Source organism: Enhydra lutris, unplaced genomic scaffold, assembly GCF_002288905.1.
Source record: "Enhydra lutris kenyoni isolate GAN:26980312 unplaced genomic scaffold, ASM228890v2 scaffoldscaffold55, whole genome shotgun sequence".
In the NCBI taxonomy this organism is placed as follows: domain Eukaryota; kingdom Metazoa; phylum Chordata; class Mammalia; order Carnivora; family Mustelidae; genus Enhydra; species Enhydra lutris.
The window spans coordinates 9,107,603-9,172,858 of NW_019154139.1; the positions used below are offsets into that span (position 1 = coordinate 9,107,603).

The window sequence follows — 65,256 nt, forward strand, 5'->3', positions numbered from 1 at the left end:
TGACAGGTGACATTGCGTGTCCAGCATGTGTCTGGCACGTAGTGAGAACTCATTAAACGGTAGTCGTCGTGGTTTTGTTTTTACAAAAAACTGAGCTGTTTTTGGGGAAGAGCCTAGGATAGGAAAGTTTCTGGTCCTCATCCAAGGTCACCCGGCATACAGAGGCCGGACTTCCAGAAGCACCGGATCACGAAAGGCCACAGGGAGGGGCAGGATGGCAGAAGGCGGCCAGCCCTGCCTCTGGGGAAGAGCCTGCACTCCTGTCAGAGTCCAGACTCCTGGGCTTCCCTCCGGATTTGGAAGGCGAGGATGGAGCTGAAGAATCTGTCCTTGTATTAGCTCTGGTCTTCATCGCCCCCTGGCCCTAATGGGCAGCCAGGTGGGGGCCTGCGGCTCTGTCCTCCCCCAGACCCTCTGGTGCCAGGCGGGGACAGCCTCTCCTCACACACCCGTCCTGATGGGCAGCTCCTCACCTCTCACAGGCAGCCGGCGAGACGACGTCCACACCGGACACTGTTGGAAAGTTCTTTCTGAGCCTGAGCCGACATCTGTCTCCCCAGAACTCTGCCCAAACTTTCTGCCTGTATTTTATTTCCACATGTGTCCGGCGGGGAGGGGGGGCTCATGACAGGACCCAGTAGACCTGCAGACAAATTCTGACCAGAGGCTCTGGGTGTGGGGAGCAGCCCAGGAGGGGCCCCCTGTGGAACAAAGGTCTGGAAAGTTCCCAACCTGGCCCTCGGCAATTGGCTCTAGGGAGCCATGGGGCCGACGTGGTTCACTTCTTAAAGTATCAAATGACTCGATAATGTAATTTTAAATGTTATATCTGAAAAAAGAAAAAAAAGTTGCTTTTGTACTAAAAAAAAACCCATTTGATATTATGAATTTGACTACAGAATTCACCTCGAAATTCAAAATAAATGGAGACATCTAATTTCTTAGAACTCCTAAAACTCTGGGGGTGCTGGGGTAGGAGTAGTTTTCTCTGAGGTAATGGTATCTCCTGTAGAAAGTTCCAGAAGCTCTTCTTTAGACAATTCGTCTATCCATCCGTGTTCCTCTGACACTCCTTAGATGCTGCCCAGATGGCTACCGAGATGCCTAGAGGAGAGTCTAGGATGGAGGGGGTTCGGGGCGGGGGGGTCTCAGGGCGGGGGGAGAGGAAGGAGCAAGCACGCGAGTGACTCCAACACAGTAGGGGCCAGGAAGCAGGAGGCTGGAGCTGTGGAAGGTTCAAGCTCAGTCCCGTCTGGCCCATGGGATGGCTTTGCTGAGGTTACAAGCATAGGAACTTGATTATGGAAGGTGTGGAGACCGTCCGCGGCTCTGGCCTTGAGAAAGAGGTGGAGGTCCAGGCCTCACCGCGTCCCTGCCCCAGCCCACTGCATGACCTGGGAGAGCAAAAGCAAGTGCTGGACCAAACAACCGATCCGCACAGCGTGGGGTCCTCTGACCTCTCTGGGGGTCTCGAAGGCAGGGCCGGCATCTGCAAACTGGTGTCCATAATTCCTCAAAGCCGGCTGCCAGACACTGTTTCTGTCCTGGGGGAGGCTGCCCAGGCTCGTGGAAATGTCAAGTGCCTGTCTTTGCTCGGGGCTGACATCACCTCTGCGTGGGAACAAAGCGCGTGCTCATGCCGAGCCTGTCTGGATTGGCAGTGATCTGCGTCCTTGTTTGGTTTCAAAATAGGGGGCCCAGAAGGAAAAATCATGAAAGATGCCCTTGTTGGAAGAAACATCGAGGAGCCCAGCAGATCGCCTCCCTCCGGGCTTTGGCTGAGACAAGGCAAGCGGCATACACCCACTTGCCAATGTCTGGGTTCCTAGGGGAAGCTGCCAGTACACCTGTTCCATGGGAGGTCCCGGGGGGAGCCTTCATTATACGGGACTTTTGAGTGTGTATGGGGTGTTCGGGGAGAGCGGCGGAAATCTGTGCGCATGCTCTTGTCCATTTCCACATCTGTGGGGCAGTGCAGTCCTTACCGTCTCCTAGCTATGGCGACTCAGGCCTGCGGGGAATCTTATTAGGAAGTTGGTCGTTAACGATGAATTTTGGAACACTGAAAAAATAAAATAAAAAAAAATTTTTTTTTTTAAAGCTGGTTTCCTCATTTTATAGATGAAGGAACAGAGGCTCAGCATGGTCAAGTAACTTGTCCAAGGTCACACAGCTTGTCATTTTCATTTAACACGGATGTGAGAGCTACTGTGTGACTGGCAGACCTTGGGGCCGGGACCCAGTGGAATAAAGTAGACAGAGTCCCCCTCTCACAGAGGGGACATCTTAGTGAGACAACACAGATAAACAAGCAAGAAATGTCAGGCCGTTTCTAGAAGCAGATTCCACAGAGAGATGGGGTTGGGATGGGGCTGGGGTGGGACCAGGGCAGGCCTCCCTTGGGATGTAGCATTTGCACAGAGGCCTGAAGCACAATAAAGAGCCGACCGTTCCGCTGCGGCGCGGAACGACGTTCCGGCGGCCTGAGTTGCCCCTGACAGGTCTCACTGCCAAGGCCACCAGTGGTGGGGACACCCTGCCAGGTGCCTCCTGCAGCTCAGCAGCAGGGTCAGTTTGTGAGAATGAGAGGACCCGACAAAGGCTGGAGACTCCAGAGAACAAACCCCCGTGGGGAGTGTCCATGGGGCTCCTGGTGCTGCCTCAGGCCCCGGGATGACGGCAGCTCACGAACTCCCGCCTCATCCGGTCTGACCCAGGCCAGGTCCTCAGTCAAGGCGGGGACTGCATCCCATCCCGTGAGATGACCGATGTCTTCAAGGGACAAGTGGACACAGGGCTTCTCTGGTCCTCTGTGATCCAGCCCCGGGGAGACTGCTCTCCCCAGTGAGGCGGTGGGAGGCGGCCAGAGGCTGGCTCAGCCCAGCGTGTGCGTGAGCTCGGGCCTGTGGTTCCTAGCTTGGCCCCCGCTGCCCTGTTCCCTTCTGGGCCCGACTCCTGCCATTTCTGAGATCCTAAGACAGACCCCCCAACTAGCCCTCTCTGCCTCACAGCTTAATCCACCAGAGGGAACCAGGAAGCTACACCAGTGCCCCTCTCGGCCCCCAGAGGCCGGCCCAGGCGGAGCTGCAGGACACCGAGGACGGGGCACGGGGACACAAAGCCAGCTGGGCCAAAGCAGGTGCTAGGGCAGGCCTGGGGAGCCTAGAGGTTGGACAGGGCCACTTGTGACAGGGAGCAGGCCCACCTGTCTGCGCCTCAGTCACTCGAGAGACGGGCGACCCACCGCCTCCCTCTCAGGGTGCCGGGCTGACACCAGGACTCTGGGTCTCAGGCCAGCAGCGCTCCTGAGCACTTCACAGGGTCAGCTGGGGAAGCCAGAGTGGGGACGGACCCTGAAAGGCCCATCCTGCCAGTGGAGCCCTTCCCAAGAGAGGGGCAGGGGAACCCAGGAGCCTCAGATGCCGGCACTGGAACACTGAGCTTTGCTTTTGCCTCTAAGCAGTCGCGCCCTTGTCACACGGGCGAGTCAAGTTCCACAGAGCAGGGAGAGGCTGGTACTTGTAGATCAGGATTTATGGAAAGCCCTCCACCCAAACAAAACCAAAATAAAGCAAAGGCACTCCCTGAATGTCCACTATCTGGTGACAGGGGGAGGGGGCCGTCCTGGTGACCCAGAACTCTGTCCGCCACACTGGTCCTCACGCACCAAGAACTGGCCTGGAGCCTGGAGCACCTGGCCTGTAGCAAGAGAAAACTGTCCCCCTCTCCAGATGTGTGGGGACAGGGAGGGACGCCGGATACCCAGTGCTGTCCCGCCTGGGCTGGGAAGCCGGTGGCGCAGGTCCTATTAGAAGGCTAGGGTTTGCGTCCCTGCAATGCCGCTGAGCAGAACGACAGGAGGAGGCCCCCAGCCCCCCAGGCTGCGGCGAGGTACACGAGACCTGAACAGCAGCACTCCACACCTGGCATGTAAGACCACCTCTTACTCTTTCTTTATTGCCGTAAAAAAGGGATTCTATTTCTAGACACCAAATAGCATCACAGAGACATTCTTGGAAAAGAATTCTCTTTGTTTGCAAGCCCTCGAGACAGACTTTAAATCTGCTCACCTGCGGAACAGAGATGGCCTCGTAGTGGCGGGCCGTGGTGGCCCTCTGGCGAGAGGCTCTTGCTCTCCCCGAAGACTGCCCCCCGCCCGTCCCGCCCCGCACCTGCCCACTCAGCCGCAGGGAGACGGGGTCCTGCACCGCCCAGCGAGCGGCGCCTTGGAGCCTGCCTATGACTGTCCCAAGTCCAGGCACCCTGGAGGTGGTACACAGCTACCAGTCCCTCGTAAAAGTTGTGTCTGGGGTGTTGCGGGGCAGGAGCTGGGGAGCTGGAGAGGGGCGGAGGGATCCAGGGCCGCCTCCGAGACTGATGAAGAGGTCTGACTTCTGCTCCACTGCTGACTGTGGGAGCCAGCAAGCCGGGAGTCTCCTGGGCCTGCCTCCTCTTCCGCCACTGGGGACAGCCCTGCCAGCCTATGCCCACTGAAGGCAGAGAATGTGTGCTCTCGGGGCCTGGGCTGCCCTGATCCCGTCCCTAAGTGTCTGCGAAAGTGGGGCGTGCCTCTGAGATTCCCGGTCACCCAGGCAGGCCACCTGGTATCCGAGAACCTCTTTCCCACGGGTCTTTGCAACGCGCCCCCACCAGCCTGACTCCTGACCTGTTTTTCCCTTAAAGCCAGTAAAGACTGTCAGTGAGCGGCCACTATCCCCACTCAGTCCCAGCACGTCCTCACCTTTCCTGTACCCCCAGGTCTGTGGAGGCCCAGCCATGCCCAGCCCATCCCCTTCGGTGGGCTCTAGGACCAGGGCTCCTCTTGGACCTCCCGCTCCTTTCCACTTCATCTGCTCAGAAGTGTAGCCGGCCCAGGCTCCCGAAGCTTCCCTTGGCCTTCATGAACACTGACCACTGGAAACAACCTGGGGAGGCCGAGGGATAGGTGCAGGCTTTGAAGGCGCAGATGCCACCCAGGGCTCGAGTCTGGAGGTTGAAGAAGGGAGGGAGGAACCCCGCCCAGGGCTGCGAGGGCAGAGAAAGTGGCGGCTGCCAGACCCCCGGCATGCTGGGCCGCGGAACTCCTCGCGGTCTGCCCCACGCATCAGGCTCGCAGCCCGTGTGGCTTCTGCCCTGAGCCCCACTGGAGAAACAGCAGTGGTCCTAGGTGAGTCTGCTCGAGGGCGGGGCCTCCAGCCAAGGTCTGGTGCGCAGGGCTGCTCTCGGAGAACGTTCTCTGCTGCACCCAGTATGGCTGGGTGCGGGTGGGGTGCGAGTGTGGTGCAGGCTGAGGATTGGGTGCTCCCCAGCGCCCTGCCCCACCTCGGAACAGGCAGATGCCAGGAAAAGGCCCATCCGGCCCCAAAGCTGGGCCCCCTCGTCCCCGGGCAAGGTCCTGCTCAGGCCATGTCCCCTAGCTGGGGCTACGGAGCTGTCATCACGCTGTGCTCGCCATGGTCCACGCTCCAGAGGCGGTAAAACTCAGCAAAGTCCACATAAGGCTCGACGCGGCCGTCCTCGCCAGGCGGGAGAGAGTGAACGGGCCGGGAGCGGAAGAGGCCCCCGTCGGAGCTGGAGCTGCTGCTCTGCGTGTGCGTGGTGGTGGACTGCAGCGTCAGGGTTGGGCTCTGGCTGTGGGGACGCAGGGGACAATCGGTCAGCGACAGAGAGGCCCTCCTGCCTCAGGCCAGAGCCAGCCCGGGCAATGTTCTTAATGGCAGGTGAAAAATCAAGTGTATTTCCCAAGCTCGAGCTCTATGTGGATAGTCAAGAGAACTAGAATTTAACAGAATGGATCACGCAGTTCCAGGGCTCGATCGCCATGCATCCCAATGGCGACAGAATGGGACAGACCATCTCCCTCAGGGCAGTGGCAAGCCAGAGGCGGTCCACTCCAGCTGCTCCCCAAAAGCCTTCCTCATTCCCCCCTTCTCATTCTCCTCACTGGCTTGGTGGGGACAGGCCCCCTGTCGCCAGAGCTCCCTGGGTACCTGCTCTGTCATGAAACACCTCACAGCTGGGCACTACCTGCCAGCCCGCCCAGCCCCCAGGCCTGGCCCACCCACAGCAGAGCCCACCTCCCACTCAGAGACAGGCCAAAGGAAAGGGGCTGTTCAGCAGCCCCAGAAGCAGAGGTGCGGCAGGACGGCCAGTTGTCCTGCCTGGTCGGGTACCCCTGCTGTCCTGCTCTGCCTCTGAGGCCCCAGCTGGGGTTTCTTTCCTCCAGGCAGCCCTGCGTACTTGGGATGCCCCCTGCTCGGCAGCCCGGCAGCCCGGCAGCCCGGCAGGTCCCTCTGGCCCACAGCAGCAGCAGCAGCAACAGCAGCAGCAGTGGCGGCAGTGGGGGCAGGGAGAGGGGAAGGCCCCTGGGGGGCAAAGGCCCACAGCACCACTCCCTCCTGGGTGGCCCTTCCAATTGGCCACATCCTCTGCGTGGGCTGGGTGTGGCATCCCTATTGTTCTGTGCAGGGCTGGAATGTGGAAACCAGATCCCGGTCCCCTGGTGTGGTGGGGCTGGGGGGAGGTGGACATTCCACAGAAGTGAAGGGGCTGGAGAGACATGGACCTGTGAGGCAGGTCTGCAGCGATGAGGGGGGCCAGCCTGCTCACCCCTAAGTTCTGGGCCTCCTGCTGCCTCCACGTACCCCCCCCACCTTAAACTAGACGACTCACTTTAAAGCCAAAATGGGACACTCTAGTCAGAGCCCGGGCTCTGACAAGCCAGCACAGGCCAAACAATGTCCCCCAAGCATGGATGCCATTGCGGAGGCTCAGAGATGGGGAGAAGATGGGGAAAAGAGAAAAGAACACGAGAACCTTCCCATTAAAGGAAAATGAGTCTGTGGGACCCACGGGAAAGCACAAACAGTAGGCCAATGGCGGCCTGTCTCCTCCTGGCCCACCTTGCCCACTTGGCCCCTGAACCCCCACCCCGCCCAGGTCTGGGTTCAGTGAGCTGCTGGAACCTGCAGGGCGGCCTCCTCCTGCCTCCGGGTCTGGGAAGGACACCCAGGGATGGAGTGGGGAACATGAGAGGTACAAGACCCCAGTGTACCTCACCCCACATCACCCGAGCCCAGGACTGGGCCCCGTGGCCACTCCCATCCAGGCACCGAGGGGCTGTGCCCAGAGGCAGGGCTGGGGATGGCTGGGGGCGGCGGAGGGCTTACTTGGTGAGGGTAGGCGTGGCTTCGTCCAGCGTGGAAGCGCTGTGGGCCCCGTTGACCAGCTGGCCCTGGGAGGGCATGACAAGGGAGAGGGTCACGCTGGTCTTGCTGGTGCTCTGGGCGCTGGAGTAAGGCACGGAGACGGGGTACACGCGTCCTCCTGCAGCTTGTGGGGGGAGAGAGCGGTGGGCTGCGGGGAGTGGCTGAGGGGGGATCGCTGGGGCGGTGGGAACACTGCCGCCGCGGGGCGTCATGGGGGCAGCGTCTGAGGGGCCGGGAAGGTGGGCAGCGGCCAGGCCTGGCTCCAGAGGCTGCCCCTTGGGACAGTGAAGGGGCGTCTGTTTAATGGCAGACTCTTCCGGGCAGGCGGGGGCCCCTCTCGACAGCAGGCACCGGTGCTTAAAGCAGGAGGAGAACATGCGCTGAGCTGCCTCGAGGACAGGGTGACTGCCGGGCTCCCCACAGCGCTCTCGGCCCAGGGTGAAGTGGAGGTTGGCCCAAAAAAATACGGTTGCAATTAACAGCAAGTTACAGAAACTCCAGTAACCCCGGTGTCCGCGGGGGAACAAGTCCATCTGTGCTGCTCGCGTGCTAAGCCCTGCTTGTCTGAGAAATGACAAAGAAAGGCAGCCCCTAGGAATGGGTAGTTTCGACACTGAGCAGCCCGGGGAGAGAAAAAGAAAAAGACTGGCGCCTCTCTTCCCCAGCAACCTGATCACGGAATTCCAAAGGGAGAAAATAAAGCATCTCAGCCTCACCCCCAACAGAGCCCAGGGACAGAGCGAGGTTTCGGGGGCCCCTCTGTCCTCGCTTCCCTCTCTTCCTTCCAGAGCCTCAGCTCCCCGGTAAAAGGGGGTGCCCCCTGCGCCTAGAGTTTTGTTTATTTATTTGACAGACAGAGATCACACGTAGGCCGAGAGAGGCAGGCAGAGAGAGAGAGAGAGGGGGAAGCAGGCTCTCCGCTGAGCAGAGAGCCTGATGTGGGGCTCGATCCTAGGAACCTGAGATCATGACCTGAGCCGAAGGCAGAGGCTTAACCCACTGAGCCACCCAGGCGCCCCTGCACCTAGAGTTTTAAGGAGGCCTGAAAGAACTCTGTGCATAAAGGGCCAGGCACCCAGTAGGCACCCAAGCAGTGGCAGCCACATCCCTATTATGTGGCCTTGGGGGTTGGCAAAGTGCCTGTCACGTACTCAGACGTTCAGGAGGTCGGCCGCACGTGCTAGGATTCTCATTTCACAGGCAACAGGGAAAAACAACAACAACTCAGCTCGGAGAGCTTTACGGTCAGACACCAGATCAGAACGGTTCCAAGCCAGGCCTCTGGATCCACGTCCACCCCAGGCAGCAAGGCCCACCCCTCCAACGTCACCCCGAGCCCTGACCGACCTCCTCAGGAGGCCCCCCGGTCACACTGCGTGCATACCTGGGGCCGGGGATGGCGTGGGCTGGCTCATCTCACCCAGAGGGTAGCCAAAATTCCTCACCAGCAGGGTCATGTCCTCGTGCCTCGGGCAGAACTTGGCCCGCTCACCGCCACTGGCAAAGGTGTCCCCGTGGATGCGCTTCACCCGGTCTACCACAGCCTGGGCCACGGCATCCAGGGAAGTCTGCTTGGCGAACTCCGTGTCGATCATGGCGGCGATCTCCTAGGGGGAGAGGGAGCAAAAGCTGATGAGGAGAAGGGAGGGGGCGCCCAGGACTGCCGCCCACAACTCCGGAGTCTAATCAGGACATTTAGGGGGTATCAGCCGAGTAGGTGAAGGAAGCCTCCAGCAGTCCAGCCTGTAATCTGAGCTTTTCAAGGTATTCTGGCTAATTCCTCTGGAACTTTCTCATTAGAAAAGGTGTGACCTTGTGATCTCTCCAACTGTTGGCTTCCACACCAATAAAATGGGGGATAATATCCACCTCGCTGGGTTATTAAGAGGATTAAATTGCACAATGGATAGGAGGGCACTCAAGACCACGAAAAAGCCTGGTACGAATTGCTGTTAATTACTAAGTTTCCTTTCCTGGAAACTTAAACTTACTGTAGGCTACGTCACGCCATTTTTGTTATAAACAGGGAATACGGAATGAAGACATGCCTCAGAGAAGTCCACTATCCAGTTTATTCTAGAACCCAGCAAAAGCCACTGGATAATTCTTTGACAAAGACCAAAAAAAAAAAAAAAAAAAAAAAAAAACATACTGACAACTAACACAAACACAAACTCCTCTACATGATGGCTGGCCAGAGTCTCTTGGAGGTAGGAGGGCTGAGACAGGTCACAGGAGATGACCTGAGCCCTGTCTGGGGTGGGCTCAGCTCTGTCAGTGACCAGCTGTCACCTCAGGACCTCAGGTGAGCCCCTGAACTCCATCAGCTCCAAGCTGCCTAACTCGACGTGGCCACGAGCCCATCCTCTGGGTTATAAGGCTACTGGCAGGAATGATAAAATAAAGTAAATGAAAAACTTTGAACATGGGTTATCAGGAGATAGGCACATGAGAAATTCTTCTCCTAACATTTAATTAAAAGGAGGACAAAGCAGAAAATGTTACTTGCCTACAGGAAGCACAAATGGAAGGAGAGATACAACCTGAATTCACTAGCCAAGGTCAGGGAAAGGCAGCCTCCCTTCAAAATCATCCTTGAGGTTGACTGTCTCGAAGCCACGCATTAGGGACAACTGCCTGACACGTGTGCTCCCAGCACAGGAAAAATAAGTGGCTCCCACTGACTGGGGACCTAAGCTTATCACACCTCGCCCTCACCACAATCCCAAAAAGGTGGATGTTATCACCCCGTCAGAGACGAGGAGCAAGGGGTAAGCAAGTGCGGCTGGGAGGGGAGAGGGGGGAGGGGAGAGAAGGGGAGAGGAGAGGAGAGGCAGGGAAGGAGGAGGCGCAGGGAGGCTGAGGCTCAAGTCATACCCTCTGGGCTCTCCTCCCTGGACCAGGGCCCTTCTCAGGCACACTCAGAGCAATGTGCCTGGGGAAATTCACTTCCTGGGGCCCTGGGGACTGACCCAGCTTCAAGCCCAGAACAAGCAGGCTTCTGGGTGGGATGTGTGTTCTTGGAGCGCCGGGCATTTCTTCCCGGGAGCTTTGAAGGCGCAGAAGCTGCCTGGTAAGGGCATTTGCGAACTGGAGCTCCAGGTCCCTGAGCACCGTGGAGCGGGCCGGAGGGCTGGCTGGGTCCCCAGGGGAGTATACCGCGCTGCGGGTGGGCTGGCGGTGCTCTGCCGGGGCCCGGCTCACCTGGTTGGCCTGCCCGGGCCCGTGGGCAGCCTCCAGAGCCTTGTAGAGCCCCTCCGACATCAGCACCAGGAAGCCAGTCACCCCGTCCAGGGGCTGCGCACCGTGGATTTCAGGCTCCGCGATAATCGGCTTGGACTTGGCGGCGCTATGGGAAGAGAGTGTGGGGAGAGCTGTGCTTGGAAGGGCCCAAGGGGACAACATTTGTTCTGCTAAGGGCAAGAATCCACCCAGGATGTAAAGTCAAATGCCCATCTAACAAGAGGAAAGAGAAAAACCAGAAAAACGGACCTATCTTCTGAGCATGGCTCCTAATGTAAAGCTCTGAGAGCCTGGAGAGCCAGCGGGGCGGCTGCGGGCACCTGATCCTGGCCCCAGTCCCCACCTCCTGGCCACAGAGCCTGTGCGGTGGCAGTAGGGACGGCAAGAGGGTGGGGATCACTTGTAAAAGGCCACTTCGCCTAGGCTCCTCCAGAACAAGTACCACGCCTGCTCAGACCCCAAGTCCACTCCCCAGGTGCACAGGGACCCAGGAGGGCCAGCGAATGTCACAAAGCTCCAGGACGTGTGTGCGCATGCGGAGGCAAGTCTGAGATGTTCCTGGGAACGGCACGTGGAAGAGCAGAGTCTGGACACATCCTGGGAGCCTACGAGCAGGGCCGGTGAGTGCCGCTGCAGCCTCGCTACGGGTCCCTGGCCGCGGTTATGGGGGTGCTGCCCGCCCCCCTGCACTGCGCAGTGGGGAGCACAGCACCCATTGGGAAACGAGGAGGGTGCAGGGCACAGGAAAGGGTATGCTAGCACCTGCGGGTGTTTTAGGAAGGGGGCTGCCCCCCCAACACATCCCTACACACACGTGCACGGGAGCCCCGGGGCAGGATACGGGGGAGACCAGCAGCTTCTGGGGAAGGAGTCCAGGCTCGGGGTGGGGAAAACTCTCACTGTGGATCCTCGGCACTAGCTGACCTGTTTTGAATCTGTACTTTCCAATTAAGCCAACAGAACCCCCCCCCCAGGTAGAGACAAAAGTTTCCAAACTCAACTGCCTAAATCCTCCCCGCACCCCCAACTCCCTGTACACCCACACCACACACCCCCATATGCCACCCCCACATACATACACACCACATCACTCACACACTGCAGCCCCCACACCCCTCCGCACCCACATACACACCCCCAACTCCCCCACACCCCCCCACACACTGTGCACACAATAACCCCCCCACACCCCCAACACATACATACACACTGCATACACATACCCCACACTACCCCACACCCCCTACACACACACACACACACACACACACACACACACACCCCACCCCCCGCCCCCCGCAGGTCTGTTTTCCCAGTCACCGTTAAGGACACTGCTTCGGATTCAGAATGCCTGGGTTCCTGCCTCAGCCCCTGCCAGCCCTGTGAGCAGGCGGCCCCCTGCGGTCTCCACATGGGTTGCCTCCGATGAACACACCTCTGGGCCAACAGCCGTACCTACCTCACAGGGCCTGAGTGAGGAGCGAGCGAGACAGTGTGTAAAGAGCTGGGCACAGGCTTGGGACAACGACGGCCCACAGTCACCACCGCGGCCCATCTGCGGCAGCTCATGACAACGCTGGTCACTCCTGTCAGGCCCTGTAGCCCTGGGTGCTGCCCTTGGCTTTCACTCATGTCCCCAACCTGACCCCTTGCCAGCCCAGCTCTACAGAACCTCCCAGCCTGTTGGGTCTAAGGCCACACACCAGCCTCTCTGGGAGGAGCACCGCCCTCCTTGGGCTCTCAGCTACCTCAGCCACATCTTTTTGACCATCTTTCTGCCCAGACCCTCCGGCCTCACAAACAGGGGGCAGCTGGGCCGGCCCCCTACCTGAGTAGGTCGATGTCAGTGTAGCCGTATTTGACCTTGTAATCCCCGATGCGTCTGGTGCTCTCCTGCCCACAGATGATGCCCACTTGCTTGATCTTTCCTGCATCCAAACCTGCCAGCGGGAGAGCAAGAGCACAATCCCAGGTCCTGCTCACCATGAAGGAGGAAAAGAACGGCATACACACATAGCCCCCCAACAAGACAACAAGGACCCACTGGGTGGAAAATGAAGTCACACCAGGGCGCCCCAGGGAGTGGCTCACCCGAAGGGCCCCAGTGTCCACAGTGCCCAGCCCCATCAGAACGCCCCCTTCCTCAGAGGCCCCGGGCAGGGAGTGAGCGGCTGTGCCGTGCGAGCTGCAGCCTCGAGCCTTCTCTGGCCTTAGTCTCTAGAGGTCATAGTACCTGCGTACACTCAGTACTCCTGGAACACTTCACACATAAGGAGTCTTAATCCTCACAAGGCCCTGAGGCGGGTGTGACTACGATCCTCATTACACAAATGGGGAAACCGAGGCACAAACTTCCAAAATTCGGGACATCACCAGCTAGTAAGGGGCAGAGCTGGGATCCAACCCCAGGCAGGCTGGTCCCAAGCCCAAGGTTGCAGCCCGAGCACTTCCTGCCTCTCCCTACTCGGCCCCCCAGAAGAGGACTGAGGGTGAGCCATGGGGGTCGGTCCCGCCCCGACTCACCGAGCTGAGAGAGGCGGAAGAGCTCGTCTTCGTTCTCCGTGGTGTGGTCCACGTTCAGCTGGGTCACCTGGAGCCCGTCCACCGTGGATTTGCATAAAAGGGCACGATTTGTACCTGCAGGAGAATTTGAGCAGCTGAGCCAAGACTGCGCACAGGAGGAACAGGACGGGTGGAGCAGAGAGAGAGACAGAGAGAGAGAGAGAGAGGGGAGGCAGCATCTCACACAGGGAAATCCTTGAACCGAGCAAAGAAAATAGGCTTAGACCACTGGGGTGAGTCACCAGTCTAGGCGTGCTGATGGTATTAAAGAATTAGGTTGAACTTTTCCAGTGTCATCCTAGGAGAAGTATGATTTTACTAGGAGACCTTTTCTCTAGGGAGATGTACTGAACTATTTACAAAGAGATAACGTGACACGATGTCTGGGGTTCGCAGGGCCAAAGGACTGGAGAGGAAATGAGATTGGCCTTGAGGCTCTGACTGCTGGGGTTGGGGGCTGGGCACACGGGTGTCTGCTCTATGCTTTTCACCCTGTCTTTTTGTATTTTTGACTTCTGGCCATGAGATCCCAAGGAAAAGATAGACATGATCAGTGGGGTTTCTGCACTGCTCCCACAGTAATCTGTGAGTGTGGCCTTCGGGTTTCCAGATGGCCTCCTTTCCCACAAATCCAAATATCCCCGGGGCCCCTCACCTAGCCCATCCCACAGCCCTTTGTGGGATGCTGAGTGGGTCTTCCATAGCCAGGCCATCTCCTCCAGAAGAGGAAGCCGCTGAGGCAACCCAGAGAGGGGACGCAACTTGCCCGCAGCCAGCTGAGGCAGAGTGGGGGACTAAAGCTGGGGCGCCTGCCTCCCAGCCGGGACCTCTCACTCTCCGTGCTGGGGCTGGGGCGTTCCTGGGCAGAAATGGGGAAATGGACCTTAGGGTCTCAGGAGACACGGGCTGGAGGGCCTGTGTATCTGGGAAGCAGGCTGCCCCAAGAACACCTGGAGCTCGAGGCTGGCCTTCTCTCGGCCAGTGCTCCTGCCCTGCGACAGGCAGGTGGCTCACCGACATTGGCGACATAGAGCTTGCTGTTGAGCAGGACAGCCACGACGGCCATGGCTCCTCCGGAGATCTCTCTCTCCAGAGCCTTGAGTCTTTCGAGGATCTTCTGGTACTGCGGGGGCAGCTGGTGCTGCGGGACACCCTAGAGGCCACACCAGGGGGTCAGAGCAGGTGGGGTGCTCAGGACCATCCCCCCAGCAGGCCCTCCCTTCAAAGGCAAGGCTCCGAGGGCCTGGCCGGGATGAAGCCGCACCGCAGCTCCGGGGAAGCCTTCTCCCAGGAAGGCCAGACAAGACTGTACTCGCCCTGTCGGTTCTGGAAGGGCCAGTGGCTGATGTGGGCGGGTGGGTGATGAGGCGATGCACAGACTCAGGCCGAGCACTGATCTGGAAGGGCCTTTTCTCACATCCTTCACCGCCCACCCCCGTGCCAAGCCCAACTAAAGCTGCCCACAGTGGGCCCGGGAGACCCCTCGGAGGGGCCTCTGCAAACGCACTACGGCCCAGTCCCTCGGTCAGGAACTGTCCCCCTAACACCCACCGCTCTGGCCCAGTCCTGTCAATGGCTGGGGGGGTAACACGACAGGTAAGTCCCTGCTCCTCGCGAAGCTGGGCCTTGGGGTGCTTCCCCCGGGGAGCAGGCTGGGGACATTACCTCTGGCAGCTGGGACTGGAGGCTTGCCTTCTCAGCCAACGCGTCATCGATGGACTCCAGGAAGCTTCTTTCCACCACATCGAAGGCCTGGATGCACAGAGGACAGGGAGAGGTGTCAGGGGAAAGGCCAGTTCAAAATACCACAGTCACCAGATACTGAAATGCCTATTAATAGTGACAGATTCTGGGGGCGCATGGGTGGCTTAGTCAGTTGAGCATCTGCCTTCAGCTCAGGTCACGATCGTGGGGTCCCGGGATCGAGTCCCACATCAGGTTCCCTACTCAGCGGGGAGCCTGCTTCTCTCTGTGCCCCTCTCTCCTACTCTGCTTTCTCAAATAAATAAATAAAATCTTATAAAAAAGTGACAAATTCTGCATGAAATGCAGGCCATCACGTGACAGGGGCTTCCCACAGGGCACTGCAAGGCCTGTGGCTCCGATAGAGCCTTCAGCCCCAGGGGCCTGGAGCCTTCCAGAGAGCACTGCAGACACTAGAGGGGTAGGAGCTGGCACAGAGGTTCCAAGCAAGGCTTGGAATCAGGCCACCCGGGGTGAATTCCGGCTCTGCCGCTTGCCTGCCAGGCAGTCTCCATCCTACCCACGAAGGAGACAAGCACTGCTCTGGGGAGCGGGGACGGAGATAATCTACCCTGCGCACCCAGCACCTGGGCCAGCGGGAGCCTGGGGCAATGACACCTCATTTCATCACTATATCCTGCCGTCAATGCCGGTCCCTTGACGCTGGTCCCACTGTTGCCTTCCGGGAGGCAGGCGAGGGAACCAGCCGAGACTCACTGGCTCAGGGCCCTGAGGCCACAGAGGCCCTCTGGCCCAGGTGCCGAGGCTGGAAAACGGCCGGGAACACGGTTTTCGAGGAATAGGAATCCATCCTTCTCATCTCAGACTAAGTGCCTCCGGACGTGCTTCCAGCAGAGATGCCAGGAGGAAAACCTCCAGCTCTTCAGCTGGCAGAAAGCAGCACCGGCCAGCAGGTACCAGCGAACCAAAGGGAGGAGACAAGGCCCACAGGCGCTTACAAATAGGAAGCTGAGCACCCAAGCCTCAGCCAGAGGAAAGGGTTCATCTCAAATCACCCTGCTTCTCCCAGAGCTCAGCCTCCCCCCACCCCTTCATCCAAGGAACACCCCTGACGCCCCTCTCCCCAGGAGGATCGCCTCCAGAGCCCACCCTGCCACTCAGGGGGAAGGCCGGCCGGCTGCCTGGGCCTGGCCTCTGGGGATGTGGGGAGCCTCTGAGCTGCTGCCCAGACGTCTAAAGGCATGATAACACCGCCCCAACCCGAGTCTGGACACAGATGAGGGCCTGAGCTTAGGAGTCCCACCAAAAATTCCCGCTTCGCAGTTCCTGGGGCACCTTTTAAAATAACTGCTTCGAGTTAAGGCTATGGGAAGTAGTGACCTCCACCCCAACCCCCTCCTAGGTACCGGGAGCTTGCCACTCTGTTCTTTCTCTTGACCCGGGAGGGAGGACTGTCCCCCTCCCCTCCCCACCGCTCAACGGCGCCCTCTTGCTTCTGGGATCTGTAAGTAATGACAAATCTGCGGCACAGCTTCCTCTGCAGGGGTGGGGGGATGGGGGTGTGTGTGTCCTGGGACTGCACCTCCAGTCACAACAGTCCTGTGGGTCTCACGTCCCCAGAGGTGGGGCCTGGAGGCTGAGGGGGTGACCCGCCAACCTCAGGACATCATCTTCATTCAATATGCCTGCTCTGGTTTCTCAGCACTGCTGGTGACAAGAACGGTGCGGGGCAGTCTGTCCTTCTATACTATGCCTGGGAGCTGTGAATGGCCTGCGATCGTCCTCCCCCAGATAGATCCAGCTCCCTGGGAAGGAAGCGCCACTTGCTGGCAGTCCTGCAGTGTTGCCTGGCCCCCTGCGGGGTGCGGCCACAAATGCCCACCCTAGGTTGTTAGTGCAGTAAAAGGTCAGGCTCCCCTGCAGAGACTGGCCAGCAGGCCCCAGTCCAAGGTGGATGTGCTTCCCATTTGTCTAGGAACAAGACCCCACCAGATGTCTGGTCTGGAGGTGACTGGTTCTAATCGTGAGTCAAAGTCGAGCCCCAGTGAGCTAACTAGGACAGTATGGCGCTGCCTCCGTCCCAGCAGGGGCGCAGGCTAGGTAGCCCCTGGGAGCCAAGGAGAGCTCCCCTAGACTAGTGTGGGAAAGGGAGGCTGGCTGCTGAGCTGGGGGAGCCAGCCCTAACCCATGGCAGAGGCAACGCCACCAGGGGCATCATGGCGCCCCGGGTCAGCACCTCCTCTGTGGCTGTGTTCCCTGCCGCTGTCGCAGATCGTCCCCCAACCCAGTGGATACTGGGAGTCCCGTCCCTGGCATGCTACAGTAGAACAGACCCTCACTAAAAGCGGGGCCCCTGAGCACACGCTACTGGCTTCCTCCCAGTCCCCAGAGGAGGCTGAAAAACTACTAGACTTGGAAGAGCTCTGCCGAAGTGGCCCGAGCCTTACTGAGCGCGGTGGGCTGCTATGTTCTTGAGGGCCGGGGGGGGGGGGTTGCCTGGACACATTGGGGGGCACAGCCCTGGCAGACCTGGAGTCACTTCCTCGGACACGGACTGGGCTGCCCGAGAGCAGAAGGCGGCAGCACGAGTGGGGAAAGAGCCTCCATCCCAGGTGTTCCCAGCTACCTTCCATTGCACCAGAACATCTGACAACGACCAGCGTGACCCGGAAATGGAGACAGGTAACCATACCAGGCAGGCCATGCAAGGTTTTCTAGAAACATTTGTCCAAAGTGGGGAGAACGGTGCTGACCCTTACGGGACTTGGAACTGGCTCCCAGCTGCTGTCTGCAGTGGTTGACATGCGTCTGTCTGGCTAGTCTGGCCAAAGACTCTAAAATTCGTAACTGGTTAAACAAAACACCCAAGGTATCGAGGACCCATTTTAGTAGAGACACCTTAGAGGACCCCGGACTTGTCACCACAGCAAGGGGGCTCCCCAATGTGTCAAGCCACAAAGGCAGGAGACAGACAAAATCCAAAATGCAGTAGGCTCTGAGGAAGAGATCCCCGAGCCTCCAGTGCCCTCGGAGATAAGGGGGAAAGATGTTTTGCCTCTCCTGATGGGTTTTTACAGCTGGGTGCTGGGCCTATCTCTCTGTCGAGATCAGAGCTCAGGCCCACCATGGGCAACCCTGGATGAAGCCCATCCCCTCTTGGGTAGACACTGGATGGTTCGGTGGGTATGTCAATTTGCTCAGTGTTGCACTTCCACACTCCCTGACCATGTCCAACCCGGAGGAGGCACCTTTGGGGCCAGAATCTTAGGAGTTCATGGCCACAAATAAAAGGCCATGCCATTATAACTTATAGAAATGGCAGCTGGTACTAAGAGCAGTAGATGGTATCAATGTTCTAACTAGATGAAAAAAGAATGTTTTTAAAGTTCAAATCTTATTTGCCACTACAGCCAGGAACCAATGGAGGGGCGCTAAAGGATACGGTGGGGGGGTGTTTCTGGGCCTCTTCTGGGTACCCATGGAGAGTGGCCTGAAACCCAGCTCCCTCCCTCCCGAGATGATGCAGAGGCCTCTCTGTATGGGCAGTTCTGGGGATCAGGGAACCCTAATGCTTGCTCTCAAGAAGACCAGGACACAAACTAGAGGCCTTGGCTCAGGTGCTGCGGACGCCATCACCTCCTGGCCTGCCCCATCCCGGACAGCAGGATCTGGAGCCTGTATGCTGACCTCTGAGAGGGGCACTTGCCCATGACCCTGCCCCAGGTACCTGGCTGCTCCCTGGAGCCCGTTCTTCCTCTAGGAGAAAACCACCGTATACTTCTCTAACTACCCACTGGGACACATAGAAGAGACATTTTATTGCTCTTGTGGACACTTCCTGGGAACCCCACCCCACATCAGCAAGGGGCACCCTTTAAATGACGAGGCCTAACACGCAGGAGGATATAGAAGGCATTCAACCTCCTTCGGGCAGGATTCACCTGCCACACAGAGGCTGGGCTATTGCCCCACCTAAAATTCAAGGGCCTTAGTTGGTCCTGTAAAGGTCGGGAAACCCCACTTGAGGTTAAACACCAGCTGTGGAAAAAAAAAAAAAACAAAAAACAAAAAACAAACGTATATATAAACGCCACGGTCCTGCTCTGCTCAATAAAGGATCCTTTGGAGAAAAAAAAAAAAAACAAAACACCAGCTGTGAACTACTCAGCCTCCCACCACGCCTTGCATCTCCTCACACTTTGGAGGCAACACACAGCACCTCTCCTCCATTCTTCATCCAGGCACCCACAAAGCCACAGCCGACAGCCAGCTGGCTTGAAGGTCAACTCACGAAGCCCGCTCCCTTGTTCCCCTTGTTCCCCTCGGCTCCTTCCAGGCAGCAGCACTGGCCGCAGTGGACTGGGTGTCCTGGAGACAACAGACCACCGTGGCCCCTCCTGGCTGCCTGTGGGCTTCCGGCCCAGACGGCTGCACCCCTCCCCCAGAACCTCAGATTCTGGCTCCCTGGTGGGCTTTATTAGCAACTGAGGCCCTCACGGAGTGGGGCTGCCCTACTCACCCTCCCCATGAGATCACAGATCAGGGATGGCTCCCAGCAGTGGCGCGACACAGCTACAAGTGCCAATTCGCCACCGTGGAGAGGATCCTTTCTGGAAGGGGCTAAATCCCGCAGGGCAAGGCTTTCCCAATGGCTAGAGGACGCAGCTTCTGGCTCCTCAGCCCCCTGCCCAGGGACCCAGGGGTTAGCAGTGGCACAGCCCCCACTGCCTGAGTACCCCCCGCCCCCGGCGAGCTGGGATTGCCAAGGAGGGGGTCTGTGCACCCCCTCTGACTGTGGCAAGGCGCGGTCAGCTCAGCCTGCTCAGGACAAATGGCCATGCAGTGCATGGCTGCCCACGACAAGTGTCTTGTCCTTGTCCGTACTGTTACCGACTCAGGGGCAGCGGCTCACAGGCCAGTGGTTTGGTCGGGTCATTGGTAGTGGGATGAATTTCATACGCAAGGCCCACGCACATGGGCGGTTCCAATTTGGAGGACACCAGGGCGATGAAGGTCACAGGCCTCCGAGGGTAGGCGAACACTAGAGCACCAGAGGCCGTCTCTAATCTCCAGGCGGGCTCCCTTGCCTGAAGCCCAGTCACCACCCATCTTTGCGGCTCCTGAACACAACCCTCTGCCCACAACTCCAAGGATAACTCCCCAGCTTCCTCCACCCGCCACCCACAGGCAACCAACCCTCTGCTCCAACACTCCAGCCTTTCTGGGTCACCGCTTCCCTACTCCTTCTTCCCTGGCCTGAAGGTCCCCTCAGGTCCCCTCAGGTCCCCTATCTCTCCTGATCTTGGGGGAGCTCAGGACACAATGGTGGGAGAGGCCTGAGCTCACAGCAGGGGGACTGGGCTCCCACAGGACTTAAAAATGCATTGTTTTGAATGGCAAATCATGCTCCCAAACCAAAGGCCTGAAACTGCCATTCCTTGGGCCTGTGAGGGGACAAACCTCTTAGCGGCTGGGAGGTTGAATTCACAGAGCCGCTTCCTCGTTTGCTGGGCAGGACCCACCACACTGTCACCAGCGTGGTGCGGCACTGGCTTACCGCCCACCACACCCGCGGGGAACACCTCTGTGGGGCAGTCGTCTAGGTGTACGCCGCCCCCAGCAAGGCGTCCTGACACCCCAGACTCAGGTCCCCAGACCCAGGAGCTCATCTTACTGCCCATCGGAACACAGCACTGGGCTCTCCAACAGGGCCTCCGTGGAACTTCCAGCTCGCCCACAGGCCTCTGGCATTGTGGAATGCCACAACCAGCTCTTAAAATCTTTGCTCCTTGGGGGCACCTGGGTGGCTCAGTCGCTAAGCGTCTGCCTTCAGCTCAGGTCATGATTCCAGGGTCCTGAGATCAAGCCCCGCATAGGGCTCCCTGCTCAGCGGGAAGCCTGCTTCTCCCTCTCCCACTCCCCCTGTTTATGTTCCCTCTCTCGCTATGTATCCCTCTGTCAAATAAATAAATAAAATCTTAAAAAAAAAAAAAAAAAAATCTTTGCTTCTTGGGACACCTGGCTGGCTCAGTCAGAAGAGCATGTGACTCTTGATCATGGGGTTTTAAGTTCGAGGTCCACACCCCACATTGAGTGTAGAGATTACTTAAAAAAAAAAAAAAATCGTCTGGGGCACCTGGGTGGCTCAGTGGGTTAAGCCTCTGCCTTCGGCTCAGGTCGTGGTCCCGGGGTCCTGGGATGGAGCCCCGCATCGGGCTCTCTGCTCAGCAGGGAGCCTGCTTCCTCCCCTCTCTGTCTGCTTCTCTGCCTACCTGTGATCTCTCTCTCTGTCAAAAAAAAAAAAAAAAATCTAGGCCCCCTGCCCATTGTGCTCCTCACGCCCTGCCGCTCGGAGAGCCACCCAGAGCGGGTCCTTCCGCAGACGGAGCCGGCAGCATCTTCAGACCAGCCCTGGCGAGCCCAGCACTCGGCAGCCGTCGGCTGAGCTCCCGGGGACGCGGTCGGCCGGCCCCGAGCATCGCTACCTGCAGCAGCACGCGCCGCACGTCCGCCTCGGTGTGCTCGGCGCTGAGCTGGCCCAGCAGGAGCTCGGCGGACAGCCGCTGGGCCACGAAGCTGGTCACTCGGTTGCCATCGTAGCCATTGAAGACCCCGTACAGGAAGCAGTTGTTCTCACTCCTGCCAGAGAGAGGGGGAGCAGCTTGGGACCGGGGACTTGCAGGAGAGTGGCGCCGGTTCCCAAGTGGAGGGGAGGAGGGTCAGGACTTGGGGGAAGCCAAAGACACGGCAGTGGTGGCTTTAGCTGCCCACCTGAGTCTCCCCACATTGACCCTCATGCCACTCAGGCATGGCCCTCTGGGACGCTCCCCGCTCCCACTGTGGCAGGCCCTGGGTGGGGGTGAGGTCCAGATGTGCAAGAGACAGCAGCAGGTGCCACCTCCCACGGACCCCACCTCAGCAGCGAGCCCCATTCAAGAGAGGTGCAAAACTGCTGCTTTCTCTTGCCCCGTAAATCTGCCTCCGATGCCCAGGGGGACACTGCCGGCACACTCACCTGAACTTGAGCCAGCTGTCCTCTGGTGGGTGGCTCTCAGTGCCCTTACCATCAGCAGAGTAGCTGCGGTTGGAGGCCGTACCAACCCCAGAGAGGTGGCAGAGTGGAAGGTCATCTGTCCAGCTTGGCTGCTGCTCCTGAGAAGGACACCAGGAAACGGAGAAGTGTCACCTTCTCCCCCAGGTTGGGCCCCGCACCTTCTTCTTTTTCCCCAACAAAACCATAGTAGCCCCAGAGTCCTGCGGAGAAGGTTCCACTTCCTTCTGGAAAACAATGCTTATACGAACTAAAGCCTACAGAAGGGTCTGTGTGTTTTTATGGGAAGTCTGCAATGCTTTCCCCCAGGAAGTCTAGAAAAGCCTAGAGCTCCCAAATTAAGGCCCAGCAGTGGTTTCCAAGCATGAACTATGTTACAAAACATGAGTGAGACACGCTCTGTGGAGAGCAAACTCTCGGTAGAAAGCTCTATGGTGGCTCCGTACCTCTCCCTGCTGTGGCTCTGATGCCAATCACTTGGGCACCAGCTCTAACTGGAGGCCTCCAGGCCCAGCCCCCAGAAGGGCCGATCCCAGCACAAGGGCAAATGCAGCAGCTCCTTCAGGTGACTGACTCAGGCAGCCCGACCCCAGAGAAACCGCCTTGGTGCTCCGTGCCCCTGGGGCTTCTGCCCTGAGGCCCTGCTGTCCTCTGGTGACTCTCCCACCTGCCCGTTGCCACAGCCTTCTCCATCAGCACAAGGCTCCCGGCACCCCACTCTCCGTCTGCATGAACAGACTCCTTGTCTGGCATTACTCCATGCTCTTTGGGACTCTGGCTCAGCAGTCAGGGCCTCTAGGAAGTCCTCCTTCAGGAAGGCCACCCCACCCCCAGCCGGGCTTGACTGACAGCCTTCCCATGCACTCCTAGGACGCCTGGCTCCCTCCCTCCTGCCTGCCCCTGTCTGACTCCCATTCTACCCCATGGATCTCAAACTAGACTGCTCAGTATCATCACCATGGAGCTTAGAACCTTCCACACACACACACACACGCATGCACACATACACAGCTGTCCAGGCCCAGCCCAAACACAAATTCTGATCGGCCTAAATCTCGAGTTCACTCTGAGCATCTGCGTTACTTTAGCCGCAGAGACAACTCTGACACAACGCTCATGTGCAATCCACTGTTTCTCACTGAGCGCCTCCCCGCAGCTGGCCGGGCTCACAGGAGCATTCCCAGGGCCACTGGGCTGAACTACAGCAAATGGAAACAACTGGGACAATCAAAGGCCAACCGCAAGGACAAAGTCTGGATGGGATGCTGTGTATTAAACAGGCATGGACACTGTGCACGACTGCCTCCAAGGTAGTAGTCAGGGCCTTCAAAGAAGGCTGTGGAAACCACTTTGACGGGCCTTTGCAATCGGATACATAAAAGGCCTGTGGTTAGTTTTTGTGGCAAATTTCATGTTCTGTTCATTTACATACTGACAGCCAGGGACTCTACTGGCTTTTTTAATCGCTTTCATGTTGCATTTATTCTAGTGGGTTAGTTCTGTGCTTTGCACCCTAGAGCAACTTCTGCAGGATGTGGGAGCTTATTTTTGTATTTAAATTAACATATAGTAAAATGGACTTTTTTTTGGCATGCGAGTCTATGAGTGGAACAGGCATTTCATGTGACTGCCGCCCCAAGATCTGGAACAGCCCCATCGCCCCAAAGCAGACCCCCGTGTTTCCCCTTTGTAGCCACACCCTGCTCTAGCCCTGTGCTGCGCCATTACATTGTCTTTTCAAGAAGGTCTTCGGTGCAATTAGGCAGTACGTGACTTTTTTTCTTTTTATTGTGATAGAACACATATAGCAAAATTCACGATCTTTATTGTCTTTAAGTAAATAGTTCAGGGGTACTGACTATTCACTGCTGCGTAGCCAGCCCTGCCATCCATCCCCATGGCTCTTTCCATCTTGGAAAACTGAAACTCTGTTCCCGTTGAACACTAACTTCCCCTCCCACGCTCCAGCCCCTGGCAAACCCACCACTCGCTCCAGGTCTCAAGGTGCATAACCGTTTGAGATGGGATCCTCCCACTCAGCACCATGCCTGAGACCTCCTCCCCCCAACCCCCACACACAAGTTGCTGCGGGCAGCAAGTTTGTCCCATCAATGGAGAATTTTCCATCAGTTGGATGGAAGCCCATCTGCTCATCCACTCAAGGGCCTCTGGGCTGTTCCCAGCTTGGGGCAGGGCGGGTATGGAGAGCCGGTATGAAGAGTCACAGGCAGGTTTCTGTGTGAATGTGACCTTTCACATCTCTAGAGTAGGGATGAGATGGCTGTCTGTTTTTCTAAGAAATTGCCAACTGTTTCCCAAAGTGGTGTACCATTTGCGCTCCTGCCCATAAATGCACAAGGCGAGTTCCATGGGCTCTGCCTCCTCCTCACCGCAGGGTCCCCTTTGTTAAATGGAGGCATTTGAGGAAGTGTGTAGTGCTAGTTCATTGTGCTGTGATCTGCATTTTCCTGGTGACTAATAATGGTGTTAAGCATCTCTCCATGTGCTACACTGTCATCCTGCCATCTCTAGTGAAGTGTATGTTTTAAATCTTATGCCCATTTTTTTTTTCTTCTGTTCATTTTTCAGTTGGGTTGTTTCTTCACCTGTTGAGATCTGAGAGCGCTTAATGTCTTTTGGATAAAGTCCTTTGTTGGACATGTGATTTGCAAGTATTTTTTCCCAGTCTGTAGCTTGTTGTTTGTTCGTTTGTTTCTTTCTTTCTTTTAAGATTTATTTACTTTGAGGGCGCCTGGGTGGCTCAGTGGGTTAAGCCGCTGCCTTCAGCTCAGGTCATGATCTCAGGGTCCTGGGATCGAGTTCCGCATCGGGCTCTCTGCTCAGCGGGGAGCCTGCTTCCCTCTCTCTCTCTCTCTCTCTCTCTGCCCGCCTCTCTGTCTACTTGTGATCTCTCTCTGTCAAATAAATAAATAAAATCTTAAAAAAAAAAAAAGATTTATTTACTTTGAGAGAGACAGAGAGAGGGAGAACGAGCAGGGGAGGGGCAGAGGGAGCGGGTCCTTCAAGCTGATTCCCCGCTGAGTGGGGAGCCTGACTCCAGGCTGGATCCTACAGCCCTTGAGATCATGACCTGAGCTGAAACCAACAGTCAGAGGTTAACCAACTGAGCCACCTAGGCACCCCTGTAGCTTGTCATTTTATTTGCTTATTGGTATCTTTTGCAGGCCAAGTTTCTAGTTTTGATGAAACCCATTTTTATCAGCTTTTTCCTCTCACGGTGCATGCTTTCATGTTCTAATAACGGTCTGCCTGGCCCTGGCCACAGAGACCTAGGTTTTTCTTCTGATAGTTTCACAGTTTTACATTTAGAGCTGTGATCCATTTGGGGTTAATCTCTGTCTAAGACAGGAAGTTTAGGTCTAAGTTTTTTTTGTTTCACATGTGGATATCCAACTGTTCCAACGCCATTTGTTGAAAAGACTGCCCTTTCTCCATTAAATTATCTCTGTGCCTCTTTCAAAAAAATTAACGGCCGTCCTCGTGTGGGTTTGTCTCTGTTCTCCACTCTGTGCCATGGATCTATGTGTCCATCCCTCCACCAGTTACATGCTCTTGATTGCCACGGTTTTATAAACTTATATTCAAAATCTCTATTATCAAATCTACATTTTACTTATAATCTATATTATACAATCGGGTAGTGGGTTGCCTCTAACTTCATTTGTTTTCAAAATGACTTCAGTGATCCTATTTCCTTTGCCTTCTCTATAAATTTTAAATGTCTGGGGCGCCTGGGTGGCTCAGTCGTTAAGCATCTGCCTTCAGCTCAGGTCATGATCCTGGGATCCCAGGATCGAGCCCCACAATGGGCTCCCTGCTTGGCAGGGAACCTGCTTCTCCCTCTCCCATTGCTTGTGTTCCCTTTCTTGCTGTGTCTCTGACAAATAAAATCTCAGTTTGTCTATATCCACAAGAAAATCTTGCTGGGATTTTGACTGGAACTGTTCACAGATCAGTCTGAGATCCAACATCTTCACTGTGCTGAATCTTTCAATTCATCAACGTGGTGTGTCTTTAATCTTGTATCTTTACAGGACTTATTCACATGATGTCACCACAAGGTCTGAAAAGCCACTAAGGTCTATTAGTAGTAGCCTGCGAAAACTGCAAATGTGACCAAAACCTAGCTGTGGAAAAGAAACAGCAACAAGAGCTGAAATTCTGCTCAGCCTCTGAGGACACCAGGCATGTAGGTTAAGACACATACGATGAAAGAAAAACTGCTTCACGGTGACCCAAATTGTCTAGCTGGAATCTTCACCTGTCTCATCTGAAAGCAATATAAATGTCTCTCTTAATAGAAATGACAACTTAATTAGGTCTTCGGAATCCACATATGACATTACGCGGGTAGAGTACGTTCCATTAATACAAACATATTCCATAAACATTTACTGGGCATTTACAGAAGGCTGGCATTATTCTAGGTGCCGGAACCACAGTGTGGAAAATGACTAAGGGTCCTTGTCTGAAGCCTCCTTTCTAGTCAACGAGAAACTTTAAACATGTAATACAATAAATAAAGCTATTTGAGACAGGGATATGTGCCATAGAGAAAATAATTACAGTAAGGGGACACAGAGATGGTGAGGGCTCTTTTAGAGGAAGTGGTCAGAGGAGGCAACCTCTGAGCCAGACCCAAATGATGATGGAGCAGTGACCATCTCAGAAAAGTGGGAAAGGAGCCTTCTGGGCAGAGGAAACAACATGTACAAAGACCGTGAGGTAGAAAAGTAAGTGTTTGACATTTACGGAAGTCCAAGAAGGCCAATGTGGCCTCTGCAGTGACCAGAGGGGAAAGTGGCTTGCTACTGTGTTCATGCACGTGTGCCTGGGTGGGAACAGGGTAAGGCCTTCCATGCCACTGAAAAGAGTTCACTGCCAAGGAATTCAGTACTTTTCAATGAACTGCTCTGTGCCAATTATCCCTTAGGTCTTAGATCTGCTTAATACATCTCCATTGTCAGAGACCTCACAAAGACAACCTGGCAAATGAGTTTCCAAAAGAAGCTTTTTTTTTCTAGGGTCTGTCTCTTGCCTCCAACTCAAATGACATTAAGCACAAAAGCACCTCCCCAGTCAGGTGTGTCCTATGTCCTCCTCCTGAAAAGATGGGTCAAGAGACCAATATTCAGCACCCCAAAGGCCCATAGCTGTTTTAGAGGGCCGCCGAAGGGGTGCGTGGGTGGCTCAGCTGGTTAAGCCATTAGGGTCCTGGGATGGAGCCCAGCATCGGACTCCCTGCTCAGTGGAGAGCCTGCTTCTCCCTCTCCCTCTACTGCTGCCCTTGCTTGTGCGTGCGTGCTCTCTCTCTCTGTCGAATATATAAATAAATCTTTTAAAATAAAGCACGGAAGATGTTTATACTTTCTAAAGTACAGACAGTATACTGTCTGTGATGAAAGAGGAGATTGAGAAGGATTGAACTTGTCCTCGAATACGAGATGAACAATATAAATGTGTCACCCAGGATGCAAAACCTGTCATTGGTGTCGCAACTGTGGTGCTTCCTCTGCCATTCTCTACCTCCCACAGGGGAGAGAGACAGGCTTCAGGGACTCGAATCTTTCCAACAAATTCATACTTGCCAGCAAAAAATAAGTACTACCCAAGCCACTTATGGGCCCACTTGATATTGTGAGATACGCTACAAAAACCACCAATGAGAGTCTTCTGCAAGGAAGGAAGGAAACAAACTGGAATGGATGACAGAGGACTTGGGCACGTCAGCGTTTCAGGGCACAGGGACAACTCATCTGAAAGCAATTCCCAATGGGAGCCCATGACATTGCTACCAGGAGTGGGCCGATGCTGCCCAGAGCCCTGCAGCCGCACTCAGCTCGTGTGGGGGAAACAAGCTCTCCCGAATCTGAAAAACCGTGTGACAACGGTACATCTACTTACAAGCATTTTGTTCTCAGAAGGTATTGACGACTAGGGTCTGGACACCTCTGTGATGTTAAATTTTTTTTTTTTAAGATTTATTTATTGGACAGAAAGAGATCACAAGTAGGCAGAGAGGCAGGCAGAGAGAGGGAGGGGGGAAGCAGGCTCCCTGCTGAGCAGAGAGCCCAATGTGGAGCTTGATCTCAGAACCCTGAGATCATGACCTGAGCTGAAGGCAGAGGCTTAACCCACTGAGCCACCCAGGTGCCCCACCTCTGTGATGTTAAGTGCTCTTTTTGACATCTGATTTTCATAATATTGAGTTAGCAATATTTTGGAAATATAGTTGATTCCTGAATGCCACTCGGATTGGGGCACCAACCTCCTGCACAATCGAAAGTCCACGTGTAACTTTCGACTCTCCCCAAAACTCACCTATTGACATAGGCTACTGGTGACTGGAAGGAAGCCTTATCAATAACATAAATGATTAATTAACATGTTTTGTATGTCATATGTATTATATAATGAATTTTTACAGTAAAGTAAGCTAGAAAAAAATAAAATATTAAGAAAATCATAAGGAATGGGGCCCCTGGGTGGCACAGTCTGTTACGCAGCTGACTCTTGGTTTCGGCTCAGGTCATGATCTCGGGGTCCTGGGATCAAGCCCTGTGTTGGGCTCCTCGCTTAATGTGGAGTCTGCTTAAAATTCTCTCTCTACTCTCCCTCTGCCCAACCTCTCATACATGCACTCAGGCGCTGCCTCTCTCTCGAGTAAATATATACATCTTACAGAGAAAATCGTGGAAAAGAACACAATACAGTGCTGTATTCATGGAAAAAATCTGCATGTAAGTAAATATGCACAGTTCAAAGCCATGCTGTTCAAGGGGCAACTGTGTATTTTTTTTTTTAAGATTTTATTTATTTATTTATTTATTTGACAGACAGAGATCACAAGTAGGCAGAGAGGCAGGCAAAGAGAGAGAGAGGAGGAAGCAGGCTTCCCGCTGAGCAGAGCCCGATGCGGGGCTTGATCCCAGGACCCTGGGACCACAACCCGAGCCGAAGGCAGAGGCTTTAACCCGATGAGCCACCCAGGTGCCCCAGCAACTGTGTATTATTTGATTAACTAGCAACTGGTTTTCAGGTCAATGAATATGGACTCCAGTGCTATTGTTTACTTAAGGACAGTCTTGGTCCATTCCCAACAATAACACTCAAGAAAACAGTAGTCAGGGGCACCTGGGTGGCTCAGTGGGTTAAGCCGCTGCCTTCAGCTCAGGTCATGATCCCAGGGTCCTGGGATCGAGCCCCGTATTGGGCTCTCTGCTCCTCGGGGAGCCTGCCTCCACCTCTCTCTCTGTCTGCCTCTCTACCTACTTGTGATCTCTGTCAAATAAATAAATAAAATCTTAAAAAAAAAAAAAAAAGAAAACAGTAGTCAATGGACAGTTTAACATGCCATTATATATATGCTTCAGTTGGTACTAATGCCAGCATCTTACTTAGTAGGGAAACACAAGTGGGATTCTCATTAAGATCAGAAACACAGGGGTGCCTGGGTGGCTCAGTTGTTAAGCATCTGCCTTCAGCTCAGGTCATGATCCCAGAGTCCTGGGATCGAGCCCCACATGAGGCTCCCAGCTTGGCAGGAAGCCTGCTTCTCCCTCTCCCACTCTCCCTGCTTGTGTTCCCTCGCTGTGTCCCTCACTGTCAAATAAATAAATAAAATCTTAAAAAAAAAAATCAGAAACATAGCAAGGATGCCCACCTTCTCTTCTATCGTAACACTGAACTAGAGGTGTCAGCCCACACAATTAGATAAGAGAAAAGAAGCTGAGCTTAAGAAGTAGAGCAGTACATCAGCAGGGACTTCCCTTCCTCTCTCTCTCTGCCTACTGTGATCTCGGTCTTGTCAAATAAATAAATAAAATCTTTAAAAAAAAAAAAAGTGGAGCAGTCCAATTATCTCTATTTTATATTTGCTGAGCTTAAGGACTGAAGAAGTACAATTGTCTCTATTTGCAGTTGATAGGATAGTAAACCTAAAGAATTAATGTTAAAATTAACTCAAACCAAAGAAATCAGTAGGGTGGTGGGACAGAAAAATCAAGACACAAAAACCAAGAGCCTTTATACACTTAAAGAAAAGACTGGCATCCAGCCTCCAAGTGAAAATTCCCACTTGCTGTCAACTAAAATCACAGCGTCTTTTTCCTCTGAGGTTCTCACCAGTCAGTCTCCCCTAACCACACTCCTGTAGAGGATTTTTTTAAAACCTAAATTTACATTAGTTGGATTATATCTTAATGCTTTCATCTCAGCCTTCCAGCCTATTGACATAATTTTTGAATCTTACCCTTTGAAGATTAACAATCTCACTCAGCTGTCTATCTTGTACAGATAAGGCCTTCTATACAGTGTTCCAAATGATTTCTAAAAAACTATGACCAGAACAAAAAAGCGTGGGAAGCTAACCTACTTCTGGCAGAAGGAGTCCACACCGACACAGGAAGGAAGTAACACTTCTACCAAAGGTTTGCCCTACTTGAAAGGCCAATGTATTTTGGGGATCTCAAATAAAGAGGCTACTGACCCCAGAGGTACAGCCATAGAAACAGACACACACTTTAAAACAACTATTTATATACATTAAACTTGCTGGGCAAAGACCTACTTATTTCATACTGACACTCTTTAAACATAAAGTTCTTAGCCAACTGGACTTGACTTGGTATTAAGATAAAGGAGAAATAAGAAAAAAATTACCCAAAGCATACTAAAAAGTATCCATGGTGAGGCAAGGCCTCCCTCCCCTTTTCTGGTCTTTCCGAGCCCTGTCCACCTCCAAGGGCCCTGCTCAGATCCAACTAGAGCCAGAGGCCCATGTTTCCCGGACCTCAACCAGCCACTCACTATCTTCAAGGAACTAGACACTTCCTATTTTTTTCTTTACACCGCCACATTTTATTCTACTCAAATGACTTCATTTTTGAATGTAAATGTTTTCAGTATTGTAAGTAGAAAACCAGCATCACCTGCTTTATCTTGAAGATAATAAAAAATGAAAACAAAACAAGATTATTAAATTCTAGCTGAACCTATTGCTGCTCATAGACTCTGAGCTGGAGCTCTGTTCTGTTTATAAAAAAAAAAAAAAAGAAAGAAAGAAAAAGAAGGCAGGGGTAAGACACCTGGCTGTCTCAGCTGGTGAAGCACATAACTCTTGACCTCGGGGTTGTGAGTTCAAGCCGAAAACTGAGGGTAGAGATTACTTAAAAATAAAATCTTTAAAAAAACAACAACAGGAGCACCTGGGTGGCTCAGCCATTAAGCCGCTGCCTTCGGCTCAGGTCATGATCCCAGGGTCTTGGGATCAAGCCCCACATCAGGTTCCTTGCTCAGCAGGAAGCCTGCTTCTCCCTCTCCCACTTCCCCTGCTAGTGTTCCCTCTCTCACTGTTCACGGTCTCTCTGTCAAATAAATAAATTCTTAAAAAAAATAAAAAATAAATAAATAAATAAAAAACAACAGGGAGGAGACTAGCAAGAATCAGAAAGGTGTTAAGGACATACTAGGAACAAACCAAGTCTTTCTCTCTCGATTACCATCAGAGTTTGAAAAGGAGTTGAAAAGCAAATAAACTGTGTGATATGTTAAAAAAAAAGAAAGGAAGGGGGGAGCCTGGGGGCCTGCCTTCAGCTTGGGTCATGATCCACGGGTCCTGGGATGGAGCCCCATGTCATGTCGGGCTCCCTGCTTGGTGGGAAGCCTGCTTCTCCCTCTCCCTCTCCCCCTGCTTGTGTTCCCTCTCTCCCTGTTTCCGTCAATTAAATAAATAAATAAAATCTTAAAAACCAAAACAAAACAAAAACAAAACACCTGGGGGATATGTAACAATGAGTTTTAGGCCAGCACACACCAAACCCTCTCAGGGTACGTGTCCCGGGCTCCGGGAAAATAACTGCCCAATGCTACAGGCCCCTCCCGGAGAAATTCGTCCTCAGGGTTCACGGAGGCATAGCGGTCATTAACCATCTGGTGTCTTGGCAACTTTCACGCTATAACTTGGTACTGGTTTCTTGGGTTTTTGTTTTTTTTTAAAGTTTACTACACCCTCGGGGTGCCTGGGTGGCTCAGTGGGTTAAAGCCTCTGCCTTGGGCTTAGGTCATGATCCCAGGGTCCTGGGATTGAGCCCCGCATCTGGGTTCTCTGCTCAGTGGGGAGCCTGCTTCCCTTCCTCTCTCTCTGCCTGCCTCTCTGCCTACTTGTGGTCTCTGTTAAATAAATAAATACATAATCTTTAAAAAAAAAAAAAAAGTTTACTACACCCCACATGGGGCTTGAACTCACAACCCTGAGATCAAGAGTCACACGCTCTTCTGACTCAGCCAGCCAGGCGTCCCTGTTATGCTGCTGTTGTGTTGTGTTGTTTCACAGCCTAGTGCTGTTAGCTACTTATTTTGCTGATTCCAAGACATATATTCTCATCTTTAAATATCCAAAGTTGGGGCACCTGGGTGGCTCAGTGGGTTAAAGCCTCTGCCTTCAGCTCAGGTCGTGATCCCAGGGTCCTGGGATCGAGCCCCGTATCAGGCTCTCTGCTCAGTGGGGAGCCTGCTTCCTCCTCTCTCTCTCTCTCTCTGCCTGCCTCTCCACCTACTTGTGATCTCTCTCTCTCTGTGTCAAATAAATAAAATCTTAAAAAAAAAAAAAATTTAAATATCCGAAGTTGATGTGTTACAAGTTAATTAGCAGGATGTTTTCTTTCTTAGCAGTATATAAAATAATGATGGGTCCTTATAATTAATGTCTTGGATGCAAAGATACATGGAGAATTTCTCATATATTTAGGAGTGCTCCTTCGGGGGAGGCCCTGCCTGGAACACAGTCCCCACAGCCCCTCGGATGTTCAATGACAAGTGGCCAGAGAATTCCCAGTTCTGCCCACGAGGGAGTGAGACAGTGCCCGGTCTTCCCCGATGTCAGCAGTGCCCCCCAAATGGCTCTGACGCTGCTGTGACCGGTTGGGAGGCCATCCTGCTGCCCCAGCTCCCTCCTCTCCTTCAGGGATTAGCCACACCAACAGCTCTGTTGCTGATTCCACCCCGACAGGGACACCGAGTCTCTTGCTTCCTTTGTCCACATCTCTGAACAATATTCAGAAAGGTCACGTATTTTCTAGTCACCCAAACCACTCCCTGACCCACCCCTGCGTGCACAATGATGCACACTTTCTCCCACACCCACACATGCCAGGTCTGCCAGCAGCCGAGAAGGGGGTTCCTTGCGCTCACACAGCCTCATCACCGAGCTGCATAGATACCCCCCAACACTGAGCCTGCACCACTTTCTTTGATGGGTTCCTAATTAATTTCTTAGAAGAAACTGAACACAAAATATAGTAAGGAAAGAAGGCCATTTCAAAAAGCCGAAATTAGGGGCACCTGGGTGGCCGAGTTGGCTTGAGAGTCTGCCTTCTTTGAGTAGGGTTATGATCCCAGGGACCTGGGATCAAGTCCTACGGTGGCGGTGGCCGCAGAGGCGTGGGCTCCCTGCTCAGCAGGAAGTCTGCTTCTCCCTCTCCACCTGCCTCTCTCCCCTGCTTCTGCTCGCTTTCTCACTCACTCGCTCAAACAAATAAATAAAATCTTAAAAAAAAAAAAAAAAAAGCCTAATTTTGACTAGTATGAGGGAGCTCCCAAAATTCCTGTTTCGGTAGGAAAAGCATTGATAGTGACCCAGGTGCATGGTCAGTGGTGAAGGGTGTTCCGAGTACTCGGTACACACACACCCTTCAGCGGCCTCACACACGTGTGTGGCCACGTCGCAGACTAACAGTCCATGAAAGTCCCCACAGAGATTCATCTCCAACTCCTGGGCAGCAAAAGTGGACAAAGCATGGTTCCAAGTTCAAGCCACAGCTTGAATATCAAATTATAGTATGAAAAGGCCGAGTGTTTTTGTGGTGAAAGCACCCGAATTCCTTGGAGGCAAAAAGGAAGCTCAGAATGAGAGAATAATGCCCCCAGGAAGATGGCTCAGGGTGGGGGGTGGGGGGGGGGCAGCTGTTCTTTCTCTCCAAAAAGCTTAAAATACCCAGTGTCTCCTGCCATCTCTGTCTTTCTGAATGACCCCCTTTTCCTTCCCACTCCTCTGGGACTAGCTCAACTCCTGGCCCCCACCTCTCCCCGCAGGGTTTTCATCAAAGGCTCTCTATGTTTTCATCACAAATATAGTCCTAATACATTCTTAAAGGAGCTAATAATTGTGGGGCACTTACTGCGGGCTGAAGCCGCTCGGCCACATTCTGACGGTGGATGAGACGGTCGTAGGTGATGGCCTCGTGGATGTTTTTACTTTAATGGGGGAACTGATGATGTATATTAAAAAATTCAGAGCCCGCACCTGTGATCTTATAGTTGTAGTGGCTCAAGGTTTCTAAGTTAAAAAAACTGAATTTCAAGTTGATTTTCTTTTTATAATTAAGGACAGAAGAGCAGAGGCAACACCAAACTCCTGATTCTTTCAGCCCCAAATGTGCTGGACTTCCAGAGACTCCCCATCTCAGTAAAGGGCACAGTTGTTCCAACTAAAAACCTTGCAGTCCTTCTTGACTCTTCTTCCTCGGTCACACACCCACCATCTGATCCACCAGCAAATCCGACCAGCTCGTCCTCCAAAATACAGCCCTCCCTAAAAACCTAAAATATCCCTAAAAACCACCGAGTTTCACAGCACACTTAGGACAGAATCCAAAGTCCATACCAGGGTCCACAAAGTCCCTTGGACCTCGGCAACCCCCACTTTCCCAAAGCACTCTACTGCAGCCACGCTGGCCTCCTTGGTGCTCCCCAAACACACGAGCCTTGGCATCCCTGGTCCCTCAACCAGGGATACTCCCTCCCAAATCCCCTACTTCATCCCATCAAATGCTGAGTGATCTTTCCCTACCACTCTTAAAACGGCCCCTCCACCATTCTAGGAATCCAGACTACTCCTCCCAGCACCAACTGAGGCTATAGGTATTATATTGTTTACAATCTGTATTTACTCACCATGACTGTCTCCCTTATCAGAACAGAGGCTTCATGAGGAAAGTGTCCCTTGCACCTACACAGTATTGGCCACACAGTAAGTGCTCAGTGACACCTAAATGCTCAGAACTGAAGGTGGCACTTCATGGCTGGACTGTGTCCATGCTGGGCTAGGACAGTCATGTGTTAGTTCATTTAATCCTAACAACACTCCTGGGTGTCCTTTCTGTTGGGAACCAAGGTTCAGGGATGTTAAGTGACTTGCCCAAGTCCGTGGGGGACTTGGACTTTCTGTGAGGTTGCGAAGGGCCCAAGTTCCTCTGAACACATCAAGCTATCTTCAAAAGCTCTTCTTCAAAAGACCTTTCAAGGTACCATGCTGGCTGGGGACCAAAGGTGAAACTCCTCAGTGCTCTGCCATCTGGCCCCAGCACGCCCACCTGGCACCATGTTGCCAGCAAATCCCCAGCCCTTCCTGCGAGCCTCCACTGACCCAGTCAAATTAGGCCGGCCACAACCCCTCAACACTGACCACACAGTGCCTTCCGCACTGTGTTAGTAGTAGAGGGCTCCCTCCCCCGAGGGTGCGCACACTTCTTTATCTTTGTATCCCCAGGTCCTACAACCACAGACTAGGAACCCTCAAGGCCATCTGCTCAATGCTGATATTTGAGCTGCTCCTACCAGACTCAGGACAGTGGAGAGCCAGTCAGCAAGCAACATATGCGGCCTGGACACTCAGACACCCTGTGAGCAGAGATGTCTTGGTCATCCTTAGGGTGGGACGGGCCTTGTGTGGACACCTCTGTCATCCCCTTGCCTCTCATCATGATGTTATGTGCTCAAAGCTAATTGTCCTGTCTTGAAAGGATTCCCCTTCCACCCAGGAACACATTCTGGAGCTAGCAAAGCTTCTGTCTAACCTGAGTCTCCTGGGCGCCACCATACCCAGGAAAGAAGGAAGCTGGATGCCACTCTCTTCAGCAAGCCGAACTGGCCCACAGCAGTTACCGCTTCCAGCACTCACTACAGTCCAGCCTGTATTTCTGGAATTTTTGCAATGGGTAAATTTATACAGGGGCCCTGCCCTTTGGGAGCTCACAAAGCAAAGGGCCGGGCCTACCTAACTCAATGACAAGGCTGACCTGCAGAGCACTAGTCAAATAAAACGGCAGCCAAAGATGTGGAGGGGAAGAGAGCAGTCCCCACTGAGCAGCCCTGGGAATTGCTATGGTGGAAGGGCAATTTCAAAAGACAGTGTACACAAAGCGGGTCATTAGTATATAGCCCTGAAGGTCATCCCTCCCAATGATTCTGATGTTTTCAGGCCCAGGGCAGGAGGGCGTGTCTTTGGTAGCTCTGTAAGTCCCACGCCAAGCACTGGACATGGCTACAAATGCTTTTTTTACCAGTATGTATTGAGTGCCTGGCACCTAGTGGTGGTAAGCGCTGGTGAGATCTGTCATGGATCCTAAGTACGGGAGGCAGACAAGTGCACAGGCAAGCACAACAGACTGCTCCATCTGGGGAGGCCCCAGGGGCCCCACACACTATGCTGGTAGGTCAGAACAGGCTCAAGGCACCAAGATGTGTATCTACGTGCATGTGAGACAGGACGAGGCAGGGGCAAGACACCAGTGACAAACCCATGGGGGTCCAGACTACGGGGTAAGGGTGAGTCTCAGGACAAATCTCCCGCGGCCTGCTCTCCCCTTGAGTTAAAGAAACTGAGGCATAGTGCGTTAAGAGTCAGGACCAGAACCCGGGCTGCCACTCAGGTCATGCCTTCCACAGCGACTAGAGGTTAACAGGGTTTCTGGAATCAGACGGCCCGATTTTAACCCTGACTCTGCCGTGTGGCCTTGGGCAAGTGACCGCCTGCCTCTCTGTGCCGCAGTTTCTTTACCTGCCCAACGGGAGTAATTGTAGTACCTACCTCCCGGGGCTGTTACATAAACTAAGCTTACAACGTAAAGCAATTGGCAGGAAACCTGGGAGATGATAAGCGGTAACCAGCGTCTGCTGCGACTATGACTGTTTTTCTCCCGCGGCCGATTGGTGCCGGCGGTGGGCTCACCGCCCGGGCCATCTCCGCCGCAGCGCGCCACGTTCCCTTCCGGCTCCAGGCCTCACCCCACCCTCGACGCGCCCTTGACGCTCGGGGTCGCTGGACCGCGAATCCCAGCCCCGACGACCGGGCGGCAGCGCGCACGCGCGGGCCTCGCGAGGCTGCACGCGCCCCCGTCCTCGGGAGTGAGGGGGGCCGGCCCGGGAGAGGGGAGGCCGGCAGCCACACCTCGCCAGGGAGAAGGAGGCGGCCCAACGGCGGAGAGGGAGCCGCGCCTGCACCCGACAGGCCCCCCTTGGGCTCCCAACCCCCAGCCCGGAGAGCGGGTCGGTTCCTCACACTCTGCAGCAAGCTCCTCCTCTGCGCCGCCATCTTGGAGGGACCCCCGGGGCTGCGCCCGCCTCCCAGCAGAGCAGGCGAGAAGGGCGACTAGAGCGGCCTGAAGCCGGCCGGGAGAATCTGGCTGCCGGAGAGCACGGCCACAGCGCCACCCCATGGCCAAAGTGGGATGGGGCCTTGGAGGAGGGTGTGCGCAGGCGCTGTCTTCCGCTTTTTCTCTCTCGGGAGGAAAAGGGAAGGCTTCGCTAAATGATTGGCTCTCGCCCATTTTGTTTGCGTATTTTCTCCAGGATGCTTTTCAGATGGGGCTCCTGTGTCACCGGATTTGCGTTCTTTATGAACACTTTGGGCGTGGGGTTCGGTGAATTGTTCATTCACTCGATAAATATTCGTTGGGTGGCCATGTCTGGCCCTATCGGGTGAAGCAGCGAACAAGACACCCTCAGAAATCTGTTTGAATTGGGGAGGACATCATTTACATATGTAAATCATTTCGAAGTGGGCTAAGTGGTAGGAAGAGAAGTTTATGGATGGGGCATGGGAGTGGAGGGCAGGCCAGGCGGAGGGGACATCTAGTGCACAAGGCACGAGAAAAGGGAGCGTGTTGAGTGCGGCTTCAAGAAGCATGCGTGTCCCAGAAGGGATCTGTGGCTAGAACAGAGGTGGAGGGGATGTGAGATGAAGGGCTCTGGGGTGGGTTCTGACCAGGCTGGATTTGGGCTATTCATGTGGACAAAGGAAACTTGTTGACTAATGAGCAAGCCAGGGACGTGTTTGGTAGAAAGATGCCTTTGACTACCAGGTATAGAACAGATGTTTAGGAGCATTGGAGTGAAGACCAATTAAGGGACTGTTGTGTTAGTTCACGGCAAGAGATGATAGTAGTTTGTCTGCTGCCAGTGCCAAGGGGATGGATTTTATTTAGATGAAATTGTCATGACTTGGTTCATGGATTGGTTGGGGTTGTGATGGAAAGAGATTTGCCAAAGATTCTCCCAGACTTCCGGAAAAAAATTTTTTTTTAAAAACAGCTGGAGAATTTTAGGTGCTTTTAAAACACGCAAGAAAAGAAGTCGGATCAGTCCTGAGATGGAGTGGACTAGAGAAGACCACATCGAAAGAGCAGGAGGGATGGAGAGGTGGGGGAGCCTTGACACATAGAACCCAGGGTGAGGAGGGCAATGGACAACGATGTCACATACTTTTGAGTGATCTAGTTAGAAGATTACTGAAGAAAGTCCATTAGGTTTAGCCATCCAGAGGCCCTTATCCCGGGAAGTTCAGGTAGGAAGGTAGCACAGAAACCCAGATACAGTGAGTTGAGGAGCCGTTGGGGTATGGGGACATGGAGACCTTGAGAATCAGCAGTTCTCCATAGCTGGTGGGCTGTAAAGAGCAGGAGAGAGGGAAGGGAATATGAGATCCAGTGTGTTTTCTTTTAGGTTGGGAGGAACTTGAGCCTGTTTAAATGCTGAAGGAAAGGCTTGCCAGAGAGGAGCTGATGGTTTGGAAGAGGGAAGGGGAGGCCATCTAGGTCTGGGTTGGTGACATCATCTTGTCTTACCAGCACAGCTCCTAGTGGCCCAGGATGACTGCTTGAACTCCAGCTATTTCGTCTGAGTTCTGCCAGCAGGAAGGAGAGAGGAAGGGAGGAAGATACACTTCTCTTACTCTTTTTTTTTTTTTAATTAAAGATTTACTTGCATGCAATCTTCCCTTTTTAAGGAGACTTCCAGAAGTTCCACCTGATGTTTCTCCTTACATCTCATTGACTATAATCTAGCTGAAGGGAGGTAAAGAAACCAGACTTTGGACCAAGCTACAGGGGCCCACCTACAGTTTCCATCACTAAAGAAGGATTGAGATGTGGATACTAGGAGGTTGTGAACTGTCAGTGCCACAAAAGGGAGTGGGAGGGACCAGGCAGTTTTTTGAAGAAGAGTCTGGAAGGATTCAGGATTTGGAGCCCAACCCACTCCGTTCTAATCCCAACCCCATATACTTTCACCTCTGTGACCTTGAACAAGCCATTTGAGTCTCAGGGTCCTCTGTAGAACAGATTAAGTGAGGTGCCTTTGAAAGACCTGTCCTGTGGTAAGCGCTGATGTTCATTACATTCAAATTAAAATTTTTTATTTAAAGATAATAAACGCATCCTGAGTGCCTCCTGTATGGCAGACACTTGCCAGATGCTTTTTCATCATAGTTATTTCTCCCTCCAACATGGTCTTACAATCATCCCTAATTTCATAAAACAGGAAACTCCAGTTCAGCGAGTCACCTAACAGGTAGATTTTGGGATTCGAATCCAGGCCCCACGACTCTGTGATGTTGTGATTGAATGAGAAATATACATCTGGTCTTCATCTCTGGTTCTTGGCTTCCAAATCCTTGAGTGATGGGTCCCACCAGCATCTTTTGTTATAATATTTGGTCACCCTCCTAGCTTCTGGAAGGGCTTTGGAACTTTTCTGGTTTATGGACGTGATAGGTGCATCTTCTGTTATTCACTGGAAGCCCATTCAGCCGTCCTGGAGTTTATGAGATGACCAGTGGCTGGAAGGCCCTGGGTAATTTCAGGTGGGGGGGCCATTGCCAGAGTTTCCAGTCACAGGATTAGCCAGTCCCGCCCCCACTTCTTGGGGGTGGGGTTTGGGATTGGGTCGATCGCTAATGGCCAATGATTTAAGCTGCCATCCCTATGTCACAGAACCTCCACAAAACCCTGACCAAGGGGGTTTGGAGAGCTTCTGGGGTGCTGAAGGCATCCACATGCTGGGATGGTCGCACCTGCCACACTCCATATGCCCAGAAGCTCTTGCGCTCTGTGGATTCTTCCAGATCCCCCCCGTGTACCTATTCATCTGGCAGTCCATTTGTGTCTTTGGTAACAGCCTTTTTTTTTTTTTTTTCTTTTTAAAGATTTTATTTATTTATTTGGCAGAGATCACATATTAGGCAGAGAGGCAGGCAGAGAGAGAGAGACACACACACATGGGAAGCAGGCTCCCTGCTGAGCAGAGAGCCCGATGCGGATGCGGGGCTCGATCCCAAGACCCTGAGATCATGACCTGAGCTGAAGGCAGAGGCTTAACCCACTGAGCCACCCAGGCGCCACTGGTAACAGCCTTTTTAATAAATCAGCAAAGTAGCTCTTTCCCTGAGTTTTGTGCCTGATTTATAGTCAAATCGGACAGAAGCAGGGGTGGCCTGGGGCCCCACCACCTATGACAGGCTTCTGAAGCAGGGAGCAGTCTCATGGGACTCAGCCCTTAACCTGGGGGTTCTGGTGCTCTCTCGGGCGCTCACTGTCAGAATGGAGTGAATCACAGGGCCCCCAGCTGGTATCCTCGGAGAATGAACGAAGAGTTGCATTTGTGGTCACAAGTCTTCAGCTGTCGTAGATAAGAACCCCCTGGTGGTAGACTCCAAAGCCTTTCTGGCAACCCTGTGAGGTACGCAGACCCTCCGACGCCCTTCACCGCCCAGCCTGGTCTAACTGCTTGAAGACCCCCAGACACCCCCGTGGTTCCCTGCCTCCCCATCTTTGCAGCTCCTTTCCCACGTGAGTACCAGGCAAACTTCTCTTCATGGCTCCTATCAAATCAGAGTTCTTCCCGGAACCTGTTGTTTTTGTTTGTCTGTTTTGTTTTTTATTTATTTGACAGAGAGAACAAGAGAGGGAACACAAGCAGGGGGAGCAGGAGAGGGAGAAGCAGGCTCCCTGCTGAGCAGAGAACCCAATGTGGGACTCGATCCCAGGGCCTTGGGATCATGACCTGAGCCAAAGGCAGATGCTTAACAACTGAGCCACCCAGGTGCCCCTGGAACCTGTTTTTGTGGTTTTTTAAAAATCCACACCCCAAGAATTACTCCCTCAGTCAGTACTGATCATTTAAAATCATGCTGCTTGTTGGGACGCCTGAGTGGCTCAGTGGGTTAAAGCCTCTGCCTTCAGCTCAGGTCATGATCCCAGGGTCTTGGGATCGAGCCCCACATCGGGCTCTCTGCTCCGCAGGGAGTCTGCTTCCTCCTCTCTCTCTCTGCCTACTTGTGATCTCTGTCAAATAAATAAATAAAATCTTTAAAAAATAAAAAAAATAAAATCATGCTGCTTGTTTGCCGAGACCTTCCCGAGGGCAGGAACCGTGGCAGTTCAGCTCTTGGTCTCCTCACAGGCTCCAGAGAAACTTCTCAACGGATGTGTGTAGCATCTAACTGGTTCAAGAGGCAGAGCTGAAGAGATCACATTGGTCGACAAGGCAGCTGGGAACAGGCCATCTGTCCCCAGGTACCCAAGTGACTTCAGGGGGAGCTGGGACTAGGACTTGGGGCTTCTGCTCCCCACCCCAAGTCCTCTTTCCACACCTGACCGCCTCTGTAATGTACCATGGTGGGTCCTCCTTCCAAAGTTCCTCTGGTCTGGTTTCCCAGGTGATGGAGTTTTGGAATGCTGGTTTATTAGAGGGGTCCAGAGCTGATGGCCGAGAAAGAATTCTTGAGATGTCTTTGATGCAAAAGTGTTCTTAAAGCACAGGGGCAGGACCCCTGGGCAGAAAGAGCCGCACTGGGGTCCTAAGAATGGTTGATAATATACTTCCAAGTGGGGAGGTAGTTAGGGATAGTATAAGTCTCTAAGGAACTTGGAAGCAAGGTTTCCAGGACCTAGAGGGGCTAGCTGTTGTTTTTAAAAGGTCATTTATGGGGCACCTGGGTGGCTCAGTGGGTTAAAGCCTCTGCCTTCGGCTCAGGTCATGATCCCAGGGTCCTGGGATTGAGCCCTGCATCGGGCTCTCTGCTCAGCAGGGAGCCTGTTTCCCCCCCTTCTCTCTGCCTACTTGTGATCTCTGTCTGTCAAATAAATAAATAAAATCTTTAAAAAATATATAAATAAAAAAAATAAAAAGGTCATTTACTACCGTCTAGAAAAACCTTACTCATGAAACCCTTCACATGTTTATCAGGGGGCCATATACTTGGAGGATGACTGATAATGTCTATTTTGGGGGGTGGGTAGAGAGAAAGGAAGTTTCCAAAGGGATTTTTACAGGATCCTAGAGGTTGGGCTAATGTCGAGCTAAGGTAGCCTTTTGCCTCCAGCAAAGGATTCACATGGAGGCAGCTTAGCTCCTGGAGGAAGGTCACTCTGCTTGTCCCAAGTACTTGTCAGCGGGCTGCAAAGGAAATTTAATTTTTCCTATATCCCTTTTGCCTTTGTTCTCCACATCAGTGAGACAGGGAAATCTGCTGTGGACAGTTCCCCTTCTCCTCTGGGGACAGCATGCCCGGGCACCGGGTTGTGACGTGGGTCCTGTTTTCCCCAGGACAGCCCTCTGGTTCATACTGGGGTTTGCGGTCAATCCCAGACAAGCCAGAGGAACAAAGATCCCACAGCTGCTGACCTTGAAAACCACTTAAACAGCCAGGCAGAGCTCCAGGCCCTCTCACCGGAGCCCGCATGGAAGGGCTGTCTGGCAGGGACCGGGGTCCCAACACACTGTGAACCATACACATGGCCCAGAATGTCAGATCACTCTGTGCCCCTGCCCGGGACCCTTCTAAAGCCCAGACCGCAGAGGAAAACACGGTTGTGCAGCACGGAAGTGGAGAGGGCTGGGGACTGAAGGTCCGACCAGGTCGGGTTGTCTTTTTCTGCCCTCCAGCCAGCTCCCTGCCAAGTCGGCAGTTTCCATTGGTCCCTTGTGCGGCTTCTCTGTGGCTGCCGGGACCCTGGTTCACAGATAGCAGCTTGGAAAGATGACCCTAAGGATGCTGAAGAACCATCCGCATGCCCATCTTCCTTTTCACCTTCTCCCTTCTGGCTGGGAACCCAGGCTGGTGAACCCCGGCTGCCGAAGGAGAGCGCAGAGACAACCTGGCATCGGGCTCTTTGCCTTTCTGGATTTTTCCTGGTGCAAGCATTTTGCCTTGTGGCTGTGTGGTCTTCCCATGGATCATCTTAATGGAGGTGTCCTAGTCCTTTGGCTGCACACACGCTCATTTCCAAATGTTCACTAATAAGCTTGTTTCCACTGGGGGCCATTACAAAGAGCTCTGCAACAGTCATTTTTGGGTTTAAAAACTATTGAATTTCTTAGAGAAGCACAATGAAGCCTATAAGGGGGAGGAGAATGATTTGCTTTATTTTAGCAAAGAGAAGAAAGGAATCAGGAGAGCAGGGACCAGAGGGACAGATCTATGTCACCTGGGCTGATGGGCATACAAGGTTTCTTGGTGCTGCTCTCTCCCTTTTCTGTATAGGTTTGCTATCTCTCACAATAAAAATTTTCAGATGGAAACACGGTCCCTGTCCTCAGCTCACAGTCCTGTGGGAGGAACACACAAGAAACCAGGATCTAGCAGAGTGGTGACAAATGCCGGGATGGGCTAGGGGACCCAGATGAGGGCTGCTTACCTCAGCCTTAGGAAATCAGGGAGGGCTTCCTGGGAGAAGTGACCATTGGTGCCTGAAAGATGTGGAGGAGGTGGTCCCATGACACTGAAAGTTAGGGTGTTCCAGGCAAAGGTCCTGTCAGGAGCAAAGAGTCGGGAGAGAAAGAAAGTGACCCAGATAACGCCTGGTGCGTTGGTCCATCTGGCCAGAGTGTCGGTGAGGTCGAGCCAGAGCTAGAGCAGAGGGTGGGGGCTGGCCCCGGGGCAGTGTGTGAACCTCAGTAGGAGTCCGGGTGGTCTCCAGGTGCCGGGCAGCTGGAGGAGCGTGCGATCACATTGGGATCTGAGGACTTCTGCTCCTCCCAGATGCAGGACAGGTTGTGGGTGGTGGAAAGAGACGAGAGCGTCCTCATGTTTGCCGCTTTTTGCTTCTCCTGAATTGCTCCACTGAGATCACTTCCAGAACGCTCACCCCCAACATCGCACCGTCGATTTCTTGGCTGTTTTTGGTTTACCTCTTCCAAGAGGCCGTGACCTCTTTGCAAGCAGAGGCTAGTTCTTTTGTTTTGTTTAAAGATTTTATTTATTTATTTGACAGACAGAGATCACAAGCAGGCAGAGAGGCAGGCAGAGAGAGAGGGGGAAGCAGGCTCCCTGCTGAGCAAAGAGCCCAATGTGGGGCTCGATCCCAGGACCCTGAGATCATGACCTGAGCCAAGGCAGAGGCTAACCCACCACACAGGCGCCCCACAGAGGCTAGGTCTTACTCATCTCCATAACCCCAGCGTTTAGTGCATACAGCAGGCACTGAATAAATGCTTGTGAATGAGCGAACTTCCACTGAGCAACTACCAAGTGCCAGGCACTACTCTCAGCGCTTCACGCATATTCCTTTGTGTGCAGGATCTTCATGACCACGCTCCTGGGATGTGTTACTGATGAATTTCTCGAACCTAGGTGAGGTTCGGTGGGCTGAGGTCCGGAGCCGATGACCAAGAAAGAATTCTTGAGACATCTTTGGTGCAAAATGGTGGTTTATTAAAGCACGGGGACAGGACCTGTGGGCAGGAAGAACTGCTGCCCCGGGTTGTGAGGGATGGCAGGTTATGTACCTTGCTGTTGGGGGAAGGGGAGGGCAAGGGAGGTTTCAATGGAACTTTCATATGCTAAAGAGGGCCTACAAGGTGCCGGGATACGGGAGGCCTACCGGAGGCCTTGCCCGTGTGGCTTGATCAATGTTGTCTTTAGGCCAGCCATTAACATCAAGATAGTTGGGAGATTCTTGGTGGGATGTCACAGTCCTGCTATCAAGCCTCTTTATTAGTGAGATTTAGGTTTAGAAGAGATTTAATTATATTTACAGTCCCTTCTACCTCAGCCTCCTCCAGTTTTGTTTATGGTGGGGAGGGAGATGTTAGGGCTTGAGGAACTGAGTTATTTGCCTCTGGAAATTGTGCTATTGATAAGGTAACTTCTTTGTTTGTAGATCTCTAGGACATTTGTAAACCAAGGGAGACAGTGTCTTGCAGGATGTGATCTCTGCAAGTTAACTATTTGTTTCTCGTTTATGGCAGTCAGGGGTGCCTGAGGAATGTCACACACATTACCGAGGGGAGCGGGTGCAGAGGGGGTGCAAGGTGCCTGCTTTGTCTTCAGCAAGCCTCCTGCTCCTCATCATTACTGTTACTCCGGGTTAGTTCTGGTCCTCCGAGAAGCAGGATTTGAGGGGAAAAGGAGGGAGAGTAAGGAAGGCAGGTCTGACTCCTGTGGGAAGGTTAGGTATGCAGATTCTCAGACAGCAGATAATACTGTCCTAGGAAAGTGTTGGCTGGGCAGCCGGAAAGTGGTCCAGCCAAAGTCACTGGTTGAGGGAGTGCTGTGCCCCGTGGGAACTGGCCCTTTATGCAGGCTCTGGCAGGGGCAGCCCGCTCCTGCAATCTTGGCAGAAACACCAGAGCAGAACTGGAAGAGCAGCAGCTGGAGCCTTCTCTCAAGGGTGTGCACAGGTCCCATTTTACAGGCATGAAAACTGAGGCCTGAGAGGTAAGGTCACTTGCCCACGGTCACACAGATAGGAAGGAATTGAGTTCCTTTGCTTCAGAGAACATCTTTGTGACCCCCTACTCCATAGCAGTGCTATTACACACTGAATTTGTGTCCCTCAAATTCATGTGTGGAGGTCCTAACCCTCAGTGCCTTGGAACATGACCTTATTTGGAAATAGGGTCACTGCAGAGGTAATTAGCTGAGATGAGATTGCCCGGGAGTAAAGCGGGTCCGTAATCTACTATGACAGTGTCCTCATGGAAAGGGGAAGTTTGCGCCCAGAGCCGCAGGGAGAGAATGTCATGTGAACCTGACAGAGGGAGGGGTGATGTGCCTATAGGCGGAGGACTGCCAGAGACGGCCAGCAGCCTGCCAGGCTGGGAGACAGCCGGGGACAGGTCCTCCCTCACACCCTGGGAAGAAACCGACCCTGCTGACGCCTTAAACTTGGGCTTTTGGTCTCCGGGACTGGGAAGCGACACATTTCTATTGTTTCCGTGCACTACCCTCCACCCTGCTATGGCAATCCTGCTGACCCAACACAGTGGGAACACCTTTTGTGGCAGCTAGTTATGCAAAGACACGCGAGGTGGATTCCTGGAATGTTCTCCAGCCTCCACCCCAGCAGCATGAACAAGGATGAGATCCTTCCCAGTCTTAGTTCTGGCTCCCAACCTTGGTCGCTGTGCTCCCGGCTGATACAGTATCTTAGGAAAATCCATTCTAGCTTATCTCCCGAGGCTCAGCCCCTCTGGAGGATGTCGGTGCAGGGTATGGCTCTGGCCAGCCATCCCCAGGCCTAGCTGTGGCCACCCATACCTGCCCTGAGGCTCCATCTGTGAAGGCCCCTGGCTTCCGTGCCAAGGGAAGCAGGTTCTTCAGAAGCCAGCCCAGGGCCATCTGCCAGGCAGGCTGTTTCCCCACTTGGTAGCTCCTCGAGGATCCTTTATTTCCAGGCACTCCAGACCCCAGTTCCTCTAGGTTCCCCACTGCCCACCCTAGGTTTCAGGAGCCCAGAGAAGGAGGAGTTTGCTGGAAGATGGTTAAGAGCTGACAAAAAAGGCAAAAGGTGTCTTTCCTGAGTACCCAGAGGGCTGTGGACAAAGAAAGATTAGAATCAATTTCTGCTGGAACACGGCTAGCTAGCTGTTGTCACTCCAGTCGGCCATTCATTCAACAGAAACTTCTCATCTCGTACCTACCATGGGTCTGCCCATTACAGAGGGCATTTACACAGTGTGATCGAGTGCACAAACTCTGGACACAGAGGGACCTGGTTCAAGTTCCAGCTTAGCCACTTACAGTGTGGCCTTAGATGAGTTGCTTAACTTCTCTGAGCTTCCTCTGCCTCATTGGTTATATGTAAGTAATTTTCCCATCACCTTCACAGGATTTAAAAAAAAAAAGTTATTTATTTGAGAGAAAGAGAGCAGAGAGAGACAGCATACAGAGTGGTGGGGAGGGGCAGAGGAAGAGGGAGAAGCAGACTCCCTGAGGAGGGAGCCCGACTGGGGGGCTTGATCCCAGGGCCCCAGGAACATGACCCAAGCCAACAGCAGACACTTAACACACCTTTGCAGGATGGGTAGGAAGATAGAATTGCTTTAAGTAAAGGGTTTGGCGTACACCCAAGTATAGAAGTCCCAGAGGAGAATAGGGTGGAGTCCCTGCCCTTAAGAATCATTTGCATGGGGGCACCTGGGTGGCTCAGTGGGTTGAGCCTCTGCCTTTGGCTCAGGTCATGATCTCAGGGTCCTGGGATGGAGCCCTGCATCGGGCTCTCTGCTCACCCCCCTCTCACGCCTGCCTCTCTGCCTACTTGTGATCTCTCTTTCTGTGTCAAATAAGTAAAATTAACAAAAAAAAAAAAGTGGTGAGTTTTATTGTGTGTAAATTATACTTCAAGAAAACTGATTGAGAAAATTTTTAAAAAGCTTTTAATGTGGTTTTATATCTTATAAAAATAATACATATTTAGGGGCGCCAGGGTGGCTCAGTCGGTTAAGCCTCTGCATTTGGATCAGTTCACGATCCCAGGGTCCTGGGATGAAGCCCTGCATTGGGTCTTGGAATCAGTCCTGAGATCCAGCCCCACACTGGAGGACCCCCGGCTCAGTGGGGAGCCTGGTTTTCCCTCTGCCCCTGCCCTTACTTGTGCACTTGCGCTCTCTCAAATAAATAAATAAAATCCTTAAAAAATAAAAATAATACATATTTAATGCAGAAAATGAAAAAACAAGAGCAGAGAAAAAATATTAAGTCACTGTATTCCAAGACCACTTAGATATAACTACTATTAAAAATTTGGTGGGACATCTGGGTGGCTCAGTCATTAAGCATCTGCTTTTGGTTCAAGTCATGATCCCAGGGTCCTGGGATGGAGCCCTGCATTGGGCTCCTTGCTCAGCGGTGAGTCAGCTTCTCCCTCTGCCTCTGCAGCTCCCCCTGCTTGTGCTCTCTGTCTCTCTCTGACAAATAAATAAAATCTTAAAAAAACCCAATTAGGTAAATATCCTCTCTGAGACTTTCATATATATATACACAAATATATATATACATACACATATATATATACACAGACACACGTATATTTCATGCTTTTACAAAAATTAGATCTCACTGTACATATTATTTTATAACCTGCTTTTCCCACTGAATATTATAATTTGAATGTTTTATTTCATTGTTCTTCTACAATAAAGTTTTTATTTCCCTCATGGTGTCCTGTTGTAAAGACACAACCAAGTTTAATTAACCAATTCCCCTTGTGTGATGCCTCTGCCTGTTCTTTCCTGTTTCTCAGGAGTATACTCAAGGTTGCGTCATGCGCCATAGACCAGAATTTCTTAACCTTCTCTATTTTTTAAAATATTTTGTTTATTTATTTGACAGAGATCACAAGTAGGCAGAGAGGCGGTGGGGGTGGTGGGCGGGGGGGAAGCAGGCTCCCTGCCAAGCAGAGAGCCTGATGTGGGGCTTGATCCCAGGACCCTGAGATCATGATCTGAGCTGAAGGCAGAGGCTTAACCCACTGAGCCACCCAGGCACCCTACAAATAAATAATCTTTTTTTTTTTTTTTAAGATTTTATTTATTTATTTGACAGAGAGAGATCACAAGCAGGCAGAGAGAGGAGGAAGCAGGCTCCCTGCTGAGCGGAGAGCCCGATGCGGGGCTCGATCCCAGGACCCTGAGATCATGACCTGAGCCGAAGGCAGCGGCTTAACCCACTGAGCCACCCAGGCGCCCCTAAATAAATAATCTTTTTAAAAAATGCATAAAATAATATACCAATGCTTACAAAGGAAACTAATAATAGTGAAACATTTACCAAAAAATATTTTTTAATCTGTGCTTCGGTGATCCAAAGGTGTGAGACATGTGGAGCGGAGCTACCCAACAGAGCTGGAAGCCTACAGCGAGAAGCTGAGCAGCCCAGTCCCACCAGACGGCAATCAGCTGAACCCCACCGACAGGTGTGTGGCCATTTTTTGAACCTACTGAGTTTTGGAATCAGGCCTTACACCGCAAGGCTCTCTGATACACTGGGGGGAAGTAGCCTTCCTATGGAAAGCATCACCTAAGCTTACAGTTAAACCTGGAGTGGAAATGGCAAATAAGCGTATGAACACACCCTCCACATCCTGAGTCATTAGGGAACAGCAAGTTGAACAACGAGATACTACTACGCACTTATTAGAAGAGCTAAAAATCCAAAACACCGACGACACCAAATACCCACGAGGATGTCGAGCAACAGGAATTTTCCCTCACCGCTGCTGGGAATGCAAAACAGTACAGACACTTCGGAAGTTTCGTGGCTTCTCACACAGCTAAACATAGTCTTGCCGTATGGTCCAGCAGTTGCTCTCCTTCGTATTTATCCAAATGAGTTGAAAAGGACATCCACCCAAAAACCTGCACACAGATATTTATGGAAGCTTTATTTAGAATCGCTCAAACAGAAGCAGCCACGATGCCCTTCCTCCGGCAGGTATGTGGATAGAGGACTGCTACATGCAGACAATGTAAAGTTATCTAGATACAGAGAAAGGAGCTATCAAGCCATGAAACTGACATGGAGGAAATGTACACGCCTTACTGCTAAGTAAAAAAGTCAATAGAAAAGGCTACATATGATTCCCACTATACAACATTCTCGAAAAGGCGAAACTAGAGACAGTGAAACAAATCAGTGGTTTGGGGGGTTCAGGAAGACACAGGGGGGATGAGTAGGTGAAACACAGGGGGTGTGTATGGCAGAGGGCATTCTATGTATGATACTGGAAAGGTGGACGCCCCACGCTGTGCCTTTTTCAAAACCCATACAATGTGCAACATAAAGAGTGTTAATTGATGTTAGTTGATGTTAACTAATTAACTGATGTTAATTGATGTGGGAAACAAAGGCAAAAGAAAAATTAAATTTCCTCACTATCTACAGCCTACTGATATGACCTTGAAGCAGACAGAGTGACCTTTTTCTAGGAACTCAGCTACCTGGATGTTAATACTTTGCAAAGGGCAAAGGCAATCTTAGCCCGGCTGCCAGGATCCTCTACTTTAACATATAAAAATTCCTTTGGAAACTTCCTTTAATCTAAACTCTCAAGATAAAGGTTGGCAGGGGCGCCTGGGTGGCTCAGTGGGTTAAAGCCTCTGCCTTCCGCTCAGGTTATGATCTCAGGGCCCTGGGATTGAGCCCCGCAGCATCGGGCTCTCTGCTCAGCAGGGAGCCTGCTTCCTCCTCTCTCTCTGCCTGCCTCTGTGTCTACTTCTGATCCCCCTCTCTGTAAAATAAATAAATAAATAAATAAATAAACAAACTGAAGGTCGCTGCTCCAAATTCTGGAGTCTTCACTGGGCCACCCTGGTGTGTCTCTTTTCTTCTCCATCACCCGCCTCAATGCAGGGACCCCACAAGTGTGGAAACCCTTGACGGAGTCCCTGTTGCTTGGAGCTAGACCTCCGCAGTGCCCCCACTCTAGGTGGAGGAGACATCCTGCTTCAGCTTCTGCTCCCGAATCTTCGGATCTTCCATGGTGGGAATACTCATTCTCTCCGGGGATAGCCCCCACCCTCCTCATGGGGCCTGGGCAGGCCACACCATCACAAAATAGGGCTACATATCCCCAGGTCAGACTGGGGCACCATCTGCAGTCGGCCAGCCCAGACCAGTGGTTCAGGAAAGGATGACCTGCCCAGCTCAGCCATCCTCCTATTTGCAGATGGTCGGACTGCGCTTGTGCACGCACACACGATTTTCCCCTGGATAGAGTGGAAAATCCAGATTAAAAAAAAGAAGTCTCTTAACTAACAGACCCAGGTTACATAACTAAACAGAATCCTTGTCTTAGTCTAAAGCAGCCAGCTCGGGGCTTCCCCAAGGGCAGCCAGCAGTTTCTGCTTCACAGCTGCCTGACCAAGAGGGTCCACGGAGCTGATCCTTCAAGAACAATCTAGAACAAAGGAAAGGTCTTCCTCACAAAATCTGTTTATATTGTTATAAAGTTTATTTAAGTCATCTCTACACCCAACGTGGGGCTCGAACTCACAACCCTGAGATCAAGAGTCGCATGCTCTACTGAGTCAGCCAGGCACCCCTGTTTATAACCTTGATTTATTTTTTACGATTTGTTGATTTATTTTGGGGAGGAGGGGCAGAGGGGAAGAATCCCAAGCAGACTCCCTGCCAAGGACAGATTTCCCACCCCACAGGGCTTGATCCCATGACCCTGAGATGGATCACAACCTGAGCCAAAATCAAGAGTTGGACATGGAACCAACTGAGCCACCCAGGCGCCCCCATAACCTTGAAAATGGCAGGTTCTCTGGGGCGCCTGGGTGGCTCAGTGGGTTAAGCCGCTGCCTTCGGCTCAGGTCATGATCTCAGGGTCTGGGATCGAGTCCCGCATCGGGCTCTCTGCTCGGCAGGGAGCCTGCTTCCCTCTCTCTCTCTCTCTCTCTGCCTGCCTCTCTGTCTACTGGTGATCTCTCTCTGTCAAAAAAAAAAAAAAAAAAAATCTTTAAAAAAAAAAAAAAAAAAAAGAAAATGGCAGGTTCTAGTGAAGTAGTTTTTTGGATATTGTTGTGTTGGTGAGGTTGGTGGGGTCCGGGGCCAACAGCGAGGAAAGAATTCTTGAGACGTCTTTGATGCAGAAGAGTAGTTTTATGAAAGCAAGGGGCAGGACGGAGGGCTGCCTGCTGCTCCTAGCTGCCCCAGGATTGTGAGCAGGACCTGATTCTATACCTCAGGGGGTGGGAGAAGTAAAGAAAAGGGGAGGTCCAAGAGGACTTTCATATGCTAAAGAAGATGGGGGTGGGGGGGCGGGGGGGGGGCTCCTGGATGAATGTTAGAATCTGCCTATCTCAAGTATTTGCCAATTGGCGGCAGGTTGTAGAGACGCTTAATTTTATGTGTTTCCTACTGCCTTTGTTTCTCACCCCACTAGCATCAGCATTTTTTTAAAACATTTTATTTATTTATTTGAGAGAGAGAGAGACAGTGAGAGAGAGAATGAGCGAGGAGAAGGTCAGAGGGAGAAGCAGACTCCCCATGGAGCTGGGAGCCTGATGCGGGACTCGATCCCGGGACTCCAGGATCATGACCTGAGCCAAAGGCAGTCGCTTAACCAACTGAGCCACCAGGCGCCCTAGCATCAGCATTTTTAAGACCCATTCTCCCGTGGCACCCATGATAGAATAATCTTATTAAAGCGAGTATTTGATAATTTGGTAGATTACAAATGGCACCGTAATTCGATTTAATTTGTGTTTCTATGATTACGCAGAAAATGGAAATTTTTTGTGCATTTTATTTCTTATTATGTGAATTGTCTGTTTAGATCATGAACCTATTTCTGTTAATGTGTTGGAAACACTTTTCCCAGTTTTTTATTTTCGTTTCAATTTTATTTTTTGACATTCTAAACATTTAAATTTTGTCTAATGAAATCTCTCCATGTTTTCCTTTATGGTCTCTGTCTTCTGTGTTGTGTTGAGAAAGAGCTACCTGACCCCGAATGGAAGTAAATAATCACTTAACTGCTGTCATGTTTAGTCCATTTGGGGTTAAATGCAGTGGAAGGGATCCAATCTGGTTATTTCCATACATGTTGCCAATTTCCCAAGAAGGCCTTTCATTGATTAATCTCTTCTTTCCCCACACTGCTTTGAAATGCTGCCTTTATTAGTTTTGTGACCTTTATGCACCAGTTTCTTTGTTCTTGAAATCCCTGCTGTCCAGAGATGCGACAACGATTAAATGAAGTCACATTTTCAAAGCCTGTAGCATGGGAACACAGAATCCGCTCCAAACACGCTGGTTCTCTGCCCTTCTCCTTCTCCAGACCGTTACTCCCTCCTCATGCCATATGCTTCTACGGTTTGACCTTGGGATTCTGGGAATGGTTCCAGCCACACAGAAGGTGCTTACTCAGGCCTCACTGTTTGGCCCCCAAACTTCTCTTTGGCCTGTTAGTGCCTCAGCCAAGGTGACCTTGCTCAGGAGGGCTGGGTGGGTGAGGATGGTAGTTATCCAGTGCTGAGGACTTGGTGGGGGTGGAGGGGGAGTCAGGGGAAACTTCACAGGAAAGGTGACCTTGGAGCTGGGTTCAGTGGGGGAGAGAAATTGGGCAGGTGGAGAAGGGAGAAAGGGCATCCCAGGCCAAAGGAATAGATCAAAGCAAGAGTGGGAGGGAGCCCTGGTAGAAATCAAGAGGGGCAGGAGGCTGGACCAAATCAGGGAGGGTGTTGTCTGTGCACGGGAAAGGGTAGGGATTCATTGAAGTGGGAGAGTCCCGTGATCACACATGTATTTTAGGAAGATGAGCCCAGGCCAGATGGCAGGTGGGGAGCCCTAGGGGGCTGCTGAGATAAGGCAGATAAGATCGGTGGCAGCCAGGACCAGGGTGGTGGCCTCAAGGATAAAAGGAAATGGGCAGTTTTCAAAAACATCTAATTAACTAAAAAGAGAAGGACTGGCAATGGGTTGGAGGTGGAAAGGGTGTGAAGGAGAACCCCAGGTTCCCGGCTTGGGCAACTGTGTTGGTGGTGAAGGATTTACTGAGATGGGAGCACTAGAAGGGGAGCTTGTTTGGGCTCGGGGTTGGGGAGGACAAGAAATCCACTGAAAGGGTTGGGGCTAGAGAAGACACAGAAAAATTTGATGTCTGCAAAACTCAGTGTATTCTTGTAGGCATTCCAGGCATCTGTTCCGGAAGGGCGGAACCAAGGAGGTGGCAGAGGGATGGTGGGAAGGGGATGGTTTGAAAAATATTTAGGAAGTTGAGTCAATGGGATCTGGCAGATGCTTTGATTTTTTTAAGAGAGGGACAAAGCTTGGCTATTACGACCAGGGAGGGGAACCAGGCCTGAAAGTGCCTGTCTTTGGAATAGTGAGCACAGGGAAAGGAGGAGGTTTGGTGGGAAGATGCATTCATTAAGGCAACAATTCGCAATTAAGCACCTACTCTATGCCAGGCACTGTATTTAGGACAGAGCAAGGACAAAATCTCTGCTCTCCTGAGACTGAAATCCCATGAGGAGAGCTAGACAATGAAGAAACACACAAACATATGTCAAGCAGTAAAAAGTGTTATGGAGGAAAATAAAGTGGGTGGGTGGGGTCTGCAATTAAAAATATATATATATATTTTTTTAAAGATTTTTATTTATTTATTTATTTGACAGAGAGAGATCACAAGTAGGCAGGGAGGCAGGCAGAGAGAGAGGAAGGGAAGCAGGCTCCCTGCTGAGCAGAGAGCCCCATGCGGGGCTCAATCCCAGGACCCCGGGATCATGACCCGAGCCGAAGGCAGAGGCTTAACCCACTGAGCCACCCAGGCGCCCCCAAAAATATTTTTATTTTATTTTTAAGTAAGCTCTATAACCAGCGTGGGGCTGGAATTCATGACCCTGAGGTCAAGAGTCACACACTCTACTGAGTCTGCCAGGTGCCCTGGTCCACAGTTTTTCAAAGACATGACCAGGGATGGTCTCATTGACAAGGTGTCATATAGACAGAGACTTGGAGGGGCAAGCACATTCTAGGCAGAGGAAAGAGCATGTGCAAAGGCCCTGAGGCAAAAATAGGGTCTGAGGAAGACTGAGGAGGCCAGTGTGGTAGAGCAAGGGGAGGAGTGGCAGATGATGGGATAGGAGGGGTAGCAGAGGTAGGTCCTGTGGGGCCTTGCAGGCCCTTGTAAAGACTTCAGCTTTTATGCTAAGAAAGCCAGAATGGCTTTTGAGAGTTTTGAGCAGAAGAGGATCCTAAATGGCTTGTATTTTTTATTCATTTATTTATTTATTTATTTATTTATTTTAAAGATTTTATTTATTTGACAGAGATCACAAGTAGGCAGAGAGGCAGGCAGAGAGAGAGGGAAGCAGGCTCCCTGCTGAGCACAGAGCCAAACGCGGGGCTCGACCTCAGGACCCTCAGATCATGACCTGAGCCAAAGGAAGAGGCTCCAACCCACTGAGCCACCCAGGCGCCCCTGTAAATAGCTTGTATTTTAGAGGCTTAGTGAGTAAGAATTCCTTGGTCACTTCCTAGCTGGGTGGTGACCTCGGATGAGTTATTTAATTTCTCTGTGCCTCAGTTTCATAATCTGTAAAATGGGGATAATAACAGTAATCACTTTGTATGGTTATTACGAGGATTAAATATAGTTAATATAAAGGAAGCCCTCAGAACAGTGTCTGGCACATTCTAAGCTCCATAGACTGGGAGCAACAATTACCATAATGATCATTAAGGCTGTTGGTGTTGAGAACAGACTGGAGGGGACCACAGTGGAAGCAGGGACACTATCTGGGCAGCTCCTGCAGTGGTCCAGAGCCCTAGGAGAATGGTGAGGGTGGCTTGGACCAGAATGGTTATGGTGGAAGTGGAGAGAAGTAGTCAGAATGAAGAAGAGTTGATAGCATCTGCCAGCGGATCACACATGAAATATGAGAGAAAGGGGAACCAGAATGGCTCCAAGGATTTTTGCCCTGAGCACATGGAAGCTGAAGTTGCCATTTACTGAGTTGGGGAGCAACACCAGGAGTCTGGCTTTGAGGGCGATGAACAGGAGACATAGACCAGATATCTCAAGGTAAAGGCGGCATTGGATAAGCAAGTGGCCCAAGCTGGGGGGTGTTTGCTTGGGAGCGATCAGTATACAGTGGCTATTTCAAGCCGTGGGACCAGATGGGCTTACCAAGGAAGCAAGTATGGATGGAGAAGAGGGCCAAGGGTGAGCCTGGGAGTCTGCCATGCTAACAGCAAGGGCTCGACCCATGCCACCACCCAGCTGATGTGAGTTTTGAAAATCCTGCAAATTTTTGAAAAAGCTTGAGGAAAAGCTTTTTGGTTTTGTCAGCAATCTCTCAAATGTTCGAAGTAGCATTTTCTAGGACACAGAATTGGGACAGGCTTGGGAAGACAGCAGAGATGGGTAAGCACGGAGGAAGACGGGTGGGTGACCAAAGTTGAAGCCTTTGCTGATCCAGAGACATTCTGAGTGGGGGTGATTTTTGTGTAAAACTGGCTTTAAGGATATGGGAATTATCGACACAACCATACACTGGTATAAAAATCATTTAACAAAAGGCAGTGGCTAAGGACATGGATTTTTAAAAAACGATTGATTTATTTGAGAGAGAGAGAGAGAGAGAGTGGGGGTGGGGGGTAGGCAGAGGCAGAGGGTGAGAGAAAGAGAGAGAGAGAGAATCTCAAGCAGACCCCCTCCCCACCCTGAGCACGGAGCCTGATGCAGGGCTCCATCACATGACCCTGAGATCATGACCTGAGCTGAAATCAAGAGTCAGATGCTTAACTGACTGAGCTGCCCAGGTGCCCCAAGAGCATGGATTTTGAAGGCGGATGAACTATGGCTCTTCAGGCTCTGCCCAGTGTGACCTTGGCTCTGCCACTTCTCTGGCCCAGCTCCTCATCTCTAAAATGGGCTCTGCTTCGTGTCTCTGTCACAGGCATTGAAAGACGTGAAATAGATTTGCTAAGTGCCTAGCATAGCTCTGGACACACACACACACACACACACACACACACACACACACACACACTCTTTTCTTCTCTACTACCGCTAGCACCAACACTTCTGACACCAACATGTGGATTTTTTCTCACATTGATCCACTCTCTGACACCAGCTGGCCGTCTTGTAGTTAGTTCAGTTCTGACCTGATCTTGCTAGAATTAGTGTCAGATCTCAGAAGTTAAGAGCTCAGTCCCAAGACTGCCCTCACTTTAGATGTTAATGGCAAGTCCCAGCCCCCTCTACTTCAGATCTGCTGGCTATAGAAATCAGGGGTTGCCGTGATTCCCTCCTGAATAAGTCCATAATTTGCTAGAAGGGCTCGCAAAACTCCGGAAAATGCTTTGCTTTCTATTACTTATTTGCTATTAAAGGATAAAACTCAGGAAGAGCCAGATAAAGGAGCTGAACAGAGCAAGGACCTGGAGGGGCGGGGCGTGAAGAGCTTCCCTGCTCTTTCTGGGGGCACCATCTTCCCAGAACCTTGATGTGTTTACCAGTCTAGAAGCTCTCGGAATCCCTTTGGTTAGGGTTTTATATGGAGACAGGCTTGATTCAATCATTGGCCATTGGTGACTGAGCTCAATCTCCAGCCCCTCTCCTCTACCCGAAGGTCAGGGGTGGGGGCTGAAATGTCCAGCCCCCATCCCAAGGCTGGTTTCCTTAGCAACCCCTCTCATTCTTAGGGATTTTCCAAAAGTTACCTCATTACCATACATGCAGGTGTGACTGTAAGGGGCTTGTTATGAACAACACAAAGTGAACCTCTTAACCCTATCATTCAGAAATTCCAAGGATTTTCGCAGCTCTGTGCCGGGAACTAGAACTGGGTGATTAAATTTATTATAATTATAGCCACTATGACAGGCCCACAGTTAAGTGTTGCTATCTAATTGACAAGGAGACTAAAAGGAGAAAAAAACGATTCAGGTGGTTCAGTTGATGAAGGGTCTGCCTTTGGCTCAGGTCTTGATCTCAGGGGATCAAGCACCTCATTGGGCTCCCTGATCAGTGGAAAGCCTGCTTCTCCCTCTGCCCCCCTGCTCATGCACTCTCTCTCTCTCTCTCTCTCTCTCAAATAAATAAATAAAATCTTAAAAACAAGGGGTGCCTGGGTGGAACAGCGGGTTATAGCCTCTGCCTTCGGCTCAGGTCATGGTCTCAGGGTCCTGGGATCAAGTCCTGCATTGGGCTCTCTGCTTGGCGGGGGGCCTGCTCCCCTCACCCCCGCCCCCCGCCTCTCTGCCTACTTGTGATCTCTGTCAAATAAATACATACAATCTTAAAAAAAAAATAAAAACAACAACAACAGGATAGAATGAAGGAGCAGTAGAGAGGGAACTGGAATCAGTATTCTGGGCAAGGCTGAGCTCATTAGGTGTATGACCTGTGCAGTTACAGAGGCCTCCCAGCTCAGAATGAACCGGTTCTTGGTTTAACACTCTGCTCTCCCCATCTTGAAATTCGTAATGATTTGCTTCTTGAACCTGTGTTTTGTAAAGGAAGTCCAACGGGACAGGGACGCATGTGTGTGAAGATACACCAGGTGGTGGGGAGCCGGCCCTGGCCAGCAAGTCTGGCGGGCTGTGGGCAGCATGGGTGCTGTGCCAGTTGGCCTGGCCACCCAGCGTGCACCCACATGGCGGGGCAGTCTGGGATCCGGGCCCAGATTGGCAGCAGCGGAATATGGCTGCAGTCCACCCAAGCCAGGGTGAGAGAAGGGACCCCGCCCCCCCCCCCCCCACCACCACGGAAGAGCCCGTCCAGAAGATCTACAGAAACAGAAGCTCTGCAGCCTGAGTATGGGACGGGACCTGTGTGCACTTGGGCAGTGAATTGTCGGTAAACTATCACAAAACCAAAGCCTACAGATGGACATGGCAATAAAGTGTATCCAGGAGTTGTCAATTCTTCAGAGTCTAGTATCCCTGGTTTTGGAAACCACCGCAACATTGCAAAGCAAATATTCAGAGGCTTATGACAAGAACTCAAATTTAAAGGTCACACTTTATAGCAAATCCTTCTATTTTCTTTTTTTTTAAAGATTTTATTTATTTATTTGACAGACAGAGATCACAAGTAGGCAGAGAGGCAGGCAGAGAGAGGGGAGAGGAGGAAGCAGGCTCCCTGCTGAGCAGAGAGCCCGATGTGGAGCTCAATCCCAAGACCCTGGGATCATGACCTGAGCTGAAGGCACAGGCTTTAACCCACTGAGCCACCCAGGCGCCCCAAATCCTGCTATTTTCATGTGAAGCTTTGTTATTCATGAGAAAGATAATTTAATTTTTAATTATTTTTTTATTTTTTTAGATTTTATTTATTTATTTGACAGAGAGAGATCACAAGTAGGCAGAGAGGCAGGCAGAGAGAGATGGAGAAGTAGTCTCCTTGCAGAGCAAAGAGCCCTATGCGGGGCTTGATCCCAGGACCCTGAGATCACGACCTGAGCCGAAGGCAGAGGCTTAACCCACTGAGCCACCCAGGTGCCCCGACAGTTTCATTTTTTATTTTTACTTTTGAGAAAGGAAATTTTTTTAAAAAAGATTTTATTTATTTATTTGACAGACAGAGATCACAAGTAAGCAGAGAGGCAGGCAGAGAGAGAGAGAGGAGGAAGCAGTCTCCCTGTGGAGCAGAGAGCCTGATTTGGGGCTCGATCCCAGGACCCTGGGATCATGACCCGAGCTGAAGGCAGAGGCTTCAACCCACTGAGTCACGCAGGCGCCCCGAGAAAGGAAATTTTAAAATTAATTTTTCTTGTAATCAAACATAGTGCAACCAGGTGCATAAATAGGTTGTTAAAATTATAGACAAATTATGAGGTCGTTTTCAGTTGTTTTTTTTTTTCCAGAGGAGAACACGAATGCAGCCCCCCCCCCACCCATTAGAAATTGCACAGTCGAGTTTCCCACATTTCCTAGGTGCAGTGTATGAGCCTCACACTGCGAGAGCCACCTTGGCGATCACTTAGCATCTCTCATGCCAGGTGATTGGCACTTTCAGTTTCTTACTTACTTACTTTTTTTTTTTTTTTTTTAAGATTTTATTTATGGAGGCACCTGGGTGGCTCAGTGGGTTAAGCCTCTGCCTTCGGCTCAGGTCATGATCTCAGGATCCTGGAATCGAGCCCCGCATCCGGCTCTCTACTCAGCAGAGAGCCTGCTTCTCCCTCTCTTTCTCTGCCTACTTGTGATCTCTCTCTCTCTCTCTGTGTCAAATAAATAAATACAATCTTAAAAAAAAAAAGAACTTAAAAAAAGATAAAAAAAAGATTTTATTTATGTATTTGAGGGAAAGAATGAGAGAGAGAACATGAGCAGAGGGGAGGGGCAGAGGGAGAGGGACAAGCAGACTCCCCACTGAGCAAGAAGCCCGATATGGGGCTGGATCCCAGGACCTGGGGATCATGACCTGAGCTGAAGGCAGACACCTAACCGGACTGACTGAGCTACCCAGGCGCCCCTAACTTTCAGTTTCTTGTACAACTACACAAGGTACAGAAAATGTTAGAGGAAATATTAAAATGCCACTGTATAAACTTACATATAAAATTAAATTAAAAAATTAAATTCAGGCATACGTGAAATAGATTTTTTGAAGACTTAAATCTTTTGACAAATTGTTTCACAAGAATCATCAGCTCTAAATGTACTAATAACAAATTTTTTTTTTGCAGTTTTAAGTTTCTGTCACTTGCATAACCCCTATTTCTTTCTTTCTTTCTTTCTTTCTTTCTTTCTTTTTTTTTTTTTTGTAAAAGATTTTATTTATTTAACAGAGATCACAATTAGGCAGAGAGAGGGGTGCCTGGGTGGCTCAGTGGGTTAAAGCCTCTGCCTTCGGCTCAGGTCATGATCTCAGGGTCCTGGGATCGAGCCTCGCATCGGCTCTCTGCTCTGCGAGGAGCCTGCTTCCCTCTCTCTCTGCCTGCCTCTCTGCCTACTTGTGATCTCTGTCAAATAAATAAGTAAAATCTTTAAAAAACAAAACAAAACAAAAAAACAATTAGGCAGAGGGGCTCTGATTCTGAAAGCTAGTATTTCTTTGAAAGGATTTTCCTATTTCTCCAAATTATTCTTACTCTGTTAAAGCCTGTTGAGGCTTTTACTGATTTCTGTCAAGTCCAAGGAAAAGCCATCATGTTATCACGTTTTGAAAACCACATCACAGCATGGAAGGCTGGTCATCATTGAGGGCAGAGATGACCGCTGTGATGTCCTCCTTATCCTAATCTGGGACCCATCTTCTCCAGCTAAGGGTCATTCTTCTGAGTAGTCCTCCCCCCGGCTCCCACTCCCCACGGCAGATCCGAGTCCTTTGGATTCAGATTTTAATTTTTGAAGTCCTTTGGTAGGTAAGGTATGTGGCAAGTACTTTGGTTACTCCAGAGTGAAGGAAATAGGTGAATAATGATGACAAAAACAGAAAAGGCAAACGCAGGGTGGCGTGACTATTAAGTCATAATAACGATGTGATCGGGCTTGTTAGCAGTGACTCCGCGCATGCGCTCTGCTGTCTGGTTGGTTCACAGTTCATTAGTTTTCTGGAAGCCTGGCAGGGAAGGGGTTACAGGTGAGGCAGCCTTCCGGAGGTAGTGAAGCTCTTGTGATTGGAAGCAGCTGCAGCCCCCAGGCCTCCTTAAAGCAAGAGGAGGGAGGTAGACCCAGGTACTACGGAACTCCTGCCCTGCACTTTCTCTCTTAACTGCACCTCCTTAGGAGTCTCCTCCAGCTTCCTCCCGATTGACCAATCCTTCTGCCCCATCGTGGAGGGAGGCAGTCTGATTGGCTTAGTTACGGAGGGAGGGCGGTGCCTTTTAGTGCTGCCTTGGCACCTCGGCTCTGGGACCTCTCAGCCTATGGAGGGGCGGCCCGTGGATCAGGTCCTCACCTCTGTCCAGTCAGAGGCCCCGCAGCTGGACTAAGGCGGGACTTGTGGAGGGCCATGGTGTGGGCGTAGCCGACACAGAGACCGGAACTCCCCTGCTCCTCCTCCACCACCTGAGCTCCTGCTTTTCTGCTGGGGGGCGGTTCTCACACCCACCTCAGCCCTTCTTGCCCAAGCCATCCCTTACCGATCTGCTCTTTCCTCAAATATATCTGGATTTCTTCCATTTCCCCTATGTCCCTGGTGACCTTCCTGTCTGAACAACGGGCAGCCACCTCTTGGTTGCCATCTGACCCCAGGAGTGGTCTTTTTTGAACACGTACCGGGATGGGCATCCGCCCGTCAGTGGGTTCTACGTCGCCCAGCAGAAACCAGACCTCCGATGGAAGCCTGGAGGCTGGTGCGGTGGGACCCCGGAGTACCCTGTGGCCTGTCCCTCCTCCTCCTCTCCTGTGTGTCTGCCTCTCCCAGCTCTCCCAGGGCAGGGACCTCCGTGTTTCAGTTCCTCTCTTCAGATCGCTCACCCCCTTGCGGCTGAACAACTGCTCATCGCGGCGAAGGGTCATCTGCTCAGAGGGGTCTGTATCTGAGCCCAGGTCTAAACGGCATCTTCTGATGGTCTCTCAGCACTTGTCACAACTTATTTTGTTTGCATGTTGGTTTTGCATCCATGCCTCCTGCTGGAGGACTAGTCTGTGGGGACAGGGACTGACTACCTTGCTCAGTGTTGACTTCTAGAGCCCAGCACTGTGTCTAGATACACAGCCCAGCTCAGGACCATAACCTTTAATTAGTGTCCTGCAAACCTACACGTAGGTCTGTATGGAAGCTTAGGTGCCTCCGGGGACTGGGAAAGGGACCAGGATAGGGAATGGTGACAGGGGTGTGTGTGCACATGTAGGCCTGTGTGCCTGCACGCACACATGTAAAGCTGGGAAGCACTGACTTCAACGGTCACGGTCATGACTTCATTTGTACTGAACAGTAAAAACAAAGCAGGTGCCAGTTCAGGGGGGAGAGGGAATGCGACCCCAAGCCACACCCAGGAAGAACAAAGACGTCGGGACACGTGGCAGTCAGCTGGTGGATTTGTCTTCACTTTATTACTATGTCACCAGAAGTCACCACCTTCACTTGGTTCACCACAAATGGACAGATGTCATAATGGAGGGTGTCATGGGGCCACTGGATTCACTCTTGAGACTTAACCAGGTGGTGGGGGAGTCCAGAGTGGGGGCCCAGGATGGGGACCGCCATTCACTGCACACAGAGATATATTTGTGGAGCCTTATATTATACATCTTATATATAGAAAATATATATATATTTATACTATACACAGGCAGTTACGCTGCAGGAGGGCCAGGACACCCAGACAAGGGCTGTGGGCACCAGGGGATGGGGAATGTCACATCAAGGGGCAGCGCTAGGAGATGGCTGGACCAGCCCATCCTCCCACAAACTCTTGGGAGGGGTGCTCCCCCTTCCTGCTCCTTAGAGAATCAAAGGGGTCTTGGGCCAAGGTTGGGGGCCCTCAAGGGGTAACAAGTGGGGGCTCTTGGTTACATGGGGGGAGCCTGATGCCCCCGAGAGTCTTTGAAGATCAAAAATCACAGGGGAGGGTGGAGTAAGGGAGCGGATGCCAAATCCTGGAGAATTAGACCCTTGACTGTCAGACCCCCAGGTACCAGACACCACATCCACGCAGAAAGCCCATGACTATGCAGGGTGAGTGTTAACTCAGGGGCAGGAGACCGAGGTCCTAAACTTCTCTGTGCAGAACTTTGGACAAATGATGGTCTTCTTGGCCTACTCTACCTTCTCTAAGGGTCCTTGCAACTCTAAACTTGTGTGGAACCCAGTTTTCCTGGGCCCTCTCTTGTGCTTGGTGGAAGGAGGGAGCCCAAACCCGGCAAGGTCAGGCTGCAGGCGGCAGCCTTCTCCAAAGAAAGGGTTGGAAGCAAGGGAGAGGCTGAGGGAGGCAGCAGGGAGGGGGAAAGAGGATACTGTTGGCCCACGAACATGGGTTCTAAGTTTGGGACCTCCTGGGTGCTGTCCTCAGTCAGTGGAAGAAGCAGGGGGTCCCTACCTACCCCCCAGAAGGGGAGTCAGGAGTCCTGGGTTCCAGCCGAATCCCGCCCTCTCCCCATTTCTCACCTGCACCACTATTGGGCCCCTGCCAACACCCAGCTTGATGGTGGGATCATGTCTGGGCTGTACCCCAGGTCGAGTGAAGAATGCAAAGTGATAAGATTCTGCGCCCCTCCCTCATGGCACAGGTTCTGTAAACTTCCCCAGTCTGGGGTGGCAGGGACAGTCTAGAAGAAACACCAAGGGGATCGGCGAAGCTCAAGTGGTACCTGGCCCTCCAGCTCCGTATCATGAGCAGCTGGTTGGTGCCCAGGGAGAATGGGGTCTCCTGGTGTCCATCAGCAGGGGAGCTGTTTGGTGGGGAGCGGGCCGGACCCCTCTCAACCTCCCGCGTGCGTACAGAACCTCACTTTGCCAGAAGCGCACCCACAACCACCCGCGCCCCTTACCTGCTTCTCAAACTTGGTCTGGTACAGGCTCCGCTGCTCGGCCTGGTAAATGCCACCACTTCATCCCATCCCCACTTGTGCCACTGGCGGGTTACCAGAGACAGGGCGCCTCCCCCAGATGTGGAAAATTGGAGTATATGAAGACCAGCTGTTGCTTGGCTGTCTGAGGATCTCTCCTGTCACTGCTGCCCCTCCCGAGGATTTGAACAGGCTCGAGTTCAGATCCCTGCTCCACTGCTAACTTGTTTACACTCTGAGCCTCAGTTTCGCTTTCTGTTGAGTGGGGACGATGCTACTTCTCAACCTAGGAAATTCCTCCTTCTTCCCTCATCACTGTGCTAACTGCTGCCCATCCTCCCGGCCCCTCCTAGCGCCCCCTCCGCCGCCCGCCCCCCCCCCTCCGCGGCAAGCACTCGGGATAGCACTCTGCCCGTGGACCCTGGGTACAGTGGTTGGCTTGGGACGCATCTCTGGATAGCCAGTTTGCCTGTTTTCTGAAACCCTGGCATGAGACAGCTGCTGAGTCAATGGGCAAGTGAGTGAGTATCACCTGCCTCTGAGGATTCTTGTGGGGGCATGGGGTGCCGGTGGTGGGAACAGCCAGCATGGTGCCAGGCCACGATATCCTGGTCCTGCTCCCTGGGGCACTGGCCAGTGGACGCGGGGCCCCATGCACCCCGACGCCTCTCTCTCTCCTTTAAGGCCTCCCCATCCTTTCAGGTTCAGTGAAGAATCCCTTCCTCCTCCCAATCCTCCTTGTGCCTTTGGAGACACCTGCTACCGTCTCCACGAGAGCCCACCGCCTCCCCCAGCCTACCATGCACCAGGGGCTCTCAGCGTTCATCTTGGGAGCGGTTTGTCCCACGGCAGCAGCTCGAAGGCTGGCCTTGAGGGTTCCACAGCCCCTGCCCTCTCTCCCCTGACTCCCACAGGGAGACGGTCCTCTCATTGGGCCTTCTGGAAGGCCAGTGGAAGGACTCTACATGTCCTTGGGTGTTCCAGGCCCCGAGCCCCTGGCTAACCCCGGCTGAGGGAAAGATGACACAGTGTCCCAGATCACTTCTGTTTCCTGGGAGGTCACAAGGGCAGGGCAGGGCAGGGCACTGGGGCACCTGCTGGGTGGCTGGGGCCAAGAAACCCAGGCAGCAAGCCCAGCTCTGCCACTCAGTCACTCCCCATTCTGAGCCTCCTCGTCCGCCCAGCCCTGGGCAGGGACAACGGTC

At 52.3% G+C, this 65,256-nt stretch overlaps 1 protein-coding gene across 1 annotated transcript; it reads right to left on the reverse strand.

Annotated features, from left to right (window-relative positions):
• Positions 1-3,924: 3,924 nt before the first annotated feature.
• Positions 3,925-37,416, reverse strand: LOC111157505 (TGF-beta activated kinase 1 (MAP3K7) binding protein 1). The gene is made up of 11 exons (XM_022518957.1): positions 37,127-37,416; positions 21,733-21,869; positions 21,203-21,356; positions 14,679-14,765; positions 14,028-14,166; positions 12,975-13,088; positions 12,280-12,391; positions 10,413-10,557; positions 8,593-8,815; positions 7,170-7,332; positions 3,925-5,631 (listed from the first exon to the last, which is right to left on the reverse strand). The coding sequence occupies exons 1-11, from the start codon at positions 37,157-37,159 to the stop codon at positions 5,424-5,426; spliced, it is 1,515 nt and encodes a 504-aa protein (XP_022374665.1). The 5' UTR covers positions 37,160-37,416; the 3' UTR covers positions 3,925-5,423.
• Positions 37,417-65,256: the final 27,840 nt, after the last annotated feature.

Excerpts from the sequence above, each read along its gene's own strand:
- LOC111157505 (XM_022518957.1), bottom strand. The coding sequence starts at position 37,159 with ATGGCGGCGCAGAGGAGGAGCTTGCTGCAGAGT. Across the intron at positions 13,089-14,027 it reads GCTCTATGTCGCCAATGTCG|GTACAAATCGTGCCCTTTTA; the intron begins GTGAGCCACCTG and ends ATTCTCCTGCAG. Across the intron at positions 10,558-12,279 it reads ACTGACATCGACCTACTCAG|CGCCGCCAAGTCCAAGCCGA; the intron begins GTAGGGGGCCGG and ends CTCTTCCCATAG.